Below are 72,089 nucleotides of genomic sequence, written 5' to 3'. Positions count from 1 at the left end.
AACTCAAAATGAGGAAGATAGAAGTTCAACAAGGAATTTCAACCAACTTACCTTCCGCCATTACAACTCGGCGCGTCCACCCTCTTCGTAGACAAGATCACAATTTTTCCTCTTACGACTCCACCGTTTCGTTAAATTCACTATCACTGCCATCAACGTAAACTTTCGAAGTCGCATAGTAGTTTGTGAGTCACTAATTCTACGGTCAAGCGTTAGGTTTTAGTAACGAATCCCCGCACACGCGTACATCCACCCTCTCGAAAGTCTTGATGTGCACTGACCAAGTGACCAGCCTCAGTGCCGAGTGGTAGGAATAATGTTAAGAGGCGGGGGATATGGCAACACTCCATTACAAGCCACCTTTATTAAATCCATTCCCGGTTTTTATGTTGCAGATAATTACTTCTAGACACAAAAGACATAGGTAAAATAATTGCAGTTTCATCTAGCATGCATAATCCTAACAAGAACGCTGTAAAACTGAGAAAATATGAAAAATGGATGATGCAAAGATACCCACGCAGTTGCCAGAAAGCACTTTGTTTTCCCGACTCTTGTACTGTTTTTAAATGTCTGCGGCTTCTCTTCCTCGATTTAAAAGTCTACTGGCAGCTTACGAACGACGTATATTTAAACCTGAGAGAGAGAGAGAGAGAGAGAGAGAGAGAGAATCCTGTGTCGACCCGTGTCCCAGAATCCAGGAACTACAGGGTACTTCCGGCCATTAATTTTCAGCAATAAATTTCAAGCTGGAAATACTCTTCAGTCTCTTGATTTTTGCTCTAATATGTATTTTGTAACTCGCATGATAATCTGGCTTGGAATAAATTAGTTACGAGTGTGTGTGTGTGTGTGTCATTCTTAACACCTTTTCATAAGCGAATTATTTTGCACATTAAACCTCAGAATCATCTTTTATTTCAATGAAGTAATTTGCCGATACTATCTATCTATCTATTGCCAGATGCCGATACTAAAACGAGAGAGAGAGAGAGAGAGAGAGAGAGAGAGAGAGAGAGAGAGAGAGAGAGAGGTAAAATACACAATAAAACACCGAGAACAGCGTCATTGAGCCTTCTATCTACTTAGAATACTTAGAATACCACTCTATGTTATTCCAGTGACTTGTGAAGCGTGGCATACAATTAATCGCTTAGGAAGAGGATTTACGGCATCTGATAGGCTGTGTGGGCCATTATGGAGAGCTATAACACCTCCCTTAGCAATTTAGTTTCTCCTGCATGGCCGTCAGTTGCTTCCCTGTTGCATGCTGTTAAAATCATCATCATCTCCATCATCATCACCACCACCATTTGCATCATTATCATCATCATCATCATTATCATCACCATCAAAATCAAAGATCATAACTTTAACAATAACAGCTAAAACAATAACAGCTAAAACAATAACAATAACAACACACAAGAACAAACAATAACAATAACAATCACAACTACAAACAATAACATCAATCACAAGAAGTTATAACAAAAACAGCCATAATTAACAACAACTACAAATATTTAATAACAGTCAGCATTAACATCAACCACAACCACCACCACAACCACAATCAACAACAACAACAACAACTACAATCATCATCCACCACCACCACCACAATCAAACAACTACACTCATCCGCCACCATCACCACCACCACCACCACCACCACAATCAACAACAATAACAACAATCATCCACCACCACCACCACCACAACAACAACAACAACAACTACTACTACAAACATCCACCACCACCACCACCATCACCATCACCACTACCACCACCACCACCACAATCAACAACAATAACAACAATCATCCACCACCACCACCACCACCACCACCACAATCAACAACAATAACAACAAACATCCACCACTACCACCACCACCACCATTACCACTACCATCACCATCACCACCACCACCACCACCACCACCACCATTTTTCATTCTTAACCCGTTTTCTTTATCACTAACGTGGGTAACTAGGATAAAAATGTTAATGCTCTTGAATTATGAATTAAAATATATTCCTCTGAGATCCATTGCCCAAAAAAGAAAAAAAAACAAGAAAAAGAAAAAATGGGAGCAAAAAACTAATTATGAAAAGCTAGGTTATATTTTTTCAGTTTATTATACGCAAAATTATTTAAATCTTGATATACGCGGAATTATTTTTTTTCTGCCGATTGGCGATTTTTTTGGCGTGTAAAACGAGTGTGAAATTTGGTGCTTGGTATGTGAGAGTAGCGCGTGCTTAGTTTTTCTTTTCCCGGTTATAAAATATTGCGAAAAATGCGTCACAGGATTGAAGTAATTTTAAAGAATCAAGAGGCGGAACAGCCATCTCAAGAGGCGGAACAGACTCAAGAGGCGGAACAGACTCAAGAGGCGGAACAGCCATCTCATGAGGCGGAACAGAATCAAGAGGCGGAACAGCCATCTCAAGAGGCGGAACAGACTCGAGGCGGAACAGCCATCTCATGAGGCGGAACAGAATCAAGAGGCGGAACAGCCATCTCATGAGGCGGAACAGAATCAAGAGGCGGAACAGCCATCTCATGAGGCGGAACAGAATCAAGAGGCGGAACAGCCATCTCATGAGGCGGAACAGAATCAAGAGGCGGAACAGAATCAAGAGGCGGAACAGAATCATCTCAAGAGGCGGAACTATCTATCTATCTTTTTATCTATCTTCCCTCTCGCCTGTCAGTCAGTGGGGGTTACTTGCAAACCCTCACTAATAACCCAACTCAGTTTTATAAGTCTATCTTCATCTATCTACCTATCTTTTTACCTATCTACCTATCCATCTACCTATCTATCTATTTATCTATCTATCTATCTTCCCCATCGCCAAACATTACTCTCGATCACCTACCTTATTTCGTCTTTCCATTTCATTCTCAGTCAATAAATAGTTTCCTAAATCTCTATCTATCTGTCTATCAGTCTATCTATCTACATCTCTATCTGTCTATTTGTCTGACGAAACTGTAGACAGGGGCACTCGCTATCTTTTATTTATTTATTTATTTATTTTTGTGACGCCACTGAATGACAAAAAACTTTCACGATCCTCTGTTTTGAGTTAGGAATGAATCTCCTTGGTTACTAGTCAAATCAACCTTCCGTGCTGACTACTCTCGTCTGGCGTTGAATTGTGTGGGGTTGAGCTAAATAGATGTATAGGTAGACTGAGATAGACAGATAGAATGATAGATAGATAGATAAATAGATAAAGAGAACTGTCCAACAAGGCGATGGGGTTGGCTCACTTTTTTTTTTTTTTCTATACGTAACCTTTTTTATTTCCATTTTTTTTCTTTGTTTTTTGTCCTTATCTCACTATTTCATTTACCTTAAGACAGTGCTTTGGTTAGTGAAGGAATTAAATAAATGTTGAATCTTAGTCTTAGTTAAAAAATCTTAATCTTTAGTTCGAAAACTCGGGACTTACCCACTTCAAGGAGTTGCCTGGTGGTCTAGTGGTCAGGACGCCCCAGCGGCAGTGTCGGCCTTGCGTGGGTTCGATTCCCAGAGAGGTGACTGAAGTTTTATTTTTTTTACATATGTTTTTATCCTGTAATGCCATCAAGGGAAGTAGTCCGGTCATCTGCCCTTAGATTTGCTGGATTACCCTTGCCTAGCCTCGGGGCCCTACACCTCCAAGAGGTATTACTGTTGTTGTTGTTATTATTATTATTATTATTATTATTATTATTATTACAACAACAACAACTACTACTACTACTACTACTACTGTTGGTATTATTACTACTGCTGTTACTACTACTACTACTACTACTATTACTACTACTACTACTGTTGCTACTACTATTACTACTACTACTACTACTATTGCTGCTACTACTACTACTATTGTTGCTACTACTACTACTACTACTACTACACTACTGCTGCTGCTGCTACTACTATTACTGCTACTACTATTCCTACTGCTAATAGTAGTAGTAGCCGTAGCAGCAGCAGCAGCAACAACAACAATAGTAGTAGTAGTCGTAGAAGCAGTAAAGATTATGTAGTAGCTGTAACAGTAGTAAAGGGAGTAATGTAGTAGTAGTAGCTGTCATATTACCCCTATCTGTCTGATCGAGCAGACCCATCAGCCGCAGGCAAACAACCGCTCCTGCTAAACACAATCATCTTAGGACAGCAAGTAAGCATAAGAGATATCATGAAATAAAAAACAAATAATGGGAGGCTTGCATTAAAGAGAAAAAATTATCCAGTGCAAAATAAAACAGTTACATAAAGAAATAAAAACTTAGTCTTCCGTACGTTGTCTACTTCCTTGTTAATTCCAAAGCAACTTCCTGTCATCAGGAACTTTACGTACCATTTTTTTCATGTTATTTTGGTCCCAGGCTCATTAGGACGCGAACTCGGTGGACTGCAGGCTGATGTTACCCTCCTTTTGCGGTCCACCATCATCTTTTCGGGGGATAGGGAGTTGAGGGATGCTGGTGGGGTAGTGGAGCCGCCTGTTATATCAGTGCCATCACGTGCAGGCGTCCTTCTCTAACGCCATTACTGTTATATGGAAGTAAATACGGGGTTAAATAATAATAATAATAATAATATTATTATTATTATTATTATTATTAACAAGAGTAATAACAGCAATAATAATAATAATAATAATAATAATAATAATTAGTAAAAATAATAACAGCAAAAATAATAATAATAAGAATAATATTAATGTCTGTCTACTGTATAGTCAGACGCCATAATCCCCTACGAGGTGGCCGTTTGTCTTTGAGTTATACCATTGTTTTACAGGGAGGGGCACTAACCCTGCATCAACCCACTTGTTGACATGTAGGGAACACGTATGGGTTGGTTAAATGGTTACCACCCAGCGTTGTAAATGGTTTCTTAGCGTACAGGAAACCATTAGGGTCACTCAATGTAAAGCCACCTGAAAAGGAGAGAAGTGTAATAAAAAGTGACAGACACGATAGGAGAAATAGGAAGAGAGGAGGGCAGACTGAGAGAAAGAATGACAAAGGAGTAGGAAAAAGTAGGCAGTACTACATCAAGTGAGCGGGCGATGGTAACCACCACCTACCACCAAAAATAAAAATAACGAAAAATGAAGAGACAGAACCATTCTAAGGATAAGAATACAATGTCTTTCATGACATTCAGTCAGATTTTATTAAACTAAAAAAAAAAAAAAAAAAGATACACAAATCTTCCCTTGGCCAGGTAACCAAGGAGGAGGCGGGAGAAAGGGAGGATAACCATCTTTATTTTTATATATATTACATAAATTTTTACATACATCTCTCTTTTATATCTATTACAAACCTGTGTTCTTTATATAAAAATCTATTTACTTATCTATTAACTTCTCACCTAGGACACATCTGGCATGAAAAAAGGATCACTGAAGTGGTGGGGGTGTTATCAAAACTGTACATATAGTGTGTTTACCTTAACTTGGCCAAATATTTCAACATTTTGTAACATGTTTCCTGTAGCTCAATGGCATAAGACAGTACTATGGCGGCTCCTACATGCTTTACGGAACACTTCTTCGTGACTAGCACCGTATTTCTAGCCTTTTTTTACAGCTAGGCGTTTCACAGATGGGGAGAGATGGTAATTCTAGGCCAAGTTAAAGTGAACAGAGCATAGTGAGAGGGGGACGAGGTGGGCTGCTTCTCATATATCACACAACACCTGTATCACCAAATTCTAACACCATCGACCTTTCATGATTTTCATCATCCTTTCACAGTTTTTCACTCTCTTGTCACGATTTTCAGTATCCTTTCACAGTTTTCACCATTCTTTCACAGTTTTTCATTATCCTGTCACAGTTTTTCATCATCGGATCACAGTTTTTCACCTTTTCACAGTTTTCACCATAATTTTCAGTATCCTCTCAAAGTTTTCACCATTCTTTCACAGTTTTTTATCATTGGGGGAGGCGGTGGCTGAATCGGTAGAGAAGCGGCCTGTAGTCCTGATGGACCCAGGTTCGAATCCCGGCTGGGTCAGGGAACAGTTTAAGGATTTGAATTTCATACAAGTAGAACTTCCTGATCTTCCAGAAGACTCACAGACATGTAAAAATATCCCCGCTAATACCAATACACCAGTCCTGTATAAGACAGCCCTAGCTTGTATTCAGTATGGACGGTGGGTATTAGCGCCGAAGTGGTGACATGTGGAGGTATAGGAGGACTACTGGGCTTTGGGAGAGGCCACTGTCCCCAAGGAATAGTCCTTGAAACCTTTGCCCAGAGTTGGACACATAAAAAAAAAAAAAAATCCTGTCAGTTTTTCATCATCGGGTCACCGTTTTTCAACTTTTCATAGTTTTCACCATCACAGTTTTCACCACAGTTTTCAGTTTTCACCCTCCTTTTCTCGGCTTTCAATATCCTTCCACAGTTTTCACCATCCCTTCACAGTGGTAGTTGTTCCCTTGGCAGTCTGGCCGAACAGCCCCGGCCCTTCACAGTTTTCATAATCACTAGTTCATGTGTCGTAGCTAAAACAACAACTGTAATTCATCTTTCTAACACCAGTTCTCTCCATCACATTTCTATTCTTATTACTACTGGACAATATCTTTAATCTAGTAAACAGCTTTAGCACTGAAGGGGATTATATGAGAATGATTACTGACTACTTAAGAATCACAACGTCTTTCATAACTCATCACTACTACAGCAAGATTTCTTTCAGCTTAGGAGTGATTTCAAGTTGTGAAAGAGTTAAGGCAAATATTCTTTAACCCTTTCAAAACCATGTCTCTTATTTATGCCTTGCCCAGACGATATATATTAATTTTAGGAGGGATAAGTGGTAGTAAAATTGTTAAAATATCATGACCAACTTTCCTAGCCCCGGGCTCCTACGCTCCTCATGGGGCTACACATAATTAAATGAAATTAATGATGATGATGATGATGATGGTGAAAAATGTTAAAATCTACTTTACCTCAGAAAAAAACATGAAATGGTCGAGGGAATTTCGTGATTAAATAAAAGCATGATGGAATATTAAACAGGCAATTCTCATTATGAAACAGAAATGTTTTCCAAAATATAAAAACTTTGCATTTAAATTAACCCTCTCTGTTGGTGGAAAGTGGCAAATTAATTCTACTGGGTACATTAAACCTTTATTAAGTAATTTTTTCTCATTTACTATGGACTTCAATCTTTAGGTCCGACATTTTTACATATTATTCCTGCTGCCTCTACGTTTTTAAAATTCAACTTTGTATAAAAATTATTTGTAATGACAGGATTAAAAATTGCTTCCACTAACCCCATCACAACCAGAACTCTCCCCTAAAACTGAAGAAAATCGTCTGAAAGTAGCAAGAATATAACTGTAAAACTCTCATGAGATTGAAAAAATTTATATCAAAATAAAAATAAAATGTCCATAAACAGGACAAGGCATTTAGGCATGCAGGGGAAATTCGATAAGGTGTATCCTATTTCACAATGCTATGGATATTGAAATGGATGAACGACAATACTGACAGGTAAAGTGGTGTTTGTCATTCTATTATCATTCTAATTTATTGAGTTTCATTTAGCTACTTTCCAAATACACTAATCTTTTCACCCCTCCCTACTGCCAGTGACTGAGTTTGTTTTTGTTTATTTACTGCTCGTGGACAAAAATATTAATCCATTTTATTTTCACAGTAATTTCAGTTATTGGATTAAGTTACATTCGACATACAGCAATGTTTTCACCCCTCCAGATGCCGAATGTTTTTATTTTATTTATTTATTGCGCATGGACAATATTAATAATCCAGTTTCTGAACATGCTACTCTTTCCATCAGTTATTCTAAGCTGATAATAACTAAACTTACCACCTTCCCTATTTCCATATGCTGATTTCATTTATATATTTTTGTTACTGTATCTTCAAACAAAGCACAGTTCCAATATACAAACATAAATAATCATCGATTTTCATAACATGTCAACCTTTCCACTCATATTTCTAAACTGAACTTGCTAGCCTTTCCACCCTCACTACTTCCATATACCAAAAGCGTCTTTACTTTTTTTTTTTTTTTTATAACTATTGCATTCTCAAAGTAAAAGCAGTTCCAACAGATGCACATTAAAATTTCCCAAAATTTCAACTTTTTGTTAACACACTGAATTTATGTTTATTATTTACTATTACTGTATACTGGTACTCAAAGTAAACACAATCCATGCTCATGAACATAAAACATTCCACTTTCCAAACAGCTCAACCATTCTTTTTTTCTATTGTTTATTGCCTGTTGAATGTTAATTATTTTGTATTATTGCATATTCAAAGATAACACAATCTAAACACATACTGGTATATAGAAATAAAAAATAAACAACTCACCAAATATTCCATTCAAAATAATCTGCTTTTCAAACATTTCATAAAAGCATAAAAATTATCTACTTTTTGAACATTCCATAAAAATTAGCTATTTTCGAACAATCCATAAAAATTACCTACTCTTCTAATACTCCATAAAAATTATCTAGTTTTCGAATATTTCATAAAATTATCTACTTTTCAAGCATTCCATAAAAATTTATCTACTTTTCTAACATTCCATAAAAATCATCTACTTTTTATAACATTCCATAAAATCGTCTACTTTTAGAACATTCCATAAAAAAATTATCTACTTTTGAACATTCCATAAAAAATTATCTACTTTTCAAACATTTGAAAAAATCCACTTTCTGAAGCATCACATAAAAATCATCTACTTTTAGAACATCCCCCACACTATACGATATATACTTTCAAAAAGTTTCTGGACATTTCACATAAAAGTCACCTACTTTTCGAACACACCACAAAATATTATCTACACAAAAAAATAATCTACTTTTTGAACATTCCAGCCCTTTCATCCTTTCCTAAGTGCTGCCGTGTTTCAGCCCACCTCGTCCCCTGTACTAATATATATGGTAAAGTAAAATGGGCGGACTGATTTTATGGCACACGTTGAAGCACTGGTAACTGCTGGTGTGGGCACTGGTGTGGTGGTATTAACAATGGAGTGCTCGGTGTTAGTCTTCTGTATGTAAAAAATACCACCTAATTATTATTATTATTATTATTATTATATTTTACATGTTCGGTGCCGTGAACTGAAGTGGCAAATTAGCATTACAGTGTTGCAGTGGATGAAGAATAACTAATTATAATGATAATAATAATTATATTAATAATATGCCCATCGACCACACGAGAGTTATTGAGGAAGATAATCATTTCAGTCCTAATTTTCCCCTAAAATAATAACATTTTTATTCAGGTTCCAAAATATTGAAGGTAATTAGCAAGAAAAGGGGGAAACAATGACAGAAAATTTTAATGAACAATTTTTCTATAAACTACTATGGATATTGATAAAAAATTGATATAATAAAAGAATTTAGTTTTCTGGCTCTGGAAATTTTGATAGGCAATTTCTTCCTATATACTACTACTGTTATTAATTAAAAAAAAAAAAAAAAATAGATGTATTACGGAACTGATTTTGTCGATTTTTGTATATGTAACTGCGGCCTTAAAAAAAAAAAAAAGCGACTAATAACGAGGACCCAGTGTAGATGGTGCTTAATAATAATAATAATAATAATAATAATAATAACAAAAATAAATCTCGGAAGTGAAGACGCAGAAAAAATACTGGGAATATGAAGTGTTTAATAATAATGTTATGAAGGGGGATTTGCCAGTTAGGTAGTCTCGTACCTTCGAGACGTTTCTGGTACCTTAATTTTCGGTACGAGTCGTCAGGGTTGCCAGTTTGCCCGGTGTTTGTGAGCGTAGTTATTTCGTAAGTTAAACATTCATTTATTTTTGTGCTCTTTTTCTTTATAATGTTTTATTTAAGTAATTGCTTGTTAAATTATGTAATTTAAGTTCGTATGGTTAATGATTTAGAGTGTTATGTAATGTAAGACAACTCTAAAATGTTTTGATGTCTCGTAGTTGGTAACTGTTGTTGCTAGGGGCTGATGCAAGACAGTATGTCCTAAAATGTTGGAGAAGTAGAAGTTTTGAGAGTAATGCAATCTTAAATAAGGATGGAGAAGAGCTTAGTGAGTTAGTCAGTCAGTTTGGAGTTTAGTCGGTTTTGGTTCAGTTTGAGTTTAGTGGAATTACTGTCAGTGGAGATTATTTCCGGTACTTGTGGAAACAGTGGCAAACAGTGACGGGTTATTGAAGTTTGTATATCATTGGAACTTGAGAAGACAGTGAAGTGTATTAAGTGTACTTATTGTCAGTGAAGGTTATTTTCAGTACTTGTGTAATAAGTGAAGTGTTAGCAAGCATTAAGTGTACTAACTGTGAAGTGTTGTTAAACATTAAGTGTAACTGCAATCAGTAAAGTGTTTATAGCTCCAGTGCTTGTGAGAACAGTGAAATGGAAAGCATTAAGTGGAATTACTTGGAAAATAAAGATAGTGAACTTTAAGGAGCCAGTGTTTATTTTCGCCTCAGCTGATCTTGTGTACTGCACTCCTAAAGGCTGACCATAAGAACAACAACTCACTGGGCAGCGTCCTGCCTATACTGTGCTGCTGCTGTTGGAGCCTGTGGCAGTGTGGGGTGGGGACGTAATGCTGGTGTCAGGAGTGAGGATTATTTCAGGGCTGCAGTGAGTCTAACCTTCGACATGGAAGCAGAAGGTATGAAAACAAGGTCTAGAGCTGGACAGGAGGAGATTTCCCTGGCGACAATCGTGAAGCTACTACAGGCACAGAGTGATAAACTAAAGGCACAGAGTGAAGGACAGGAAAAACTCCAAGCACAATTACAAGCACAGAGTGAAGGACAGGAAAAACTCCACGCACAGTTACAAGCACAAAGTGCCCAACTATAGGCAGCACGGAATGCAGGACAGAAAAAGCTCGAAGAACAATTACAGGCACAGAAGAAAGAAATCAAAGAACAATTACACGCACAGAATGAAGAAGAGAAAGAACGATATGAAAGTCTTCGGGAGGCATTACAGGAGCAACAGAGGGAGTTACACCGAGGATGCAAGGACAGCCAGATGCATTCATGGGGGAAATCAAGGAAGAACAGCAACAGCTTAAGGAGGAAGTAGATGCCGAGCTAAAGCAGCGTAAGTATGAGGTAAGCAATAATGCGACAGAGTGTAAACAGCATGTAGATGAACAATTGAAGACAGTTAATTAGGAAATAGTGACGGAGTGCAAACAGCATGTGGAAAACCAGCTGAAGATTAGCGAGGGAATAGTGACAGAGTGCAGACAGCATGTGGACAACCAGCTGAAGATTAGCGAGGGAATAGTGGCGGAGTGCAGACAGCATGTAGACGACCAGTTGAAGTCAATTAGTGAGGAAATAGTGATGGAGTGCAGACAGCATGTAGATAACCAGTTGAAGCATGTAGTCAATCATGAGAAGATAATTAGTCAGAAAATTTGAGGCTGTAGAGAAATATTGCACTGCTGAGCCTCAGGTTAGTGTACAGGGAGCGTGTGAAGGGAATGGACAGTGTATGGTGAATCTTGACGGATCCTGGGCATATGGAGATGGCATTACAGGGCTGAATAATCAGAATGCAGAAGTTGTAAGTCCTGGACTTAATTATGATGCCTCAGTTATTAGGCCCCAAACCAGTGAAGTGCATGGCTATAATGGGGATCCAGTTAAGAAGAAACCTCAAGAAAGTGATGGTAGTGTATCTTGAGAAGCTTACCGTGCACAGTTTGAGTTACTTGCGGATCAGAATGGTTGGGATGATAAGAAGAAGGCTGCAGAAGACCCACCACTGAAGAAATGCAAAAGAACCTTGATGAATAGTGCGCGAGAAGACAGAAGGACAGACGACATGCAGTGTAGTAGGAATGGGAATCACAGGAAGAAATGCTGCTGTACTGTAGTGACGGGGCCTGTGTCGGACGGAGAAGACCTGGGTAGGATTCAGATGGAGGGTGCAGATTTCCAACCGGTGCTGGAGTGGCTGCAGCGGATTGCAGTGCGACCATCATGGGGAGGAGTTTGCAGGTTGGGCCCTGCGACCGGAAGCTGCTGGAGTCAGTGGGACCTTCTTCGTTGCAATGGACTACTGGAGCGTCAGTGGGAGACGCCCAATGGCCTCAGCGAGTGCTGGCAACTGGTGGTTCTGAAGAAGATGAGGTCTGAGATCTTGGATAAGTCCCATAACCAGATCACTAGTGGGCACCTGGGAAGCCGGCTGCGACACAAGTTCTACTGGATTGGCATGCGTCAGGATGTTGAAAAGTGGTGTCGGACCTGTGATGTGTGCTGTGTCAAGAAGAGGACCAAGACCTTCCTGGAGGAGTGGACTGTGCAGAAGAGCAAAGACATCATCAGAAGCGGCATAGAAGACCTGATAAGTTGAAAGATTATCTTGTGTATAGTTAGATGTTTTTTTTAAGATTAGGGTTTATGTTTGTATATACTGTGCAGTTTTGTCGGGACGACAAAGAACTAGGGAGGGGGTAGTGTTATGAAGGGGGATTTGCCAGTTAGGTAGTCTCGTACCTTCGAGACATTTCTGTTACCGTAAGTTTCGGTACGAGTCGTCAGGGTTGCCAGTTTGCCCGGTGTTTGTGAGCGTAGTTATTTCGTAAGTTAAACATTCATTTATTTTTGTGCTCTTTTTCTTTATAATGTTTTATTTAAGTAATTGCTTGTTAAATTATGTAATTTAAGTTCGTATGGTTAATGATTTAGAGTGTTACGTAATGTAAGACAACTCTAAAATGTTTTGATGTCTCGTAGTTGGTAACTGTTGTTGCTAGGGGCTGATGCAAGACAGTATGTCCTAAAATGTTGGAGAAGTAGAAGTTTTGAGAGTAATGCAAACTTAAATAAGGATGGAGAAGAGCTTAGTGAGTTAGTCAGTCAGTTTGGAGTTTAGTCGGTTTTGGTTCAGTTTGAGTTTAGTGGAATTACTGTCAGTGGAGATTATTTCCGGTACTTGTGGAAACAGTGGCAAACAGTGACGGGTTATTGAAGTTTGTATATCATTGGAACTTGAGAAGACAGTGAAGTGTATTAAGTGTACTTACTGTCAGTGAAGGTTATTTTCAGTACTTGTGTAATAAGTGAAGTGTTAGCAAGCATTAAGTGTACTAACTGTGAAGTGTTGTTAACATTAAGTGTAACTGCAATCAGTAAAGTGTTTATGGCTCCAGTGCTTGTGAGAACAGTGAAGTGGAAAGCATTAAGTGGAATTACTTGGAAAATAAAGATAGTGAACTTTAAGGAGCCAGTGTTTATTTTCGCCTCAGCTGATCTTGTGTATTGCACACCTAAAGGCTGACCATAAGAACAACAACTCACTGGGCAGCGTCCTGCCTATACTGTGCTGCTGCTGTTGGAGCCTGTGGCAGTAATAATAATAATAATAATAATAATAATAATAATAATAATAATAATAATGCTATGGCCCTACAACCTTTCCAAAGCACTTCATCGTGATTAGCACTCTAGCGCTAATCCATTTGTTGCAACTGAGAATTCAAGATTGAGGAATGGAATTTTAGGACATACTGTATCATAGTGTAAATCTATTGTTGCAAATAAACACTGAAGGTGAACATAGGCCAAATATCATATTCTATTACTAATCTATTGTTACAGCTGAGCATTCAAGATGGCGAGATGGCAATTTTAAGCCAAGTTAGAGTGAAAGGAGTATGGCAGGGAAGAGATACTAGGCAGACAACCAAGCTAGCGAAATTACGGTATATGGTGTGGCAGTGACGGCGTTAAATCGATCTATGTTAACATTCAAGACACATCAAGAGGAGAAAATTTTAGAACCGAATATTCATGGATTTTGGAGTTTTAAGACTACGGAAAAAATATGACAAAAATAACAACAGAAAGTGGTGGTTTTATATCTGACATGAAAAAAAAAAATCCATATTAACTTCTCTCAAAATTCATTTTTTTTTTTTTTTTTTTTTCAATATTTGCGTTTTGTTTAAATTTGGGTCTCGCACATAGGACGCAATTTTTGTCTCAGTATCCAGACAGGTTTAGCTATGTTAGATTAATGGTGTATGTGTGTTAAAATGGTGGTGGCAGTAGAAATGATAGTGGTGGTGATGGTAGTGGTGGTCGTCGTAGTGGTGCAGGTGGTGGTCGTCGTAGTGGTGCAGGTGGTGGTGGTGGTAGTGATGTGCAGGTGCTGGTGGTGGTGGTGGTAGTGATGTGCAGGTGCTGGTGGTGGTGGTGGTAGTGATGTGCAGGTGCTGGTGGTGGTGGTGGTAGTGATGTGCAGGTGCTGGTGGTGGTAGTGATGTGCAGGTGCTGGTGGTGGTGCTGGTAGCAGTAGTAGTAGTAGTAATCATATAACGGTGTTAATAGTAATTCAACACCATAGGGGGCCGCAGCCTAAATGGTGTTAAAGACGTCTAGCGCCATCTCCTATGCGATTTATTCTGCCTATTGTACTTTAACATTCACTTTATAATATCTGTCTCTTTAATTATCTCTTAATGTCTCTTAATATCTCTTAATATATCTTTCATATATCTTTTAATATCTCTTACTTTCTTTTTAAATTGACATAGTAACACAAAGGACGATATTCAGAGACAATGCTTAGAATAAATCGCGATGGAAAGGCTGTTACGTCATCTCCCAAGCCGCTTAGAAGGCCACCCTTACCATTAACCTCTTCACGCCGATGACGCCTTTGCCTATTATATTCTTGCTACCCCCAGACGATGAAATATTACTCAGAAAAATCCTATCTTTCCTGTTAACATCATCTTTTCCTGTTAACATCATTATCATTTCTTCCTATTGACATCACCTCTTCCTATTAACATCATCTCTTCCTATTAACATCATCATCTCTTCCTATTAATATCAACATATCTCTTCCTATTAAAATCAACATCATCTCTTCCTGTTAACATCAACATCAGCTCTTCCTATTAACATCATCTTTTCATATTAACATCATCTCTTCCTGTTAACATCATCTCTTTTGTTAACATCATTTTTTCTTATTAACATCACCTCTTCCTTTTAACATCATCTCTTCCTCATATCAACATCTCTTCCTATTAACAATGTCGTTTCCTCTCTCTCTCTCTCTCTCTCTCTCTCTCTCTCTCTCTCTCTCTCACACACACACACACACACACAAACACACACACACACACACACACACACACACACACACACACACACACACACACACACACACACACACACACAGCTTCCTCCTGCGCAGTTAAAATCTGTGGCGTGGCTAGCTGAGCATTAACCCACACCCCAGTAATTCTCAGCCTTACCCACCTTATTGCTATTACTACTATTATTTTTGTTGCTACTATTTTTATTATCTTTACTGCTCTTATTTCTGTTACCATTAATTTTACACTATTACTGTTACCACTATTTTTACTACTATCTTTACTACTCATACCTGTTACTACTTTTACTATCTTTACTACTATTATTAGTTACTACCATCTTTACTGTTACTACTACTGTTTTGCGACTATCTTTACTAATATTACTATTACTCCGGTACTATTTTTACTACTATCTTTACAACTATTATTACTATTAGCTCCTACTATTACCCTCCACTGGATAACTATCAGATTCCTAGTGTCCCCTTCAGATATGTTTCCCTCCCCCCAAAGGTCCCCACAAACATTAAAGAATTATTAAGCAGTTTGGTTTAGTAATGTAGCAGGAAGATATTCATTTTAATAGAAGAAATATACTGCATATTCTCTTCAGTCGTCCCCCCCCCAAAAAAAAATAAGGAGTATATATGTTCATTTCAAAATCTACATACTTTCCTGAACCTTTTACAAATGTACAACCCACCGTGCCCCCCTCCCCCCAAAAAAAAAATCATTGCTATGACTCCCTAGAAAAAAAAAAAAGCCCCCCCACAAAAAAAAAATCTTGCATCCCTCTCCAAAATAATATCTTGCATCCCCCCCCCCCAAAAAAAAAAAAGTCTTGCCTTAGCCCCCTTGGAGGTTATGCCCCCCAGGCTGAGAATCACTAACCCCTCGGCCACCGCGACGTCTTTCACATCTACTCAGTACCGTCAAGGAATTATTATTATTATTATTATTATTATTATTTAGCTGTAGGAGTTATGTATCGCCTTAACTAACATCCCATTCACTGCAAGGGATGTCCATCATTACCCCCATTAACTGAATTACTTTTTTATTCATTTTTAAAGCCTTCATTAATCCCCATCAATTGAATTATAAAGGATATATACAGTCTTCCTTAATTCCATTATTTGAAATGTGTGGGTTATGTATAGCCTTCAAGACCCCTATTTATTTTGTTAGTTATTCAGTTCTTTATCAACCCCATCTAATTATAGATGTTATTTACAGCCTTGACTAACAGCATCATCTGAACTGTTGAGGTAAAAATAGTCTTAATTAACCCCAGTATAACCTCACCCCCCTACGCTAAAAATAAAAATAATGTATCTATAAGGTTGCAAGAATAAAAGAAAAAGGCGTCTTCGAGCTGAAATGGTTACCTCACACCGGGTCCCGCTGTGAGGTTACCTATGTTGGAACGTAAAATTCATTCCATCAGTACCAGGACATATGAATTTCACTCTTGCTCTCAGACGATTTTCCTCAGCTTGACCTCTAATGGCCTTGGGTTGATGGGTGAGGTGTTAAGTTAGGAGCAATGTCTTTCACAGCTATACCTCTGTCACTTTAACTTGGCCCAGATTTTCTTTGCAGATTTATATTTTTTCAATGGTAGGTGTAAGCAATAATACGGCTCTACATCCCTCCCCATAGCACTTCTTCATGACTAGCATTCTATTTTAGTGCTGGTGTTATGACTCAACATTCAATACAGGGAGTTTGCAAATGTAGACCAAGTTAGGGTAAAAACAGTGTAAGTAATGGCAACCCCTCCCAACATTACTAGAGGTGCCATCCCAAGCTGAATAAAATCGTCTGTTGTCAGCAAGAATTAAGGACGTTGTGGTACTGAAAGGGTAAAGTGGACGGCTTCCCACATGGGGAGTGATGTGCCAAAATGGCGAGGTAGGAAAAAAACAAAAAACAAAAAAAACAGGCTGACTCACAAGATGTAGTTTCGAAGCACCCAATTTCTGATGGATTACTGGGCTTGTTTTGAAGTTATGTAGTTTTAACGGCTTACTTGATGCCATCTTGAAGTACAGAGATGTTTTGAAGCATTACTGGGTGTGTTGTTTTAAATATATATTGTTTTGATGACTTACCTGATGCAGTTTTGAAGCAAAGTGATGTTTTGAAACAGTACTTGGTGTTTGTTTTAAAGTTACATTGTTTTGAGTGGCTTAACTGATGCAGTTTCGAAGCAAAATGACGTTCTGGAGCATTACAAAGCATTACTGGGTGTGTGGTTTCAAGGTTACATAGTTCTGATGACATACCTAATGCAGTTTTGATGCATAGTCATCTGAAGCATTACTGGGTAAGTAGTTTTGAAGTTACGGTGTTCTGAAGCATCATGTCTTGGAGAGTTTTGCAGCATTATATTGTTTCAAAGTCAGGTGTTGTTCTGATGCTTGGAGTTGAATCAAAGCTTGCTGTTTCGAAGCCTTTTGATGATTTGAAGCATTATGTTGATTTGAAGTGCTGTTTTGATCCAAAGTGTTTCAGAGGATGGCACTTTTCTGAGTTGTTCCAAGCATACTTGCGTCAGGTGAGCATACCAAAATACTTAGTTCACTGGAATAATCTGCTGAAGAAGAAGTACATAGTGGTTCAGTTTGCTTGTGTGGAGTATCAGATTTCAAGTAGTCTTTTGTTAATACTTCAATCTGCTATCTATACTTCCTTCTGATTTAACACAGTGCTTCATAATCCATCCTGTAAAGCAGCCTCGAGAGATGAAAAACCACAAAACACTCTTAACAACTGTCGTAAGACATTTTTATGAGATTATTCCTCTTTAAAGACACCAAATGTTAAAATTAAGTAATAGGAGTCTCTTTGAATGTGTGGGGCATAACTGACACCCTAACTCACCTATTATTATCGCCTTGATCCTAGCTTGCTCCCCTCAGTTTGGCCAGATCTTTAAGGATACTTAGCTAGATACGTGTCCGAATGACAGACAGTGACGGACTTGCGGTCTTGGCTGGGTTGCATGGGTCGAATCCTTAAGTCCTGGTGCTGGCTATATACAGTGCGCTCCCGTCAGCTAGCTTGCTTGAACGAAACTAACTAAAAAATGGCGTATATTCTCCTTCACTGATTTCAGAGATGCCAAATATTATTTAATTACAATTATTTTAACACACTGAATTGCTTCATGAAATTTACAAGGAAGGTCTACCTTAACAAGGTAATCTTAGTTCAAAACTAAAACTAAAACCAAATATTATCTACATTAATATAAGACTTTCTTCCGTTTTGAATGTCATCATACCACGCATGCTCAGTCATGTACATGGAATATTCCTATCATTATAGGTATCTATACACGTATTTACATCGTAGTTGTCCAAAAAAGGTTAAATGCAGTAGCATTTAATTTATTAATAATGAAGACTATTAACCAGAAAACTAGGGCAAATTCCTAGATTATTAAACCTTTTTGAATCAGCACTAATACGTTCTCTGGTAAATTCCTCTGCTTTCAACAGGCACAACTATATCGAATGATGTGCGTATGCCGCTACACACAGCATGTCTCCCTCTCGGGGAAATGTTTCCACAGTAGCCATCATTATCATCATCATCATCATCATCATCGTCCTAACCCACTAACGAATGAGAAACGGTCATCATCATCATCGTCGTCGTCATCCTAACCCACTAGTAACTGGGACAATATAAAAGGAAATATCTACCTTACTCTTGTAGCTGTATAAGGATAATGAACTTGGGCTTATAAGAACCCATTATGGCTCTCAAACTCAACAAGCAAAGGACTGACTTACATGATCAGCTCTGAAGTGTGGTGTTGCTTTGAAGTGTGGCGTTGCTTTGAGGTGTGGCGTTGCTTTGAGGTGTGACGTTGTTTTGAGGTGTGGTGTTGCTTTGAAAAGTGACGTTGCTTGGATGTGTGGTGTTTCGGAAAATGATGTTGACTTGAACTATTGTATTTCAAACCACAATATTGTTTTGAAGCTTGTTTCAAAGTGATCTTGTCTTGAAGAATGGTACTTTTTTGAGCTATGGTGCTGAAGTGACTGCATTAATAGTGTTGTCGAAATACTTATCCCTCATCAAAGAGGAACAGTTGTTTGGCTTCCCCTTTGACACAATATCAAAGTGGTGTTTCAAAGTGGTGTTGTTTTCAAGTAGGGTCCTTTTTTTAAGTAAAGTACTAAAGTGACTGTCTGTAGTTAATGGTCTTGTCAAATTACTCAACTCTCTAAATATCCCACTAAATCAGAATGGTTGTTTAGCTTGACCTTTGACCCAGTGTTCATGCCATCATCAGTGACCACAATTCAACACCTAACTTCAGTACTGATCACCTAAACCATCGTCAAAAGGTGAATACACTCCAGATGTGCCAGATAAAATGATAAAAATACACTCAATACACTCCAAGTCAATCAACCCTACATAATAATTTCTGGAAAGCAGCCCAACCCACAATAATGTTTTTTTTTTCTCTCGATTTTTTTACTAAGACAAATATTTCTCTGTCGACCTTCCGAATATTTTACCGTGGATTCACAAACAGATTTACGATAAATTACCTGCCATAACTAAGATTCGTTTTACTGGAAAGACAAGGGGAATGAATAACTGAATCTTTCCAAGTCCACATCATCCTACAGTTACAAGTCTTACGTCCCAGTCCATCCGCCTACAACCTGCCACTCACAGATTTATTTATTTATTTTTTACATCTCACTCCCAGGACTTTTTTTTTTTTTTTTTTTTAACTCTTGCTGCCTCCAGACGATTTTATTCAGCTCTGGAAAAAAGGCCTCTTGTACTAAAGGGGTTTACTGACTCTACCTAACTCCTGCTGTGAAAAAAATGGTCTGTCTTAAAGGTGAATACACTCGTCTGGAATTGGCAACGGGGAAAAAAATCATCCTTCAGTTTTCAATGGAAACTCGAATCCGCCTCTCTCTCTCTCTCTCTCTCTCTGCAGACGGTTTTATTGAGCCAAGGAAGAATTTTTTAGCAGTGAAAAAAAATGGTGAAAGTTGCAATATACTGAACTTATTAATTAACCTCAGATTTTTTTTTTGCAATTTATTTCACGTGGATAAGTGTTAGAAAAAAAAAGTTTTACGGACCTGTACCCTTTCCACTGAACTTCTTCGTGACTAGCAGTGTATTTCAGCGACGGTACTACGGCTCCGCAGCCTTTCCACAGCACTTCATCGTGACTAGCATCATATTCTAGTGTTAATCTAATCCACATCTCGGCAGTGAAGATGGAAGGACGGCAATTTTTAGGCCAAGTTAGAGGGGAAAGGAGTATAGAAGAGGAGGGGTTAAGGAAGGATCCATCTAACTCTTCCTGAGATGAATAAAAACATCTGAAGATAGAACATACAGATCATCGGTGTGAAGGGATATTAATTTCACCTCACTCCTCTCATGTCTCTTCACTCACTTCAACTATTCACAAAACTTCTGCTGACACTGTTTCTCTTCACTAACTTTTACTCATGTTCAATTTTTTCTACTAATTTAATTTCTCTTCCCTAACATCCCTTTACTTCATACACCTCATCTCATGCCTTTCCTCCCCTCGCCTCACTTCTTTACATTTCATATCACTTTAACCTACAGGCACTCCAGACATTGCTTCTTGTCACTTCCCTAGCATTCTCTCCTTTATTCCTTCATCTCAAAACTTCCCCTTACCTCACCCTCTTTATCTACACTTCCCTTCCCTTCATTTTAGTCACTTCATGCTATTTATTATTCTGTCAACCCTGGAACTTCATGTCACTTCACTCACCTTCATTTATTTTCAACTTTTTCTCACTTCACCTCACTCATCCCAGCTAACTTCAACCATCACGCTCCATGCCTCTATATTTTCAGATTTCCATGTCTCACAAACTCACAAAGATTTCTCATATTTCTCTGCTCACTCGTCTCATTTATTCATCTCACGTCAAGCTTTATCTCACCTCAGCTCACCTCAGCTCTAGTTCCCAGACATTGTAGAGCTTTCAGATCCCTTGATATCGTTTTTTTTTTTTCTTAACTAAAAAATACAAATTAATTTATTTGTCGACTTGTATTGTTTTCATTTTTTTTCAGTTCTCTCATGTCATTTTTTTTCTCCATTTTTAAACTCTTAATATATATCAGTTTACTCATCGTCAGCCACATTTCCAAATTTCATACTCTTCCTCACTCTGAAACAGGATGCATCTCACATTAATTCCCTCATCGGCTTTTAGATATCATATTCCATTTTGTTTCGGATGTATTAATTATTTTTCACATCACTCACTCAAATCACTTCAACTCACACTTCATCTATGGTTCCAAGACTAGATTTCAGTTCTTCATTTCTCTCTCTCTCTCTCTCTCTCTCTCTCTCTCTCTCTCAAACACAGCTTATATCAATTGCTTCACTCAGCTGACTCACCTAACTAACTCACACGCTTTCTAACATTCCAGAGTTTCAGTTCCTTCTTCTGTGTTCTAACTTATAAGCCCTTTTAACTTAACCTTCCTCAGCATATCACTAACTCTCCTTTCATTTCAGCTCACTTCAGTTTTCTTATCCAATATTCTGATCGTTTTAAGTCTTTTATCTTTCCATACTTTCATATTCTTCTATAATTTTAGCTAAAAAACGATCCCACTATTCTCAACTCTCTTCTCACCTCAGCTCTCTTCCGCTCTCTGGTTCACAGCTCCAGTAGTTGTAAAGCTTCCAGATTTTAACTTTGTCCTCTTAGTTCTGGCTCACAAATGACCTCACTTTTCTCAGCTCATCTCATCTCTCTCCTCACCTTGGCTCACTTCTCTTCTTTGATCAATTCTTTCAGTCGTTGTATGGCATTTTTTCACTTATAATTACTCTAGCTCACTCCTCTCATCTCAAATTTCGTCTCACATCGCTGGCTTGGCTCATCTCAAATCTCATCTCTTTTTGGCTCACTTCTCCTCCCTGATCCGTAGTTCTAATTGTCAGGCTTCCCGATTTCTCTTTTTTTTTTCTTTCTTCCCAATTTCTCTCTACTTTTCCTTCCCAGTTTTCCTCTATTTTTCCTTCCCAACTCCTCTGTTTTTCTCTCTATTTTCCAACACAATTTTTCTCTATTTTCCTTCCAATTCCTCTCTTTATTTTTCTCTATTTTCCTCCCCATTTCCTCTCTTTTTCTCTTTATTTTCCTTCCTATTTTCTCAAATTTTCTCTTTATTTTCCTTCCCAATTCCTCTTTTTATTTTAATCTTTATTTTCCTTCTTAATTTCTCTTTATTTGTCTCTATTTTCCTTCCCAATGCCTCTCTCTATTTTTCCTTTCTAATTCTCAAACACTTAGGTGGGTTTTCGAATGAGGATTGAGCTCACATATGGAGAAAGAGAGAGAGAGAGAGAGAGAGAGAGAGGGGAAGTATGCAGAAAAAAAGAAAGGATATGAGGAAAGAGAGAATAGGACAGGGAATGCTTAAAGAAAACGAGACAGGCTAAAAATATAAGTAAAGAAGTTACATTAGGGGAGACTCGTGTAGATCCCAGATAGAGACCTTCACCATATAGACGAAAACGAAGAGGAAGGAAACAAGAAGAGTCGTGGAGAAAGAGAGAAAAAGATGGTAAATGGTGGAAGAAAACGAGAGGCTAAACAACAAGTGAAGAAGTTACAATAAGAGGGGAGGGGGTCTCATGTAGATCACAGGCACAGAACTACCCTATGAAAGAATCTATCTATCTATATACCTAGACTGCTTCCCCCAAGGAAAGGGAGGTAGCCGAGACAGGACGACACACTCCCCATTTACTCATCCATTCAAACACATTCATTCGCATCTTAGCCCCAAAGGGGAGAACGGACAGATCCTCACCGCACCACACCGCACAAGGGTCAACTGCGCAATACAATCAGTGACATCCGCAGCAGGGCCCAACAGCAGAACTGGTTTACCCCTGCCACATCATAACAGACCCATCCCCTTACCCGCACCTGACCTGACTAGCTGATCAGACCAAATGGGGGAGAATATCCCCTCAGGGCTGCGTCATCACTTATTCATTCACAATTTCTCTCCATTTATTTCTGTCACGCACAGCCACTCTTCCTTGCTCAACAGACATCCCTCTCGCATCCAGCGCTCTCTTCACACTGTCCATCCATCCTATTCGTGGTCTTCCTCTCAGCCTTACACCTCTCATATCAGATCTAGTTATCTTTTTCACCAATCGCTCATTATCCATTCTCTCCATATGCCCAAACCATTGCAACACCCTCTGCTCAACTCTACCAGCCATCTCCCGAACAACTCCAGTTCCCCTTCGCACTTCATCATTTCGCACCCGATCCATACGCGTCACTCCACACATACTCCTCAGACACCTCATTTCCATTACATTCAAACTTTTCCTCTCTGCTACACCTATATTCCATGTTTCAGCCCCACATAACGCAGTCGGTACCACAACACCCTCATACAGCCTTCTCTTTACATCCGTTCTAAGCGAACGACATTTAAACACTTTTTTCATTCCTCCCAGCACCTTTCCTACTTCATTTATTCTAAACTTCACTTCTGCATCTATTCTTCTATCCACAGCAACATGTGACCCTAGATATTTAAAACAATCTACCTCCTCAAGCAACTCACCATTCAAAACTATATTCATCCCCCTACCATCTATCAACCTCGTACACTTCATCACTGTACTCTTATTTTCATTTACTTTCAATTTCCTCCTTTCACACACCCTTCCAAACTCCTCTACCAACTGTCTCAATCTCTCCTCTGAATCAGTCACCAGTGCAGTATCATCTGCAAACAGCAGCTGCTTCAGATTCCACTCTCCACCATCAACATTCACCAGACTCAGACCTCCACCTAAAACTCTTGCATTCACCTCCCTTAAGTCTAAGAAAAAAAAAAAGTCATGAAGAAAAAGAAATGGGTAAGAAAAATAGCCAATGCTTAAAGAAAACGAGAAGAATGAGGGAAAGAAAAAGGGTAGTCACAGCTTAGAGAAAATGGGATAGGGGAAAGAAAATAAGCAGAAAAACTCATGAAAAAACAAGGGAAAGATAAAGGGTAGTCACGGGTTAGAGAAAAAGAGAAGACAGGGGGGAAAAAAGAGTAGTCAAAGCTGAGAGGGGAAAAAAATAGTCACTGCTTAAAGAAAACGAGAAGGAAGAGGGAAGAAAAGAAAAAGGGCAGTCACACCTTTCAGGAAATGGGATACGGAAATAGGAAAATGGAGAAGGCAACATCATGGGGGACTCAGGTAGACCCCAAACAGAGGACCGCCGCCAGAGACACCACTCCTATTAGCCCCGTCCACCGTAGACTAGAGGCTGGGTTGCAGTAGGAGAAGTCACAGGAGCAGACCCGGCGGATGAGGACCCGGGTCGTGTAGGTCTCGCACGTGTTGGTCATGATGGTGTCGTTGGTGGCGCAGTTTCGGTGGAAGCTCTCGACCTCCTCTGAGGGGAAGAAAGGAGAGGGGTAGATTTTTGGGAGGAGTCCTAACACCTCTTCCTTAGCTATTTATTTTGCATATTGCGATTTTAATATTTGCTGGCATTTTTTTTTTTACCTCGTTTTAATATGGACTGGAGCGAATAAGAGAATCATGAGCGTCATGCACGGAATGAGTCGCTAAGGAAAAGACGTTAGGGAATCGTCAAAACAGAAGTACGATCTATGGGCAACACAGGCAATTCTATCCCTTTTAGATGGTCCGGGCTTAATATTACGAGAGAGAGAGAGAGAGAGAGAGAGAGAGAGAGAGAGAGAGAGTAAAACATTTATACTAATCTGCTGACTACCACTACAAAATATATCAATATGATAAATAAAACTTAGTCCAGAGAGAGAGAGAGAGAGAGAGAGAGAGAGAGAGAGAGAGAGAGAGAATCACCATGCATACGTAATGTGCTGCCAGCTTGCAAGAACAGCACTTTGCCTGAATAATCAAAGGGAAAAAAAATCAATGAAGGTTTATCAGCAATTTATCTGCATGAACTAACATTATTATTATTTTTTATCAGTATTTCATTTATATATTTAATTTATCTCAGTATCTTTTCATTATTTTTTATTGCAATTACTTTATAAAGTTTACTTTTCAGCTACCTATAAAAATGTTTTTTTTTAGAAATTCGTCGGATTTGTATTACGTACCTATTTCTATCTATCTACAGCCAGACGCCTTAACCCCGTAAAGGGTGGCCACAAACAAATCCCCTCCATGTCGCCCTGTCCCCCGCCATTTCACTGCCCTGCTCCCAGCTCACACCCGCTCTCTCATAAACCTCTCTACCCCATCCCTCCATCTCATCCTCGGTCTTCCTCCACGTCGCCCTGTCCCATGCCATACCATTGCCCTTCCCCTGACTCACACCCCCCTCTCTCATATATCTCTGTACTCCATCCCTCCATCTCATCCTCGAACTTCCTCCATGACTCCCTATCCACTGCCACTGCGCTGCCCTCCCCCCAGCTCTCACCCCCTCTCTCATATACATCTCCACTCCATCCCTCCATCTCATCCTCAGTCTCCGTCCATGTCGCCCTGTCCTCTGCCATTACGCTGCCCTCCCTCAAACTCACCCCCCCCCCCACTCTCATATACCTCTCCACTCCATCCCTCCATCTCATTCTAGGTATCCTCTTTACTCTTTATTTCAATTTCTCTCTCTCTCTCTCTCTCTCTCTCTCTCTATTTATGATAAAATTGTCCCTGAAACATTTTGTCAGAAATTCATTATATTTTAAGTAAAAGTTCCTGGTCATGTTAACGCGTCCTGGTGCAGATGAGGGCAAAAGTGGTCAGTTCTTGAAGTCACAGGTCAAGGTAGGTCGAGGTAGGTAAAAGCTGGTCAAGGTAGGTCAAGGAAGGCCAAGGCAGGTCAAGGTAAAACTTTCCAGTATGTTGACACTGGACTGTTAAAGAGGTTGTAGTTAAGTTTTATTGTTTTCGTAAATTTTCACCAATATATATGAAAGTTTATTTTTTCTACTTACACACACACACACACCCCCACACACACACACACACACTCACAAGACATGTGTGTGTGTGACCTGTATTATACTCGTATATGTATCATGTATGTATCCTCGCCACATTCCTTGTATGCATCTAGTCTGTTTTAATAGCCAAGCATATGTATGTATGTATGTCTTGCATCACACATGTGTCATCTATGTATCATGTATGTATCCTCCTTGTATCCAATAACAACAGTCCTCGGTGTGGGTGTATGTATGTGCTTCCGTATGTATGTATTTATGTTATGTATGTATGCATCCGTGTAAGTACAGCCTTCCCAGCGGACTCCAGTCCATTACCCTAATATGCTCAGCGTGATATACCCCACGCTAGGGACACTGCCTACTGACGCTGATATACTAACCTACTTACGCTGATATACTAACATACTAACTTACTCTGATATATTAACCTACTTACGCTGATATACTAACATACTAACTTACTCTGATATACTAATCTGCTTACTTGCTTACTCTGATGCATTAACCTACTTACGCCCACAATTGTTTGTTTGCTTGCTTGGAGATATGCTTACTTGAAGCTATTTACTTTTATATACTTACATACTTACAGTGATATACTAACATACTTCCTCTGATATACTAACATACTTACCTCCTCTGATATACTAACATACTTTCTCCCGGGCTTATTGGTCTACTTATGAGAAAGCATACTTACTCTGAACCTAATTACTTACTTTGGTGTACCGGTACTGACCTACTTACCCTGATATACACTACATACTTACTTACCCTGATATACTAAACTACAGACGCTGATATACTAACATACTTACGTACTTTCATATACTAACCTACTTAGACCCTGGCTTGTTGGTCTACTTACGAGAAGGCATACTTAGCCTACTCTGAACCTACTTCCTTACTCTGATATACTAACATACTTTCTCTGATATATTAACATACTGATATACTTACCTACTTACACTGATATACTAACCTACTTACTATGAAATACTAACATACTTACTGATATACTTACACTGACATACCAACTTACTGACTCTGATATACTAACCTACTTAAACTGATATACTAACCTACTGGTTCTGATATACTAACATACTTACTTACTGATATACTAACATACTTATTTACTGATATACTTACCTACTTACACTGATTTACTAACCTACTTACTCTGATATACTAACCTACTTAAACTGATATACTAACCTACTTACTCTGATATACTAACCTACTTACACTGATATAGTAGCTTACTTACATAGTAATATACTAACATACATCCAGACTTACTTACTGCCACGCACTGATCTACTTACACAGTGGCCTACTTACACCAATATACTCACTGACTTACTCGGAGGCTTGTGTGTCTACTTACCAGAGGGCCTACCTACTCCAATACACTAACCCATTTCGAGACCTACTTACAATACTTGCCAATAAACTTAAGCTTACTAACGTATCCACTCTAGGTTGTTCTTCATTCTCAGTACTTACTTGTAGACCTTCTTACAGATATTATATTTATTCGTAAGTATTTCCCTTACCTATTAACCTGCTTCACCATCATCATCATCATCATCACCAACATTATCATCACAATCACCATCACCATCACCATCACCATCATCACCACCACCATCACCACCACCATCATCATCACCATCACCACCATCACCACCACCATCATCATCATCACCATCATAATCACCACCATCATCACCATCATCATCATCATCATCATCATTCTAAAACAGGACGAAAGCCTCTCATTTTTCTCCACTCTGACCTATTAGCTGTTAGCCTGTTCCATCCAATCCCAGCAAATCTGCAAAATCATCTCCCCATCTCGTCCTTTGTTTGCCTCTTCCTCTCACTCCATCTCCCAAACTTGTTCTCTGTCTGCCTCTTCCTCACTTTCCATCTCCCCATCTTGTTCTCTGTCTGCCCCTTTCTCTCGCTCCATCTCTCCATCTTGTTCTCTGCCTCTTCCTCTCACTCCATCTCTTGTCTGTCTGCTTCTTCCTCTCACTCCATCGCTCTGTCTTCTTGTCTGTCTGCGTTTCCCTCTCACTCTATCTCTCCTTATTCTTTGTCTGCCTCTTTCTCTCGCTCCATCTCTCCATCTTGGTCTTTGCCTCTTCCTCTCATTCCATCTCTCCATCTTGTTCTCTGCCTCTTCCTCTCACTCTACCTCTTCATCCCGGCCCGTGTCTGCCTCTTCCTCTCACTCCATCTCTGGGCTGCCACTCAGTTACCCTGGTTGACTATCTGTTATCTGTTCTACGAAGGACGTGACCTGCCCACATCCATTTATGCTTTTGGATTGTACTGATTATATCCTCTACCCTCCTCTATTCCCGTATCCACGAAGCTCTCTCTTTATCTGTCCATGTGATGCTTAATATAACCCTTCCCTTTCCCTCTTAGAACCCTCCTTCTTCCCCTCTTCGAACCCTCCCTCTTCCCCTCTTAGAACCCTCCCTCTTTCCCTCTTAGAACCCTCCCTCTTCCCCTCTTCGAACCCTCCCTCTTCCCGTCTTAGAACCCTCCCTCTTCCCCCTTTAGAATCCTCCCTCTTCCCCTCTTAGAACCCTCCCTCTTCCCCTCTTACCACTCCAAAATTAATTCTTTCTCCTTAACCAGAATGAAAAATGAAAAAAAAAAAAAGTATTCAAACTGAGGGCTTTAAAATCTCAAACTACTGTGGTAAAAGACGAATTCGGAAAGTTTCAATACTTTATCCATGAGGTGTAATAAAGGTGAATTTGTTACCTTTAATCATTCACCATTTATTAATGATTATTTTTTTGGAGTATTATACTTCTTGTTCTTCTTTTTCGTCATCATCCTCCTCATCATCATCATCATCGTTCTTCATCATCATCAATACTTCTTATTCTTATTATTGGTAATAGCAGCAGTAGAAGCTACAGCAGCAGCAGCAGCAGAAGTAATAGTAGTAGCAGTAGTAGTGCTAGTAGTTGTAATAATAATAATAATAATAATAATAATAACAATAGTAGTAGTAGTAGTAGAAGCACCAATACTAGCAGTAGTAGTAATTGCAGCAACAGAAGCAAAAGCAGTATTACCATTATTATTATTATTATTATTATTATTAACCACATAGTTTTCAATAACCATCTTTTACCCTATAATAAATGATACAAAACTAAAAACCAAATCCAGACCACTTCAATTTTCGAGCAGCATATAAGATATTCGCCGGCTCAGACGTACAGAAATGACAATGATTTGGTGGATGTGCAGTTCGTCCCTGCGTCCAAGGCCTGGAGGGGAGGGTTCACGATGGAAGAGTTGAGAGGTAGGATGGGACTGGAGTGTATTGGTGTTGTGATGAGGAGAGGTAGATTGAGATGGTTTGGACATGTGGAGAGGATGGGGGATGATAATTGGGTGAGGAAGGTGAGAAGTGTTAATATTGGGGGTGGGGTTAGAGGGGTAGACCGAGGAAGACATGGGACGAGGTCATTAAGTGTGACCTCAGGGTTAAGGGACTGAACAGGGAGGCTGCAATGGATCGTGCAGCGTGGAGAGCCGCCATTAGGTGACCAAGGCCGACACATGCAAGCATGTTGGAGCCTTTAAAAAACGAAAACGAAAACATATAAGAAAATTTAATCCCACTGCTTTTTCACGAATTTTTAAAGTTTTTCAATACACCATAAACTTGAAGCGAGAGTGGTTAATTACACTCATAACTCGAAAAAGGCCCCCCAAGAGAGAGAGAGAGAGAGAGAGAGAGAGAGAGAGACTTTTTTATTTTGTGTGAGAGAGGGAGAGAGATGTAAACAGAATGGGGATAATGAATTGATATGAAGCATCTTGAGAGAGAGAGAGAGAGAGAGAGAGAGAGAGAGAGAGAGAGAGAATCCAGTGTGAGAGAAATTAGAGCTAGCTTCCACTCTCACCATTAATATCGTAGACGGTCACCGATTCACAGCCCAAGTCGCAGGATCCGGACTCGATCTGCTCCTCAGTGAAGTTGGCGTCCATGCAGCCGTCTATCCTCGAGCTGTTGCTTCGAGGAGAGTAGCTACAGAGGAAACACTCCACGCTGAGGCCTGGAGGGGCAGGAAAACGAGGAAAATCAGGTACGAAAATGGGGCAGGGAAATTGAGTAGGAAATCAGGAAAAATGTGATGATGATGATGATGGTGATTTGGGAAGAGTAGATGCAGAGGAAACACTCCACGCTGAGGCCTGGAGGGGCAGGAAAATGAGGAAAATCAGCTACGAAAATGGGGCAGGAACATTGAGAAGGAAATCAGGAAAAATTTGATGACGATGATTATTTGGGGTAAGTTGCTGCAGAAGAAACACTCCACGCTGAGGCCTGGAGGGGCAGGAAAATGAGGAAAATCAGGTAGGAAAATTGGGTAGGAAATCAGGAAAATATGGATACTGATAAAATTTGGGGTAGGAAATGCAGAATAAAATACTCCACGCTGAGGCCTAAGGATATTGGGTAGGAACATCAGGAAATTCTGTTAATAAAATTGGGTAGATTTAAATCATGAAACCATGGTGAAGAAAATTGGGTGGGACATCAGGAAAAAATATGATTATAAAATTGGGTAGGAAATCAGGAAAATATATAAGGATATTGCGTAGGACATCAGGAAATATATAATAAAATTGCAGGGAAATCAACAAACTATGGTAAGGAAATTGGGTGGGGCATCAGGAAAATATAAGAAAATTGAGTAGGAAATCAGGATAATATGGTAAGAAAATTGGGCAGGATATCAGGAGAGTATGGTATGAAAATTGGGTAGGAACACAGGAAAATATGGTAAGAGAAATAGGTAGGAAAACAGGAAAATAAGGTAAGAAAATTGGGTAGAAATCAGGAAAAATGTGCTGATGGTGATTATGATGATGGTTCGAGGAGAGAAGCTGCAGATGAAACAGTTCACGCTGAAGCCTGAAAAGGGAGGAAAATGAGGCAGGAAATTCAGGAAAGGTGATGATAATGATGATGATGACGATTCGAGGAAAGTACCTGCAAAGGAAACACTCCACGCTGAGGCCTGAGGAGGAGGAAAAATGTGGTAAGAAAATTGGGTAGGAAATCAGGTAAAATGTGGTGTTGGTGGTGGTGTTGGTGGTGGTGGTGGTGGTGGTGGTGGTGGTGATGATGATTATGATGATGATGATGATTATGATGATGATGATGATGATGATGAACTGTCACATCACCTCACACACACACACACACACACACACACACACACACACACACACACACACACACACACACACACACACACACACACACACACATTCTCCCATCCCCCACCCACACCCCCACTCCCCCACCCACCACCACCCCCAACCCCACCCTAACCTCCACCCCTATCCCCCACTTCCACATCCTCCTCCATATCCCCCACCCCCATCTCACACAATATAAAAACTGCCATCGTCTGAACAGCAGCCTCACCCCTTGCCCGGATAATCACAAGGCTCAGTGTAATGTAAACTGCTGTTCGAGAAAGTCGGGCCCTTTACCTCGTTGCAAAGGATAAAGGGAGGAAATAGTGCCTGACAGAGAAAAGGAGATTCCGCCTTCTGCAACACACCCAAAGCTCTGCAAAACGCACCCAGGTTGCACGGGTTTATTTCTCCTTAGAGCTGGGGGATTAAAAGCGAAAGTTAGAATAATTTAGAATAATGGATGTACACAATAACAAACACTTTGATTTACTGCATGGCGTGTTTGGTGCTGGAGTGGGGGCCTTCTCGCGGTGGCATCCATAAGACTATGGTTCTTTCACACTAACCTGGCCCAGATTTTCGTCGTATAGTAGCTTATTTCGCGAAGGTCAAAGGTTGGAAACGAGAATAATACGCGTTTACATCCTTTCCACAAAACATCATCTTGACTAACATCATAATCTTGTGTTAATAATTTTATTATAATATGGAATTCAAGATGGAGAGATGGCAAGTTTAGGCCAGGTGAGAGTAAAACGAGTATAGTTGGCTCTGCTGCACCTCCCCCCCCCCCTCTCCATGCCCACTGAAAGGAGGATGGTGGATTGCAAGAGGAAGGGGACTTAAGCCTGCAGTCCACCGGGTTCACGCTCAGATAAGCCTGGGATTACAGCTACTACAATTGCCAGGATTGGGGGATTATACGCAGGGTTAAGTATATTCTAATTTGTTCAGATTAACTTAGCTACTTAAGCACGGTGGCGCGTCTCCTTAGTTACTAATTCTTGCTGCTGTTAGGCGGTAAGATCCATGTAATAAAGAAAGAATTACCGAAACCTATATATAATTCGGTGATTCGCTGGGACTGGATGGAACAAGCTGAGAGGAAAAATATGGGAGAGGCCTTTGTTCTGCATTAGTCTGACTCAGCCTGATGATGATGATGATGATGATGATGATGATGATGATGATGATGATGATGATGATGGTGATGATGATGATGATGATGATGATGATGGTGATGATGATGATGATGATGATGATGATGATGATAACGTTCATTTTCTTGTGCAACTAAAAGATGATTTTCGAAGTAATTGTGCAGAGGAGTTTTAAAGGAGATTCGTACAGCTGTGTGTGTGTGTGTGTGTGTGTGTGTGTAAAAAGCCGGCAATACTGCGTGTACGCTCTTTGTGTGGACATGTCTAAAGGGACTTAAATACTTGTGTGTGTGTGTGTGTGTGTGTGTGTGTGTGTGTGTGTGTGTGTGAGAGAGAGAGAGAGAGAGAGAGAGAGAGAGAGAGAGAGAGAGAGAGAGAGAGAGAGAGAGAGAGAGAGAGTGAGAGAGAAACTCACATCCAGGGTACAAACGTAGACTAAAAAAAAGGTCATCTAATATTTCACCTGTATTTCTCACTTTCCTCTGCTGGCTATTATTGCTAAGCTGCGAGAGGCTTGGTGTAATTCCCTGCCCATATATACAAAAGTTCGCTTAACATTTCACCTCCTCTGCTTCTCACTTTCCTCAGCTGGCTAGGATGAGGGAGACTTGGTTGAGATATCATCAGGGTCAGGGGAGTCAAAACAAGGGCTTATATGGTCGAAGGGCGATGTAAGGTCACGTTCATTATCCTTACCTTGTCCTTAATGTCCTTTGAGCCGTAGGGAAAATGGATCTGGCACGGACCTTCTGCAGGGGAGCTGATGATAGGTGGGAGAGGCAAGGCTACGACTGTCCAGGGTTGTATTCAAAATCGTCACTGGGAATGCTTCACACAAAAATACACGAAAATGCACACACACACACACACACACACACACACACACACACACACACACACACACACACACACACACACACACACACTGCAGAAACAAACATAGCGACTTCAAATACACTCAGAGCAGCGGGAAACGCACTACAAATAGAGGTGAAAGGCGGCATTTTAAAACTCTTTCTGTCTTCACACGATTTAATCCACACACAAAAACAAAAAGAAAGAAAGAAAAGTAGCTAATTCAAACAAGATCAGAGCACTGGGGAACGTACAACAAACAGAGGTGAGAGGTGACACTGTTAATGCGCTGGACACAGTCAAAAAATTATAATATATTCGTCTGGTGGTTCACAAAATGCATAAAACGAGAAAAAATGCAGCAAAATCACATAAAACTGAGACAGACAGGGAATTTAAAACATAACAGAGGTGACGGTGATATCGTTAATGCACTGGACACCGTCAAAAAATATTCTAGATACAATAAATCCGTCTGCTGGTATAAGAAAAACATAAAAAAAAAAAGAAAAAATGCAGCAAAATCGCAGAAAACTGAGAAAGACGGGGAACGTACGAAACACAGATGAGAGGTGGCAACGTAAAGAACAGGGCATGATCAAGAAATATTCTGGTTATAATAAATTCGTCTGGTGGTATAAAAACACATAAAAACGAAAAAAGATGCAAGAAAATCACATAAAACTCGGAAAGCTGAGGAACGGACGACATCGAGTAAGAGAGGCGGCATCGCAAAGCACTGGGCATCGTCACAAAATATTCTGGTTATAATAAATTCGTCCGGTGGTATAAAAACCCATAAAAACGAGAAAAAAATGCAACATAATCACATAAAATTCAGAAAGACAGGGAACATACGAAACACGGGTGAGAGGTGGCATCGTAAAGCACTGGGGCATCATCAAAAATATCCTAGTTATAATAAATTCGTCTGGTGGTATAAAAACACATTAAAACGAGAAAAAATGCAGCAAAATCACATAAAATTCAGAAAGACGAGGAACGTACGACATGAGAGGTGAGAGGTGGCATCGTAAAGCACTGGGCATCATAAAAAAATATTCTAGTTATAATACATTCGTCTAGTGGTATGAAAAACACAAAAAAATGAAAAAAAAAAAAAGGAAAATCACATAAAACTCAGAAAGACAGGGAAAGTACGGCATCGAGAGGTGAGAGGTGGCATCGTAAAGAACAGGGCATCATCAAAAATAGTTTGGTTATAATAAATTCGTCTGGTGATATAAAAAAAAAACGCAAAAAAAAAAAAACGAGAAAAAAATGCAGCAAAATCACATAAAACTCAGAAAGACGGGGAACGTACGAAACACACAGGTGAGAGGAGGCATCGTAAAGCACTGGGCATCATCAAAAAATATTCTAGCTATAATAAATTCGTCTGGTGGTATTAAAAAAACACCCACCCACACACACACACACACACACACACACACACACACACACACACACAAACGAGATAAAAAATGCAGCAAAATCACCTAAAACTCAGAAAGACTGGGAACGTAGGACATCGAGTGGGAGAGGCGGCATCGTAAAGAACAGGTCATTATCAAAAAAATATTCTAGTTATAATGAATACGTCTGGCGGTATCAAAAACGCATAAAACGAGAAATAATGCAGGAATATCACATAAAAATCAGAAAGACGGGGAACGTACGAAACAGAGGTGAGAGGTGGCATCGCAAAGCACAGGGCCTCATAAAAAAATATTCGATTTATAATAAAATCGTCTGGTGATATTAAAAAAAAAAAAAAAAACGCATAAAGACGAGAAAAAATGCAGCAAAATCACATGAAACTCAGAAAGACGGGGAACGTAGGACATAAAGAGGTGAGAGGTGGCGTCATTTTAGCTCTGGTCGGCGTCATTTTCTGGTCTGTTCGCATTGATATTAGTAGACGTGATTACCGGCGTGGAAATGGTCTGTTTACGTCAGCCATGGAATGAAATTAAAGTGTGCAGTACGTATGTTTAAGAGAGAGAGAGAGAGAGAGAGAGAGAGAGAGAGAGATTATAGTCCAAAGAAACCTATTGTACTGTTAAGCCTTTAACACTGCAGTAAACTAAAATAAACCAAGAAAATATGTCGATCCACCTACCACTTAATATTAAACTGTTACGAGAGAGAGAGAGAGAGAGAGAGAGAGAGAGAGAGAGAGAGAGAGAGAGAGAGAGAGAGAGAAATGCCACCTCTAAAAGCAGGGAAGTGTTTTGGAATATAGTGCAAAATTTAAGAATAAAACAGAAGGATTGAGCGCTAAAAAATGAAAAAAAAAAAATCTGGAAAAATGATTGGAAATAGATATAAAAATAATTATTTTTAGAAGCAAGGCTCATCAATGTGAGAAGAAAAATATTATTAGCCAAAACAAGAAAATAAATAGCCAGTACACCTGCGTTTGGGGATTGCTAGTATGAATGACTGCCAAGTTGAAAATGTACGAGTATGAATGTAAAAAACTAAGTCAGTTGTAAAAATGAGTTGAGGAATACGGTGATAGTAAATGTATTAATGTAAAAAATATAAGTCTTTTGTAAAAAAGTGCTGAGGAATATGAAGACTGTAAATGCATCAATGTAGAAAAATAAGTCACTTGTTAAGAAGTGTTGAGGAATAATGAAGATAGCAAGTGATGATGAAGAAGGGATGGGAGAACCATGGACGGCATTCTCGTGTGGTTAGGAAGCTTACTTAACACCTATTTCTTACCGATTTATTTCTGATTCTGTTCCTATAGTCTTGCGTGTTATTCATGCATGTCGACATTAAAGAGACGTAAGAAGCTAAAAAAGAGGATATGAATGGGTAGTTTGGAAAATAAATCGCTAAGGAAGAAGTGTTAGGGAGCCTTCTCACATGACCTACTTTCAGGCAGTGGCTATTTGCTGCTGATGGTGATGAGTGACGATGACTACTGTTCTAAAGCGTTCAGCCAACCACCACTACCACCACCAGCACTACCACTACTACTTCCACCAACACCACCACCACCACCATCACTACTACTTCCATCAACACCACCACCACCATCACTACTACTTCCACCACCACCACCACCATCACTACTACTTCCGCCAATACCACCACCACTATCACCAACACCACTAGCACCACCACCACCACCGCTACCAATACAACCGCCATCACCACCAGCACCAACACCACTAGCACCACCACCACCACCACCGCTACCAATACAACCGCCATCACCACCAGCACCATCACCACCATCACGATTGCCACCACTATCATCATCACCATCGTCATCACCACCACCACCACCACCACCACTACTACCATCATCACCATCGTCATCACCACCACCACCACCACTACTACCATCACCACCACTACTACCATCACCACCACTACGATCACCACCACCACACCACCAACACCTCGACCACTATCACCCTCACCACCACTACCACCACTACTACAATTACCACCACTACTACCACTACCACCACTACCACACTACCAATGCACCAGTCCTGTATGAGACAGCCCTAGCATGTATTCAATATGGACGGTGGGTGTTAGCGCCGAAGTGGTGACATGTAGAGGTGTATGGTATGTAGGAGGACTGCTGGGGCTTGATAGCAGGCTGTGAAGCCTATGCCCAGAGTCGGACACATAAAAAAAAAAAAAAAAAAACTACTACCATCACCACCACTACCACCATTACCTTCACTACCACCATTACCACCACCACCACTACCACCATTACCTTCAACACCACCATTACCACCACCACCACCACCACAACCACTACTTCTACCACCACCACCACTACTACTACCATCACCACCACTACGATCACCACCACCACACCACCAACACCTCCACCACTATCACCCTCACCACCACTACCACAACTACTACCACTACCACACTACCACTACTATCACCACCACTACGATCACCACCATCAAACCACCAACACCTCCACCACTATCACCCTCACCACCACTACCACCACTACTACCACTACCACACTACCACTACTATCACCACCACTACCACCATTACCTTCACTACCATCATTACCACCACCACCACTATCACCATTACCTTCAACACCACCATTACCACCACCACCACCACCACAACCACCACCACCACCATCACCACCACCACCATCACCACCCACCACCTATATCTCGTAGGTCAATGACAGAATAACACTTCACCGTGGCACTACATCAATTTCCATTGCACTTCTTTATGACTAGTGTCCTCTCCAGCAACTTTCATTCAGTCAAGGGGTTATTGAAGGCTGAATCTAAATCCCTCCATTAACATACATAAATAAATAAAGCCTGGTGATAAAGAAAAATTATATGAAGGCGTCATCTTTTTTTTTTTTAACCATTTACTCTATTTTAAGATTTTAAATTCGATTTTTTAGGCGATCTGATTCAGCTTGGGAATGCCTGCTTGCTGATGGGATTAGGGATGGTGATGGTGGAGGTGGTGGTGGTGGTGGTGGTGGTAGCAGTAGTGGTGATGGTGGTGGTGGTGGTGACAGTAATAACATTCCACTGGGCTCACTTCACACACACACACACACACACACACACACACACACACACACACACACACACACACACACACCTATGACCTACATTCTTGCAAACGCAGCGTGTCCAGGCATCTCGAAGTATATGAAGCTTGACTTTGTCTATCTGGTTATAGTGTTTTTATTTCCTTCTTGAAGGGAAGAGCTTTGCGGGCTTCTGGCCTTTGGTTCCTTCTTCCTTTACAAAATAATCTAGAATAAATTGACTCTCTGGTTATCGTTTTTTTTTTTTTCTTGGTGGGACATTTTCCGGGCAGGCCTTTGGTTCCTTCTTCCTTGCATTTTAAAAAATCTGGAGTACCTGCCCTCCAGATCGATAAAATCTCAAATAAATGAAAATCGCCTGGATAATGAAAGGAAAAAAATATTAAAAATTATTAAATACGCCATCGAAAGCCAGGAGAAAAAATTATAAAATCCTTCTGACCAATTTGAATATTTTTGAGCCTACATGATTTTTTTTGACAATGAGGCAGTGAAAGAAAACTATTGAATCTTGCTGTATATAATTTTTTCTCATGCTTTTAAGACTTCGAAATTGATAATAAGGTCCATAGAGAGGGGTGAAAATTTTTTGGAAACTTGGGGTTGTGAAAATTGGTGGAGAGAGAGAGAGAGAGAGAGAGAGAGAGAGAGAGAGAGAGAGACCTAGTTATTTTTTTTTCCTTTTTTACTTACCCTGCGTTAGTAGCAGTGTTAGTGTGACCAGCAGGGTAGAAAGGGCCGCCCACAGCCACCAACCCGCCATCACAGCCTGTCCGAAGAAGACGAAGAAAAAAGAAATGTAATGTTCTCTTCTCAAAACAGCGTGAGCGAAAATGTAAAAAAAAAAAAAGGAAATATAAGGAATAATTGTACCTGGTAGATATGGTTAGCCTGCATCCCATATTTTTGCTGTGCGTGTGTATGTGTATTTGTGGGTGTTTATGTACTGTATGTGTGTGTTTATGGCTGATGGGTGGTTAAATAGCCTAAGTAAAAATGTTGAGTAAGAAGGAACAAAAATTCCAATACCTAAACTTTGATACCTCAGTGAATGAGAGAGAGAGAGAGAGAGAGAGAGAGAGAGAGAGAGAGCTATGCCATGTGTGAAACGAATTAATGAGGAAATAAAGGAATGATATAGAGAGCAATTTCCATAGTCTTCTGTTTCCAAAATTTTTTCATCCCCCTGTATGGACCTTAATACCAATTTCGAAATCTTCAACAATGAGAAAAAATATACATACACCATGACTCAATAGTTTTCTTTCACTGTCTCATAAACGTCAAAAAAAAAAAAAAAAAAAAAAAAATGAAGGCTCATAAATATTCAAAAAGGTTAGACGGATTTTTAGTTTTTTCTCCTTGCTTTCAATGGCATATTTAATAATTTTTAATATTATTTTCTTCCTTTATCCATGCGATTTTCTTTTATTTGAGGATTTATCAATCTGGAGGTCAGGTATTCCAGATTTTTTTTTTTTTTATGCAAGGAAGAAGGAACCAAAGGCCTGCCCGGAAGATTCGTCCCGCAAGAAAAAAAAAAAAAAACAATAACCAGAGTCAATTTATCCCAGATTTTTTAATGGAGGAAGGAACCAAAGGCCACAAACCTGCAAATCTCACAAAAAAAAGGACTTTGTAGTTACTTGTAGAGAAGTTATATACCGGTATATATATATATATATATATATATATATATATATATATATATATATTGAACTTGTGGACGAGCGGTTGTTATACGTGAGGAGTTTTTTAAGTAGAAAATCTTGGTTCCCTTTTGTCATGCAATGACAGGAGAGGTAAAGAATAGTATGGGACTATTTTGATTTGTCTTGGAATATTAACAAAGTCTCTCACACACGAGTTAAGTATAAGTAGAGTCCCGCTAGCTACCTCCCTGTCTCGCTCTCTCTCTCCCTCTTCCAAGTTGCTAAGCCTTTCTCCCTACTACCTGCCTGTTCTATGGCTTGTCTCCTTCTGACTCTGCTTCCTAAATTCTGGTGTAGCAGGGGTCGTGTCACGTGTGTTACACTGTGGTTGGAAAGTTCTAGAAGCCTCTGTGTGATTGTGTGTGTATGTGTGTGTATGGTCACGAGGCGCTGTCGTGTGCCTATAAAGCATTCCTTGAGTTAAGAGTGTGTAAGCATGTTTAGCATTGCTCGATTCTCGCAGACACAATACCTTCTCATCATCTGACTTCCTGCTTCTATCTGTCTCTCTATCAATCTATTTATCTATTTATGTATTATGATTTGTAATTATAACATGGAGACCTGACATTGCTTGGCCGCGCCGCTGAAGGTCCTCCGACAGCAATTATCATTGACATATGCTAATATATTAGTACATAATATTGATTATAATATTGTATACATATAATATTCATAGTAAATAGCAATTATCCAGTAATATTACATTTTAAACAAGTTGTATACATAATTGAATAAATGCAATGGTTGTTGTATGACATTTTGTAAGATGTGTATGTATAACAGACGTTCGCATATAATTGTGCAATGGTAATACTGCTAGGTTATACATTACATATTGAGTTATCCCTTTAGTAATGTCTAATATTTCACCTAACTTGTAAGATGATTCTGGTAATACAGAATTGTGGTATAATTGTATGACTTTACATAATATTGTAGTAATATTGTGGTAATACATAATTGTAATATTTTATGAATTGTTACATAATATTGTGGTAATGCATAATTGTGTTGGCCTTATAATTGTAGTTACATTTTGTTAATGCAACTGTTACATAATTGTGTTGGCCTTATAATTGTAGTTAAAGTTACATAAAAGTTACATCTTGTTAATGCAACTGTTACATAATTGTTACATATTGTTTGTAGTTACATAATTGCAGTTAAAGTTACATAAAAGTTACATCTTGTTAATGCAACTGTTACATAATTGTTACATATTGTTTGTAGTTACATAATTGTAGTTAAAGTTACATAAAAGTTACATCTTGTTAATGCAACTGTTACATAATTGTTACATATTGTTTGTAGTTACATAATTGTGGTTAAAGTTACATAAAAGTTACATCTTGTTAATGCAACTGTTACATAATTTTTACATACTGTTTGTAGTTACATAATTGTAGCAAGTGTAACATAATGCAATCGTTTGTCGTTACATAATTGTTACATATAGTTTGTCGTTACATAATTGTAGCAAGTGTAATATAATGCAATCGTTTGTCGTTACATAATTGTTACATATCGTTTGTAGTTACATAATCGTAATAATTGCAGTCCTGACATAGAATCCGGTCATGCTGCGGTCGATGATATGATGTGCCATGCCACTAGCTTGTGGAGACAACAATTTGCTTGTTTGTTTGTAGTTTATGTGGTATTTTGGCGTTTGTAGTAACACTTACACTTATTTTCATTTGTTTGTTATGTGATCTTACTCTATTTCTTTTTCTTTCTTTCTTTTTTTTTTTGTATGTATTGATTTTCTATAGTTTGTTTTTCTTCGTCTGTCAACGCTTTTTCTGTGTTGTTCATGGTTGCATAATTGCTGGTTAATTCCCTTGGGACCCTTTTTTAAGATTTAGTTTATATTGCACAGATATTACTGGTACTGAAAATGATATTATATAGCCCCATATTTTATTTTATATAAAAAAAAATATATATACACTATGTACAGTATTAACTATATACACTGACTTGTTGTTCACTTGTACCTATCGTGGGCAATATATGTGTCAGCACTGTGTGGAAATCATTGTCTTCACGATTGTGTTGAAGATGTTCACTCTTGCTAACGTCATTTGTGTTGGCCATTTTTTTTTTTCTGGTTTTCCTTGTAACTTAATTGATCTGTTTCCACTAGGTAGCTTTAATTAATGTTTAATACAGTTCTTTTAATCGCTCACTGAGTTACTGTGATCGTATATTTTCTTTATCAATTTGTAGATGTAATAATGTATAGCTGTATGTATGCAACACGTATTTTATGTAGGTATAAATGGTAACACTCGTTGGTAGTAAATAAATGGTATAGTAAACGAATGAATATATACAGTGTAGAATATTTACTGTTGGTGCAAGTATTTAATGATTGAATTATGAAGATAATTGAAGTAGGTATATGTATTTAAGTTGTAACTATACAGCAGGTTTTATATGTTTGTGCAAAATGTGTTGTCTATCACTGTGTATTGTATAAATGAAGTAACTATGTAACTCACTAATTTTTACCGTGGTGGGAATGGTGTGAGTGGTGTTGCACGTGGTGATAGCGTTGTTCTTCACGGGTTGATTGACGTGTTGTGGGGTGTTCCCTCCAAGAAAATAAAAACAAAATAACCACATAGACAAATTCAAGCTCCGTACATTTCGAGATGCCTGGACACACTGCGTTTAAAAGACTGGAGATCATAGGTGTGTGTGTGTGTGTGTGTGTGTGTGTGTGTGTGTGTGTGTGTGTGTGTGTGTGTTTAAACATACAGTGCCGAGGTGGGTTCGAGCCCCACACAGGTGAGGCTGTTTTTAGTCTTGATATTATGACAAGAATGAAAGTATTGGGGCGGGGTGGGGCAGGTAAGGGTAGTGTAGGGTAGGGTAGGGTGGAGTGGGATGGGGTTGGGTGGGACGGGGGGAGGTAGAGGGTGGGGGTGAGGTGGAGGCAGTACCAGGCAAGCATAACCCATGAAAATTGGTTTTGTTATTATTAAGTACTTGTGTGTTATTTCCCAAAGTTCTCCAGTAACAACAACAACAACAATAACAAAATCCAGAACAAAAACAAGACCAGCTCACGTTCCTCCCATTAACCTGGTTCTTGGACGCAGGTGAGAGAGAGAGAGAGAGAGAGAGAGAGAGAGAGAGAGAGAGAGAGAGAGAGAGAGAGAGAAACCTAGGATTTTTTTTTTTCTTCTTCTTTACTTACCCGGGGTTAGTAGCAGTGCCAGTGTAACCAGCAGCGTAGAAAGGGCCGCCCATAGCCACCGACCCGCCATCACAGCCTGTCCGAAGAAGAAGAAGAAAAAAGAAATGAACAGAGTGAGCGAAAGTGTAAAAAAAAAAAAAATCGAAGGGGAGAGAGAGAGAGAGAGAGAGAGAGAGAGAGAGAAACGGAGGAAATATGTAGCTCTTCCTACTTTGCTAAGGTGACGTGGTATTGTACAAGACATTGACCCTTCTCGTCAGTTAAGAAGCCTCCCTAACACCTCTTCCTTAACGATTCATTTTTGGATACTGGTTATTAATATCTTTCTGTACAGTCGCTCAAAAAAGTATCCTCCCACCGCATGAACGCAGGACTTCACAATGTGTCGGGCGATTGAAGCAGTGTCGGTATTGTTGGCAAGCCTGGCTCTCTCAAATATCACGATAGATTCGGTACCTCATATCTAGATCCGAAGTTTGAGTCGAGGATTTCAGATATCCGATACAGAGTCTATATTGTTCTGTTCTACTCATACAGGCTACGCATCGGAAATACATGAATAATCCCATTTCATATATCCGAGATAATTCCCTTATTGTATTTCACTAGGGCATAATGTTTCCATACAACACTTTAACTCGTACACCGCTGCACCGTATGTAAACCGGGGCTACTAACAGATCTCACGCTCACTTAATATTTTCCCTATTTCTTCGTTCGTTGTGTCAGAATGACTCACGGCACCTTTGGGAGGATACTTTTTTGAGCGACTGTACGTCATTTATGCAGAGTATGGCGATATTGGAAGGATTTATGTAACATACGGAAGAGAACAGTCAGGGGTAATAAACAAGTGCCAGAGAGATTATAATCCACTTCGAAGGAAAAAGCTGATGAATCATTGTATTGTGCCAGTGCAACCCAATCAATTATATGGAGAACAGTTAAACAGGCTTGTACCGTTCTTTTGGGCATGCCGTTACTGTTGTTGTTAGAGTTGCTATTCTTCTATATCTGTCTTTCAATCTAACAGTAAACTTAAATGAACTGGATGTTTTTATACTCTCCAGCACTTTAAGATGTTTGTGCTGGCCGTCCATTACAAACGCCACCTTTTTGAACATCTACAATTGTTTCTCTAAATATTTTAATACTGGTTTTCTCCTATATATTCTCTGTTTATATTTGATTATTTTATCTCATATTCTACTTTCCGGACGCCCACTTTCCGGACTCCCCACTTACCGGACATTGTGGGTCTTGACCTTCGGAACCCAAAAATGGCCAAAAAAAGAAAAAAATCCCCCCAGAATCCGAGTTTTTTCCCACCCGTAATTTGAAATTGCCGCGCAGCACCATGTGATGCCAAACAGCTGTTTACACTACGGCCCCTTCACCCCTTGCTTTCTCCCCCTTCCCCTCTCCCCTGTCACGGTTGCTATTTGGTATTTTTCATTACCAAATGTGGGCCAATTTGGTACTGGAAAGTTCGTTTTGTTGTGAATCAGCATGAACCATTGCCAAACACATTTTTCACATGTATGAAGATATGGAGAATGGAGATGGTGGACTGTCTGCTTTCTTTGATTAATCTGCTAGCATACATAGCACAAAAATAAACATGCTGCTGATTATAAGGAGAGTGATTATTTCCATTTGTACACCCGCGAACCAAAGTTTCGGTACCCCCTCGATGGAAGGAAGTGGAAGTCAGGGTTAGAGAGAGGGCAGGTGAACGGACAACCGTGAGTGGTACTTTGGAACTGAGCTACGAGGCGAATAGTGAGAAACCTAATGACACTGGATTCGAAACATTTCCATGCTGTTCACCTGCAAAACATTATGCGTTCGTAACATACATACTGTAACATATAACATAGACTACTATGTTATCATGGTGTCCTGTGATACTGACCCATCTGTTTCGGATCCTCATCACATAATTAAAGCACCGAGCCAGTTGTATATAAGTGCCAATTTGTCATTATAACTGCAGTCATAATTTTTGTGAATGTTATCCCTGGATTGTCTATAGCTATAATAAAGAGTGATTGTGAATTTAATGTTGATTTTCACGTAGTTGTGTGGATGGTTATAAATGTGGCAATTATTTTATGTGGATGACTAAACCACATTGTGATGGACAGCGGAGAGCATTCGCCAATAATTTACTATAACCAGATGAAATTAGATGCAAACAACACAAAATATTATGAGACAACGAAGACACAGCTGTCGTATCCTGCTCCGCCTTGTTATCAAGGCCTTAACTGTGGCTTCACCTCATACGAGCATTATTTTCCTTCAGTCTCTGCCTCTTTTATTACTCTTACTTCCCGGTATCCTCTTACTGCGAGTCGTCATATTCCTTAAAGGGTTTCTTGTCGTCCGGTCCTATAACCCGTACTGTATTACATTATTCCTCGCATCATCACTCCCAGACAAACAACGTTAACACAAGACTGCTGAATCCCCTACTACTGTAATCCCCTTTTCCTATCGTGTCTAATTTCCCTCACAGTACTACTACTGCTACTCCTATTACTACTCCACTATAAATCTGTATAATAATAAATATGATTGTCCTTATGTCTGTGTATCTGTTAATCATAATTATTGTCCCTGTCCCACCGTCGACAACTCGTCACTGACCCGGCACCGCTACTCCAGTTCCCACCCACCATGGATTCTACTCCTCCCCCACTCCGACACCACATTACCCTTCACCTCATCCTTGGGCCAGAAGGCCTGTTGTTCACCGTTTACCGGTGAATATACGTGACATGCATTAATAATAAAAAAGAAGGCATTTGAGAGCTAAACGGTAATCGCCCTCTAATATATTCTGTTTGCCAAGTCTAAACTTTAGGCCATATTTTGATACTATGAAGGGTTTATGTTGATAGCTCAAGCCATTCATGAGATTTAATGGTGCTAAAGGCAGGCAATAAAAACTAGTTGACCTTCAGCAGTTAGTTTGGTGACCTTGACTCTGACCCCGAGTTGCCATTTTCGAACTCCTCCAAGATTTTGGCCATATCTTGATACGCTGAAGGCTTCATGTTGATAGCTCAAGCCGTTCATGAGATATAACAGGAACACACACACACACACACACACACACACACACACACACACACACACACACAGATGCAGTTAAAAACATGATCGCTCCGCCTTCTAAAGGTAGGCGATAATAATATAATAATAACAACAACATCGTAGATGTGTACTGTAGTGTTCCTAACATTACACTTAATAACTGCAGACCCAAACGTGCTTATATTACGGAGCACTGATATATTAACCACAAAACCGACCACAGACCGTTCTTATCATTACCACTGTACCTTCCCTATAGCACTTCACCATGGTAATACAACCCACTGTCGTCCTCTGTGAGATCGTTACACGTGTTTGGGAAAAATAACAGTGCACAACATGCCTACAAACCACTAAAATAAGCATATGATGTTTCACTGACATCCATCAAATAGCCTAGGAGAAGTTAGTGGACAAACAACAAACGACTGGACACGACAGACAGAAGCAGAATGTCTCGCATCGGTATGTAACGACCTGACAAAACTCTTGTGATCCTGCATTGCAGGTGTCATCACAATAATAATAATAATAATAATAATAATAATAATATTAATAATAAAAATTCACATGTTATTAGGCACGATACTGAGAAGGACACACACTGTTATAGCATGTGTCGACGCAATGCAGAATCTGTTTGCCATGACAGAAGGTTGGGTTGCGGTCAAACATTAATTTAGTATTACTATAACCCTACCATTACAGCATATTATGGCACTGTTTGGTTTTATATGTCACAGCTGTTTTCACTTGTTTTATCTGGGAGATTATGGTGTTTGTCCTCCTCTGTATCATGGATATTAACATGTGATTACTGCTACTACTACTACTACTACGATTATTACTATTATTATTATTATCATTATTATTATTATTATTATTATAACTATGATGACACCTACAAAGCAGGATCGTAATAGTTTTGTCAGGTTGTCATATACCGATGCGAGACATTCGGCCTCAGTCTATGTCCAGCCGTGTGTTTGTTTGTCCGCTAACTTCTAGGCAATTTAATGGATGTCAGTGAAACGTCACAGGTGTATTTTAATGGGTTGTAGGCATGTTGTGCGCTGTTATTTTTCCCAAACATGTGTAGTGATCCCACAGAGGACTTCAGTGGGTTGTATTACTATGGTGAACTGCTACAGGTAAGGTCCAGTGGCAATGATAGGAACGGTCTGTGGTCGGTTCTCTGGTTAATATATCAGAGCTCCGTAATATAGGCACGTTTGGGTCTGCGACTTTTATAATTATGTAATGTTCGGAATACTGCAGATGTATCTGATAAATTACCAATATGCTGGGAATCGAACCAGGGACTCTCAGGTGAGAGCCAGGCAGCATACCACTACACCACGACCGGGTAAAAGTTAACTCACGTTGTCACAATCTTGTAACCAACGTCCCTCCGCCCCCACTGTGGGCATCAAGAGGATGAGTTAACCCCCTGGCACTCGGGCAAGTAGATGCTTTTAATCTATCCCAAGCACTTACGGCAAGTCAGAATGAAGAGAGAAACCTGTACTGTACACAGGACTTGCCGTAAGTGCTTGGGATAGATTAAAAGCATCTATTTGCCCGAGTGCCAGGGAGTTAACTCATCCTCTTGATGCCCACAATGGGGGCGGAGGGACGTTGGTTACAAGATTGTGACAACGTGAGTTAACTTTTACCTGGTCGTGGTGTAGTGGTATGCTGCCTGGCTCTCACCTGAGAGTCCCTGGTTCGATTCCCAGCATATTGGTAATTTATCAGATGATTTTTCCTGTGTACAGTACAGGTTTCTCTCTTCACTGCAGATGTATGTTGTTGCTGTCAATTTTATAATTATTCTTATTAATGCATGCCACGTATATTCACCGGTAAAAGGTGAACAACAGGCCTGGTGGCCCAAGAAGGAGGTGAGGGGTAAAATGGTTCGGAGTGGGGGAGGAATAGAGCTCATGGCGGGTGGGAGAGAGGGAGGTGGGGTGCAACTGGGGTAGCGGCGCGGGGTAAGTGACTAGAAGTCGACTGTGGGACAGGAACAATAATTATGATTAACAGATACACAGACATAAGGTCAATCATATTTATTATTATACAGATTTATAGTGGAGTAGTAATAGGAGTAGCAGTAGTAGTACTGTGAGGGGAATTGCAGTAGACACAATTGGGAAAGGGGGAATAGTAGTGGCAGTGGCAATAATGGTCTTGGGCTAACGTTGTTTGTTTGGAAGTGATGATGCGAGGAATAATGTAATACAGTACAGGTTATAGGACCGGACGACAAGAAACCCTCCAAGGAATATGACGACTCGCAGTAAAAGGATACCGGGAAGTAAGAGTAATAAAAGAGGCAGAGACTGAAGGAAAATAATGCTCGTATGAGGTGAAGCCACAGTTAAGGCCTTGATAACAAGGCGGAGCAGGATACGACAGCTGTGTCTTCGTTGTCTCATAATATTTTGTGTTGTTTGCATCTAATTTCATCTGGTTATAGTAAATTATTGGCGAATGCTCTCCGCTGTCCATCACAATGTGGTTTAGTCATCCACATAAAATAATTGCCACATTTATAACCATCCACACAACTACGTGAAAATCAACATTAAATTCACAATCACTCTTTATTATAGCTATAGACAATCCAGGGATAACATTCACAAAAATTATGACTGCAGTTATAATGACAAATTGGCACTTATATACAACTGGCTCGGTGCTTTAATTATGTGATGAGGATCCGAAACAGATGGGTCAGTATCACAGGACACCATGATAACATAGTAGTCTATGTTATATGTTACAGTATGTATGTTACGAACGCATGATGTTTTGCAGGTGAACAGCATGGAAATGTTTCGAATCCAGTGTCATTAGGTTTCTCACTATTCGCCTCGTAGCTCAGTTCCAAAGTACCACTCACGGTTGTCCGTTCACCTGTCCTCTCTCTAACCCTGACTTCCACTTCCTTCCATCGAGGGGGTACCGAAACTTTGGTTCGCGGTTGTACATATAATTAGTGAAGAATAAATGCTTCCTCTAAGACTTTGGTAATGAAAAGTTAAATCTGGTAATGAAAATTGAGGAGTTTGGTTATGTGGCAGAGTTCAGATCTGGCAACCCTGTCCCCAGTTACTGCCTAACCTTCGTTCAGGGAAAACGTCCATCGTAATGGATGCCGCACATGCTCGTTTTTTATGAATAAACAGTGAATAAACTGCAATGCCTCGCCACTAGACCACATGGAAATTTACAGTGTTGTGCAGTGTTAAGAAATCTGAATTTAGAGTGCAAAGGATTAAGTGTGGAGTGCAAAGTGGCGGTTGAAACAGATGGTTGAAACTGGCGTGGTGCAATTAAGAACAGAATATGCAGTGTTAAACAATTATAACTCACAGTGCAAAGAATTAAGTGTAGCACAACACTGGAATACTGTACATGCTTCAAGAAGGTTTTCACAACTACCAGAGCCTTAGAGGAGGTGGCCACAGACATGCTGTAAGTAGCCTGTACACTGCTAAGTATTTCCATACTTCTAATTCCTCATTCTCTAGTTCCTTTTCATTTATTTCATGCTTCATGTCCATTATTGGTGTGAATAAGGTCTTAAAGAGGTTTAAATAAGTGCCATGCATGTCCGGTAGGGAGTTATTTAGGTGGCTTTCAAAGCTAGGCTAGGTTAGGGTCATAAGTACCAGTCTAGCAGTCAGAGGCCCACTTTCTGGACGGAACCACTTTCCAGACATGCCTTTGGCTCTGTTAGATCGGATAATGGAGGGATTACGTATTTCTAACAGTTGCCTATGTAGTTCATTAATATTTTAACAGTCAGGATGTAATTATGCAAACAAATTTATTCACAGTTACAACTGTTTTGTAAAAATCAAAATATATCAATTTTCATCAATAATGTAAAATCCTAATCAAATCATATGCTGATCAGTAACATACAGTGCAACAATAGCAACGTGAGGACCTTTGATATTGGTGACCACCAGATCTACTATTCCTGCTGATATCTGTGTTGGCTTACTTATAAACTGGTTCATCCCAAAGGACTGACAAATGGATTCCACCTGACAGAGTCTGTCAATGCCACATGTATTAAAATACCCAGTAAATATGATGGAAGTAATATTGGAACGACTCAATATCACTCGTGCAAATTGACATTCGACCTTGAAGATGACCTTGAAGGAAAGGTCGCAGGTAAAATCTGACAGCATATTTAGACTCACTATACGTGACTTCCTATATAAGTTTATAACAACCTGTAAACCTATTAATGTAAAGGAGATAAAGGATTTAAAGTTTCAAAAATAGAAAATTGATCATAACCCAGCCATCTTGGACTTTATCAAAATTTCGAAGAGACGGGCATCAACCTCCTATATGTCCCTACAATCACACAAAATATGAGAAAATTCCAGCAAATGGTTTCTGTGATCCAGCGTGGAATAGACGAACGGATGTACTGACTAACGGACATAACCTAGCCTAAGATTTCACTTCGCGAGAAACGATGTGGAATAACAAAACAAATCGTTTGTGAAGAGGTGTTAGCGAGCTTCCCTAACCGACGGGAATATGGGTCACAGTCGAAGTCAAAATTATTAACATTTCAAAATCCTACGACTCTCTCTCTCTCTCTCTCTCTCTCTCTCTCTCTCTCTCAGGCTCCTATGACTCACACTCAGTTGAATAAAATCGTCTGGTTTTAGAAGGGGGAAAATAATGCAAGAATTGTGCCTACACGAGAGGGGTAAGTGAAATTCAGAGCCCGTATAATTCTAGCCATTCCTATCGCCTGACGTGGATGTGTATTTTATGGTGTGTGTGTGTGTGTGTGTGTGTGTGTGTGTGTGTGTGTGTGTGTGTGTGTGTGTGTGTGTGTGTGTGTGTGTGTGTGTGTGTGTGTGTATTGTACGTGTGTATGTGTGTGTAGTAAACAATGAACCAAAAAAAAAAAACACTACTAAAGAAAACACGGGAAGAAACCAGAATACAGATGACTTAACAAGCAGGGGAAATTCTTGTGGAAAATATTATACAGAGGACAAACAGGAATGAACACAAAATGAAAACTCAGAAAATAGTCGACCGCTGAGGCAGGGTGAGGCAGGGTGAGACAGGGAAGAGTGAGGTGGAGTGAGGCGAAGCAGGGTAGGGTTTGGCAGGGTAGGGTAAGGCCGAGTTGGGTAAGGTAACGTGAAGCAGGGTAGGGTGAGGCAGGACATGATAAGGCAAGTAGGGTGAGGCAGGGTGAGGCGGGGGCGGGGGGGGACGGGCGGGACAGATAAATGCCCACCATGGGAAAAGTATATTTAGATAAATTAAAGATACCGACACACACACACACACACACACACACACACAGCACCAGCTCATTCTCACTGGCTCGAAATCCTAAGTGAATTGATACCAAGCTTTATACGTTGCAACTGATGGTCCATTATGCAAGAATGTGCAATATGTCCAGGTGCCCGGCCCTTCTCTGCACCCCCACTTCCCCAACACACCCACCCCAACCCTCCACCCCAACCCTCCACCCCTACCCCGACCCCCTCTTTAAACCCCACACCAAAACCCTCAAACCCCAAAACCTTACCCTACCCCATCCCCCACTCCCTCACCACCCTTACCTCCATCCCCAACTCCCTCTTTAATCCCCAGAACCTCACCCCACCCACACCCCCTCTCCTCCTGCCCACACACCACACCCCTGAACCCCACAAAACCCCATCCCTAATACTGTCATTTTCTGCCACTGAGTCGTTACACAAGAATATGGTGCTAATCAAGAAGAAGTGCTATGGAAAAGATGTAGAGCCGTAGTATTGTATTCCGCCACTTAGCTATAACACTAGATCAACACTAGAATATGAAGCTAGTCACGAAGAAGTGCTATGGCAAGGATATACAGCTCTTGTGTTTTTCTATTTGTGAATATTAGTGAACTGTAATTAACGAATAACACTAGAACACGATGCTAGTCACGAAGAAGTGCTATGAAAAAGATGTAGAGCCGCCGTGCTGTATTTCGTCATAGATCAACACTAGAATATGGTGCTAGTCACGAACAAGTGCTATGGGAAAGATGTAGAGCCGTAGTATTGTCTTATTCTGCCACTGAGCTACGTGAAAAAGGCTGGAAAAAGACGCAAATCTCTTCCAAGTTAAAGTGAACGAAGTATAGTGATTTATTTTATATATTGCCCTCCTACACACCTGATGAGGCAATAAAGGATGGATGGATGGAGGAAGGGAGGGAGGGAGGGGTGGGTGGGATGATGGATGGATGGATGGATGGATGGAGGGAGGGAGGGAGGGAGGGAAGGAAGGTAGTGAGAGATGGATGGATGGATGGATGGATGGATGGATGGAGGGACAGACAGATAGATAGACAGATAGATAGACAGATAGGTGGGTGGGTGGGTGGGTGGGTGGGTGGGTGGATGGAGGGAGGGAGGGAGGGAGGGAGGGAAGGGTGGGTGGGATGATGGACGGATGGAGGGAGGGAGAGGTGGATGGATGGATGAGTGGGTGGGATGATGGATGGATGGATGAAGGGAAGGAGGGAGGGGTGGGATGGATGGATGAAGGGAAGGAGGGAGGGGTGGGATGGATGGATGGATGGATGGAGGGAGGGAGGGAGGGAGGGAGGGAGGGAGGGAGGGAGGGAGGGATGGGTGGGAGGATGGATGGATGGATGGATGGATGGATGGATGGGTGGGTGAGTGGATGGAAAGATGGACGGATGAATGGATGGAGAGAACTGGACCACTACCCCTTATTACAAAGGGGCTGCACAAAGTCGTGGCTGCATTAAATTCGAAGATCCTTGGTTATGAGGTAGGAATGAATCTCCTTGGTTACTAGCCAAAGAAGTCCTCCAACTGAGCTAAAGGAGACTGGAGATTTTTGCCAGAATGAACGATCTATAAAGAAACTAAACTTTTTTTTTTTTACTCATTCTTTAACCTTTTCATTATAAACATTTGTTCAGAACTTAAATACAATAATATAAATGTGACAATGACATAAAAAGAACAGAACAAAAATATACCAAGAACACAAGAACATAACAAGAGGGAATAACTGCAGCAAGGCAAGATGGTCCACACTAGGCAGCTCCTTCAAGACAGTGACCAAACTACTAGAATATGACAAGGATAGCACAGAAGGAGGCTCTCAGGAATAGGATGTTATTATATCGGAAGGGTTAATAGTCTTTACTTGTCTTACACACACACACACACACACACACACACACACACACACACACACACACACACACACCGCTAAAACCATCATAACAGTTCTGAACGAGACAACCTTAGCATGTATTAGGTATGGGCAGTGGGTCTTAGCATACAAGTGGTGATATTTAAGTGTGTGTGTGTGTGTGTGTGTGTGTGTGTGTGTGTGTGTGTGTGTGTGTGTGTGTGTGTGTGTGAATAAATGATGTGCACCTGATGGGTTGAGATTGGGAAGCCTTACACAAGAGGTAACCGGATTGTGGCCACTCCCCTCTTACCCTACAAGTGCTGACTGGAGGGGGATTTGCTCCTCCCTCCCCCTCCCCCCTCTCCCCTCCCATCCCCTCCCCTCTCCCTCTCTCTATTCATGCCTCACCCTGTCTCACATTACCCTGCCTTACCCTGCCCTGCCTCACTCTTACCTCGCCCTTCCCCTCTTTCCCCAGCTCTGCCTCATTTACCGTGCTTCGCCTTACCATAGCTTATCGTGCCCTGCAACATGCAACCCTGCCTCACCCTGTTCTGCCTCGTCTTACGATGCCTCACCCTGTCCTGCCTCACTCTATCCTAATTCATCCTGTTCTGCCTCACACTGCCCTGCCTTACCCTGCCCTGCCTTACTGTTCCATTCCCTTCCATTCCCGTTCCCCTCTCCCCCCCCCAGCCTCTCTCTCTCTCTCTCATTTTGCAATGTCCTTGTAACACAATCTCAATTTTGTCCGCTTGAAACAGATAGAGAATAATTATGTTACATCAATACAGAGTTTGTAAATACAGAGGAATATCAAGATGAAGTACTATTACGTTATTTCAAAGTCAAGTGCTTCTTTGGATCTATCTATCTATCTATCTATCTATTGCCAGATGCCATAATCCCTTAAGAGGTGGCCGTTTGTCTTTAAGTTAGCTGTTTTACGGACAGGGGCACCAACCCGCCGCCAACCCACTTGTTGACACGTAGGGAACACGTTTGGGTTGATTATATGGTTACCACTCAGCGTTGTAAATGGCTTCCTGGCTTACAGGAAACCATTAGGCTTGCCACTCAATGTAAAGCCACCTGAAATGAGAAGAAGAAGAATAAAAAGTGACAGGAAAGATGGGAGAAATAGGAAGAGAGGAGGGCAGACACAGAAAAAGAATAAAGGTGAGGGAAAAAATAGGCAACACTACATCAAGTGAGTGGATGATGGTGAGAGATAGGAAGAGAGGAGGGCAGATGCAGAAAAAGAATGATAAAGGTGAAGGAAGAAGTAGGCAGCACTACATCAAGTGAGTGGATGATGGTGAGAAATAGGAAGAGAGGATGGCAGACAGAGAAAAAGAATGATAAGGTGATGAAGTACCGGTAAGCAGCACTACATCAAGTGAGTTGATGATGGTAAGAAACAGGAAGAGAGGAGTGGCAGACACATAAAAAGAATGATAAAGGGAAGGAAGAAGTAGGCAGCACTACATCAAGTGAGTGAATGATGGTCGCCACCACCTACCACCACAACAAATGTCTCTACACCGTGTTAAAACACCAACACTATAACTTTCCACGCCGTCTCTATGAAAATTAATAAATCTCAACTATTTACCAATAAATTTACTTTAAAAAATCAAGTTATAGCGTTATTTCAAATTTAAGCGATTTTTATTATAATACTATAGATTAAATACGTGTTCGTGTGGAAAGAAGTATGAGATTTTAAATAGTGTTCCCTTTAATGTAAATTAATAATGTAATAAAGAAAATGGTATTGGGAATCGGGCTTTTACATCTTTACCTTGCCTCTGATTACAGGTATGACAGTCATAGATGGAAAGATAGATAGATAAGAGTGGAAGATAAAAAGGTAAGCAGGTAAACACACATACACACACACACAGAGGGATTCAATCGAGGCGGACGTGCGACATCGGCGCTCCGTACCGAACCAACACGGCCAGTGGCATTACCTAAATTAGTATCTTTGTATGAGTCAAGCTCTGTACCAGGTTAGACTAAATGATTTTTCATTATTAAAAGGAAAAAAATTATAAGTTTAAACAAGACTTGTTCAAACAGGAAAGAGAACCAAGACGAAAGAATACGCTGAGTCATCTGAGGTTTGTTTAGACTACAACAACACGGGGATTGTAAGTACATACTCTGCACTTTTAGTATTGCAAAATGGATACATACTTTAGTAAAGAAAATTTGGAAAAGAAAAGGGATAAAGGTAAAAAGCAAAATGATGATTTCTACCAAGAACTGGTTGAAGTGGAGACTCACAATAGACTGGTTGAACATGTAAACAAACTAGAAATGACTTTCAAAAATGAAATTGATGAAATAAAGAAGCAGATGCACTTGCAAAAGGAAGAATAGAAAAACTAGGAAGGGAGGCCAATAAGAAAGACACAACCATCAGTGAACTAACAGTGGAATTGAGTACACTTAGGAAGAAAATAAGTGAAATGGCAAGTACAGTAGTCAATCACGAGAGTGTTATGGAAGAGTTCAAAAATGACACAGAGACAATTAGGCAAGTAAGCAGTCTTATAGACCACAGCAGTGATATTGAGGAGAAGATAACACAGGTGAATGAAGCTGTGCAAAGCTATAAAAACGATGTGGAAACCACGTATGCTGAAATGGTGAAAGTAAAGAAAGACTTAGAAACAAGGGTGGAGGAAAAAAGCATTAAAAAGGAAGTGAAAAGAATATCCAAAACAATCCAAAGTTAGTCAGAGATTCAGTAGATATAAACAAATCTATAGTAATCACTGGTATAGAAGAGGAAGAAGTAAAAAACAAGATCACAAGAGACAAAAAGGAGATGGCAAATGTAATGAGCTTACTGAAAGAAGTATCAGAGGAAATCTGTAGTAAAGACATAGAGGAACACAAAAGGTTAGGGAAATATGAGAAAAGCAAGACAAGACCTCTAAAGGTGACTTTCCAGAGTGTAAACACTGTGGAAGAGATACTAAAAAAAGCAAAGAATCTTATGGAAAAAGAGGAGTTCAAAAATGTATGGATAAAAAGATGCCTAACACAAGGGGAACTGGAATTACTGAAAGAGAAAAGGGAGGAAGCAAAAAGAAAAAATGAGGGAAGATCAGAAGAGGAGAAGAAGAAATTTTTTTACAAAGTAATAGGATTGCAGGTACGAAAGTGGTACACAAACAGGATGGAATAAAAAGGAGGAAGGTAGTAGAACCATGTCATGACAAGTATATAAACAAGATGATAAAGTTGATGTACTCAAATGTGGATGGAATGGTATCTAAATTACTAGAGATGAATGATTATGTCAGAGAAAATGAACCACAAATAATATGCCTAACTGAAACAAAATTAACACCAAGGATATCCAATGACATACTAAACTTAGAGGAATACAATATATGGAGAAGAGACAGAAATTTAAAGAAAGGAGGAGGAATTATAATATTAACTAAGAAAAATCTAAAAGTCATTGAAATAAAACTAGATATACCATCACAAGTAGAACTGATTGCAGTAGAAATCAACACATCTGAAGGCAAAGTAATTGTAGCCAATTTGTACATGCCACCCAGATCAAACACATGGGAAAGAGATGAATATGAGGACCTGGCAGAGAGTACGATTCGGAGTTTAAGATCATTACTACATAAAATGGAAGAGAAATCAGAAAGAATTATACTAACTGGGGATTTCTATACAAATATAAATTGGAATACTCTAGATATAATTAGCCAAGAAAGCTGTTGGGACCAAAATCTCCTGGATCTCGTACAAGAGTTCTTCCTAACGCAACATGTGAGGGAAACCACCAGAAAAAGAGGACTTGATGTACCTTCAGTGCTAGATCTAATATTTACTAGGCAAGAAAATGATATTGACAGTTTAATATATCACCCTCCACTCGGCAAAAGCGATCATGCAGTACTAAATTATAACTTCAGGATAGCATATGACATAGTAAACAACAATGACAGTTACAAAAAGAGCCTAAACTATAAAAAGGGAAATTATCAAGACCAAAAGAAGTATTTCTTAGAAGTTGATTGGGAAAATGAGCTTAGAGGACAAGATTTAAATGCTGTATATAAAAAATTCTGTGAATTTTATGAAATAGGAGTCCAGAAGTACATCCCACAGCACAAAGAAGCAGATAAGAAAATACAGAAATGGTTCAATACAGAATGTAAAAAATCAAAAGAAAGAAGAGATTTGTTGTGGAATAGATACAGAAGACATAATAGTGAAAGGGCGTATAATATTTACAAACAGGCAAGAAACGATTATACAAGAATAAGGAGGGAAGCCCGAAAACAGTTTGAGGAGGATATAATAAATAAAAGTAGTGATCAACCAAAGCTGTTTTACAGCTACATCAGAAGCAAAACCAAAGTAAAAGATATAATACAATCCATTACGGACGAGGGAATCACTTAGGCACAAGAGAAAGATATTTGTGAAGCACTAAATAAGAATTTCCAATTAGTTTTTACAGAAGAAAAAAATTTTGAGAGGGACTATGTGGAACATGCATGTCCACACATACTACCAGATATACAAATAGCAGGAAAAGTAATACAGGAGGAGTTAAGTAAATTAGACAGAGGAAAAGCAAGTGGTCCTGATGAAATTTCATGTTGGGTACTACGAGAATGTGCAAAGGAGTTAAGTAAACCATTATTTTTAATTTTCAAGAAATCCTTGAGTCAAGGTAAATTACATGATATTTGGAAAAAAGCAAATATTGTCCCCTTATTCAAGAAAAGAAATAGACAAAATCCACTCAACTACCGACCAGTATCACTGACCAGTGTTGTAAGCAAGGTATTAGAAAAGCTTATAAGAAAAGTTTGGGTAAATCATCTAGAAGAACACAGTATGATAACAGAAAGACAGTTTGGTTTCAGAAAAGGAAAATCATGTGTTACTAATCTGTTAAGCTACTATGACAGAGTAACAAACACAATACAGGAAAGGGAAGGATGGGTGGACAGTATCTATTTAGATTTCAAGAAAGCTTTTGACACAGTACCACACCAAAGACGTTTATGGAAACTGTACCATCAAGGAGGAATTCGAGGCAAACTGTTTTGTTTAATGCAGGACTTTCTCATAAGAAGAGAAATGAGAACAGTACTAAGAGGAAACTACTCATCATGGAAAGAAGTGACTAGTGAAGTACCACAGGGTTCAGTGCTGGCACCAATCATGTTTTTAGTGTATATAAATGATATAAACAGTAACACTGGAAATGAGAGCTATCTGAATATGTTTGCAGATGATACAAAAATACAAAGGAGAATTACTAACACAGACTCTTGTAAAGAGCTACAAGAAGAATTAAATAAACCTCATGAATGGAGTAGTACATGGCAAATGGAATTCAATGTGGACAAGTGTCATGTAATCAAGTTTGGTAAAAGTGGAAAAAGACCTGATTGGGATTATAAGTTAGGAAATAAAACCCTATACACATCAGAAAGAAAGACCTAGGTGCGATTATCAATAACAGACTATCTCCGGCTGACCACATCAGCGAGAAGGTACGGAACATGTATACACTGCTTGCAAATATGAGAATAGCATTCACATACATAAATGAAGACATGCTAAGAAGGATAATAACATCATTCATTAGACCAACTCTGGAATATGCATCAGTAGTCTGGAGTCCTCATCTCAAAAAGCACAGAGACAAGATTGAAAAAGTTCAAAGGGCCGCTACAAGATGGATACCAAGCTTAAGGGACCTAAGCTACGAAGAAAGACTAAATAAAGACTAAATAAACTGAATCTACCAACACTACAGGAAAGAAGGAAAAGAGGTGACATGATAATGCTATATAAGTGCATATCAGGGAAGGAGAAAATAGACATAAATGATTACTTAATATATGGAGAAGCATCAGCAAGAGGACACTGCAAAAAACTGCATAAGAAGAGAGGCGATAAAGACTTAAGGAAATTCAGTTTCCCAAACAGAGCAATTGATCAATGGAATGCACTACCGAATGAAATAGTGTGTGCCAAAACAATTCACAAATTTAAGGATATGTACGATAAATATGGTTTAAGACACGGGACAGTACGAGCTTGACTCATTCCTGTAAAGATACAATTAGGTAAGAATACACACACACACACACACACACACCCTTACCCCCCGACACCCACACCTCCCCATCCCCACCCACCCCCACCCACACCCACACCCACACACACGCCCACAGAACAAAAGGAGGAGGAAATAAAGTGTACAGCGTGAGGAAGCGGCCATTAGCAGAAGCATTGTTGTGGGGAACCCGAGGCTGTGAGAGAGGAGCTGCTTACTGACGAAGGTTGAAGGCGTGAGTGAGGGAAAACAGAGATGTGTGAGTGAAGTAATAGCTGAAGCAACTGAAGCAAAGACTGAAGTAACTGAGACAAAGACTGAAACAAAGGAGTACAAAGGAAAGCAAACAGCAACAGACCTAACGGTCCTTTCAAGGCTGCTTGTTACAGAGAAGACTATCACTATAATATCTAATTCTACAAGTTGAAGGTAAGGATAGTAGAGTTAGAAGGCTTCCCCCTAGCCACGAAACTCCTCGGTTGAAGCTGGCAGGAAAAAAGTGAGAAGGACCACCATTCGTCATGGAAAAACTGACATGGAATTTTCATAGGAAAGACTGACAAGTGTTAATCTATATTCTCTCCTACTATATATATACACTACAAGTTCCAATAAGCTACAGGTATCATTAATTACATAGTATTTCCCTGCTATACTTTCAGCTCGATCTGAAACAGAGGAAGTATTATTCAGTCATGAAGACGTTTAGCTGAGGATTTGAAGCGAGATACTTGTCCAAACGATTTTTGAATGTCACCACTGTACTGCAATCAACGACATCCCTGGGCAATTTATTTCAAATGTTAACAACTCTGTTAAAGAAAAAATACTTGGCTTCATTAGACTGGAAATGCTTTCCAATATTCTTATACCATTACCTCTAGTATAGTTAGAACGATCAATTGTAAAGTACTTGTCAACATCCATATTATCAATTCCTTTAATAATCTTGAATACTTGAATCAGATCCCCTCGCAGTCTGCACTTTGATAGGTTAAATAACTTTAGCTCAAGATTTGTTCCTCAGTCTGGGTATCATTTTTGTTGCTCGTCGCTGCACTCACTATGAAGCAAGAAACAAGCAAAGACTGAGGCAAAGGTAAAACAGACTGAAACAAAGATTAAAACAAACACTGAAGCAAAGGCTGAAACAAAGACTGAGGCAAAGACTGAAGCAACGACTGAAGCAAACACTGAAGCACAGAATGAAGTAACTGAAGCTAAAACTAAACCAACGACTGACGCAAAGACTGAAGCAAGATTGATGCAAAGACTGAAGCAAAGACTGCAACAAAAACTGAAACAGACTGAAACAGACAAACAAAGAGAAGGACACACAAAAACTGAAACAAAAACTGAAACAAAGATTGAGACAAAGACTGAGACAAAAACTTAAGGAAATAATTGAGTAAAGATAAAGAGTATGAGTAAAGGATGGTTGCTAGAAGATAAATCAGGGCAGAAGAGAGTAATTTGGTGACTGAGGTAAAGACTAAAACAAGGACAAAAGAAATCAGGATGGTAGATACAGCAGTACTGGAAGAGAAACCAGTGATGAGCAGCTGAAACAAAGAAGCAAAGACTGACACAAAGACAGGGATGATGTTAGACGGAGATGCATTGAAGAAGAAAATGGTAATAAGTGACTAAAACAAAGAACTAAGACCAAGAATTTATGATGACAGAGAAATGTTGTGGTAGAAAGCAGGGATGTGCAACTGGAACAAAGAAAATATTTAAACAATGGCACAGAAAATGGTACATAAAGATGCGTTTGGACAGAGAGCAGGGATGAGTGAGTGAACCAAAGACAGAGAGAAAGAGGGAACAAAGACACAGAATTTATGATGAAAGAGATGCAGTAGGTCGGAAAGCAGAAATGAACAACTGAAAGACTGAAGCAAAGACTGTAATAAAGACACAGATGCAAAGACAAAGACACAGAAATTAGGATGATAAATTGAGATGAGGTGGAGCATAAAAGAGTGATGAAAGACTGAAACAAAGGCAAAGAAAATGTAAGATGGTAGCAAGAGATGGGACCTCTCTCTCTCTCTCTCTCTCTCTCTCTCTCTCTCAACCCCTTCGATATAATGACATCTTTTTACAGTATTTTTGCTCTTATTATTTTCTTTAATCTCAAATAAAACCTTTGAATTAGGTGGGTTAGATATAGCCTTCATTAACCCCATTACTATACGGTACTCTTCTTACTTTGACTTGGCCAAGCGGTAGATGGTGACGACCATCCACTCACTTGATGTACTGCTGCCTACTTCTTCCTTTTCCTGTGTCTGCCCTCCTCTCATCCTACTTCCCCCATCTTTCCTGTCACTTTTCTTTACTCTTCTTTCCACTTCTGGTGACTCTACACTGAGTGACAAGTCTAATGGCCTCCCGTAACAAGGGAAACAATTTACATAGATGGGTGGTAACTATATAACCAAATAACGGGGTGCTGCGAAGCCTGCTATTATGTCTCTGGTAACTGGGTGGAGAGAGGCAAATGCGGCGTTCATCCAGAACCAACCTTCATGTTCTTCCGTCACAGCACTGTCTGCCGCAAGGGAACATCGGTTCATTGCACGGGACGGACCTGCAGGGACGGTTTTGTTTGCCTGTAGTTGATGGGTCTGCTCGGCCACACAGACTGGGGTTACTCAAACACAACAGCAGCAACTTGGCCTAACATTACTCTCTCGCCATCTTCAATGCCGAGCTGTACCATTAGGTTTGCTCTAGAATATGGTGATAGGAAAAAGAAGTACTGTGTGAAGTACGTAGAGCCACAGTATTGTCATATTTTACCACTAAGCTATTAACCAAACACCAAAAGGAAGTGGGCTAAGAAAAATCAAATGTGGGCTAAGAAAAATCAAAAGGACTACATTATGGTACACAATTGAGCAGAGGAAAATCGTCTGGTTGTACCAAGAATAAAAGGTGCTGAAGAGGGACGCCTTCACGTGATGGCACCGACGTAACCAGGCGGCTCCACTGCCTGGCTGCCGAACCCTCCCAGGCCCAGTCTAAAAAAGCCAATGTCACTGAATTAATTAATTACTGACTCACTGAGGGCCTGCTTTTAAATTAGTCCATAACAGCTGCCCCAGAGCCTCCAGGACATGTACAGGTGCCTTCCTACCCCCCCCCCACACCCCCACACACAATGATTCACAGAGACTAGGTGAATATTCGCAAAGTTTTTTTTTTTTTTTTTTTTTAATATTTTACGATTATCAATGATTTACGTCAAGTTCCTACAGCGGCCTTTTTAATTAATTTGTCTACTTACGGCCCTTATTTATGAATTTATTTATAAAATTTATGGTTTGGCTTATTGAAGATTTTGTTAGATACTTTGCAATTCTTTAAAATTATGAAGTCAAATTCATAATGAGGCTTCTTTTCTGAAGACTGAGTCCTTTTTCACCCTTTCTGGACCCTCAGTCCTGAGGGTCCAGCAGCAAACAGCATGGTTGTTCTAATTATACGTCCCTTGACTTCACACCATCCACTCATCAAATGGATTATAGTGAACTGCAAGAAAAGGGAAGCTTCAGTGTGCAGTCCACCGGGTTCTTGTGCAAGTGAATGTGGGACAACACCAACACCATCACCAACAGCAAACAAGAAAAACAACAATAACAAGACGAAGTGACAACGACCCAACTACCACCACCAACAAACATAAATAACAAATACTCGTAACAACTAGAATTCTGAAACTGCTGAAGCAATATTAAAAAAAAAAAACTCCACATTCCTGATGAAAATACTTTTATCACTGAAGACCTAATATTAAGGGACTTTTGGTATGACTCAAATTTTTTATGGATTTTGACCTGTGACCTTCAAATCATGGTCAAGGTAATTTATACAAAGCAAATCATGTTCACTCATGACCCACTGCATTTTTAGCGAGTTTGGTCAAAATCGGCCAAATACTTCCCGATTTAGCACTTTCAGGCATGTGGCGGCCATTTTAATTTTCCTCAATATCTCAAAAAGTATTTGTTGGATCTCAGTATCAAAACACAGGTGCACTAGTATATGCTGACGACTACATACTGGAACATTTACAAAGCAATCGATTAGGTAATTTTTGCTGCGCAGGACAAAAATTGAAAAAATAACAGAAGGCGCTAGTGCCACGCTAGTGCAGGGAAAAAGATTTAGTGCCAAAAGAAGCCTGCAACCAAGATACACCATCCTGAAAATTTCAAGTCTCTGTCTCGAATGGTCTTGGAATGCCACCCTTCTAGATCTCCCCCCCCAAAAAAAAATATATATATATATATTAATAAGAACTTCCCAGAATGTGGAGATGTTAATAAAAAGACGAAGTGCCAAGAATAACCCACCAAAGACGTCAGCACAGACAACTGGTGAAAGCATTACCAGAGCGACAAAAAATGATCAAACACAAACACCCTTCAAGGAGACGAAAAATAGGAAATATTTCGAGTCGCTCTCTCTTCCTTTTACTCTTTTCCTGGGGGGGGGGGAGCAGCGGTAATCTTGTGTGAGAGAATGAGAGCCATGTTATCTCTCAACAGTGGGCAGAGGAAGGTTCACACACACACACACACACACACACACACACACACACACACACACACACACACACACACACACACTATTTTTCTTATTTTATTACCAACATTTTTACTCCTGGCGTTGCTTATTGAACATTATTTTTCACAATTCTTCACACATTTCTATCCCAACAAACACATTTTTTTTAATTTTACACGCTCGTTCATACTCCATTAAGTCAGAAATTTTCGTGTATAATTTTTTTCATTTATTAATCTTGCTTAAAGGCCGCCTTCGGCTGCCTCCGCTCGATGTCAAGTCACTTCCTATCTTCAGTCGCATGGTAACAGAAAGTTGAATTGCTCATGCCGTGAGCGAGACGGAGCGAGGAATTTTCCTTTATTTTTATTCTGCTGGGGACACCCGCTGAGAAAAGAGAGAGAGAGAGAGAGAGAGAGAGAGGCAGGATAGTTCTGTTTGCTATCCAAACCATCATCATTGCGATTTTTTAAAATGGTTTTTACATCTAAGGATATAAACAAAGATACGTCAAAATAGTACTGAAAAAATGACCGAAATTCAAGCAATGTCTGTCTATCTGTTTATCTATCTCTAAGACGTCTTAAACCAGGAAGGGGTGACCCAACAAACAGCCTCAATTTGCATCCTGTCCTTCGCTATCAGGCTGCCCTATCTCCAACTCATACTACTCTCATTCATATAGCTCTCCACCCCATCCCTCCACCTAATCCTCGCTCTTTTCCTCCCTCCACTCCCCATGCACCCCATCCCTCCACCTAATCCTCGCTTTTTCCCTCCCCCCTCTCCCCCTCCACCCAACCCTCCACCTATTCCTCGATCTTTCCTTCCCTCCTCTCCCCCTCCACCCCATCCCTCCACCTATTCCTCGATCTTTCCCTCCCTCCACTTCCCCTTCACCCCATCCCTCCACCTAATCCTCGATCTTTCCGTTACTCCTCTACCTCTGTCATTAACAATCTTAGTTATTCTCTCTCCATTTTCTCCACCTGGCCATAACATCTTAAGGTACTTCATCTAATACTCTCCAGCGCCTTCACATCATCACCACAGCCTTCCTTAACTTCCTTATTTTGCTGATAATCTTTCCACGTCGTGCCACAAACTTCTCTCAGGAAACTCATTTCCACTCCTCTCACTTTTGATGTGTGTCCTTCCAGCCACGCCCAAGAACAAAAAAAAGATAAGAAAGGAAGGACGGACGGACGGACGCATACAGGAGGAAGAGGAAGAGGAGGTGAATCTGTCTGTATTACAGTGATCCGATTTCTGTATATTTGTTGATTTGTTGGTTTGTTATCGTAACACAGCAAAAACGGCGCATGTAGCGCAAATTTTTGTTAGAGCAAGGTACCGTTAAAATGTTCTAACTTCAAGAATAAAACAATTTCCAGGTCAATCGGGCCACCGGTTCCAGAGTTATGACTCATTTCTGGCCTTTTGTTTCAAATTTAGTATTTGCTTTTAGGACTGGGGATGGATTCGTCCTTGGTCCAGCGTTGTAATTACCAGCATGACAAGAGAGAAGGGTGACGTGTTTGTTGTATTACCACTCTCTCGCCTCTCCTTCTTCCCTCCTTATACTCTTAAAATTGTACAGTATAATGGTATAGTATTAGCTATATTATAATGATCTGATTTCTGTATGTTTGTTGGTTTGCTGTCTGACATTGAGCAGAGGCCGTGAAGGCGGCCTTTATGCAAGTAAAATTAAGAAAAGAATAAGAAGAATAAGACAGGACACAACCAAGTCCATGAAAGAAAATGAAATGAAAGGAAGGACGGACGGACGGACAGAAGGACGGACGGACAGATAAAGACGGGGAGAAGGAGGGGAATAAGAAAAAGCATAATAAACCAAACAAACACTACAAGTTCCAATCACTGTATCCAACCATCTTAGTACTGTTTCTTGGTATAATCTTGACCTCTTATCATACGCTTATCTACAATTCTAGGTCATGTCAGAAGCAGGCGTCCTCAACATTCTTTGACCATCTTATCTTTTCCTTCCGATATCTCCAGGTTATTTTCGCTTCCCGGCACCGTCCACTCTTATCTCTGCCTCTTCTTCGTCTCCTCTGACATCCACTTCTGCACCCCCTCCTCCTCCTCCCCAGACACTCTCTCCCCTTCCCCCTCCTCCTTCCTCCCTCCCTCTTCCTTCCTCGTCCTCCACCCTCGAAACTCACTCCTTCTCCCTCTCCCCTCCCCTCCGCCTCTCCCTCCTCCCCTTCCCCCTCCCCAGACACTCTCTCTCCCTCCTCCCTCCACCTCCCCCCACCTAACTTTCGTCCCGCCCCCCACCCCCCAATCTCCTCATCTTTCGTTTCTTGCCTTTTACGCTCTCGCTCGCCCTCTTCTTCTCCTACTCTCTCTCTCTCTCTCTCTCTCAGTTTTTAAGTAAGTATTTAATATGTAGTTAATATATCATAGGTTTATGTCCGTCTTCCCTCTACCCCCCCCCCTCTCTCTCTCTCTCTCTCTCTCTCTCTCTCTCTCTGTTTTAAGTATTTAATATGTAGTTAATATACTGTAGGTTGCCTATGTCCGTCTTCTCTCTCTCTCTCTCTCTCTCTCTCTCTCTCTCTCTCTCTCTCTCTCTCTCCACCGTTGTAGCGTCACGGTGGTAAGAGTGAGTGACTGGAAACCGTATGAACGCAAGATCGAATCCCGCCAAAGGTCGCTGTGGGGCAGAGATGGCTTCCGTTCTGATGGATATGCGGTGGCGCGGTGGGTATGGCGCTGGTGTCACGTTTGGAGGCTGCTCTGACGTGGGTTCGAGGCCCACTGATAGCGATATTGTGGGTTGGATGGTCAAATGAGAGAGAGAGAGAGAGAGAGAGAGAGAGAGAGAGAGAGAGAGAGAGAGAGAAGAGAGGTCCATATTCGGAAACAGGAAAAAATTCATAATAAACATAAAGACTACGACATCACGGAAAGTCAAAAAAATAAGAAAAAAAAAATCAGGTACTAAGATAAAAAAAAAAAAATCCATCTAGGGAGGCCAAAAAAAAAAAAAAAAAAAAATCAGGAGGGAGGCGGTGTATCATCTATAAAGCCGAGAGACAGAGAGAGAGAGAGAGAGAGAGAGAGAGAAAGTCCCCAGTGGAATAAGTCGCTTGTGGAACGACATCAAAGGAGCGAAGAAGCCAACACGAAAACGCTGATGACGTCGTTAGCTCTGCGATCACCGCTACCTCCTCCACCACAGCCACCACCACCACAGCTTCCCCCCACCACCACCACCATCACTACCACAGCTACAACCACAAACAAGGCACCACCACTACAGCTACGCATTCTCCCTCTCCATCACCACCACCACATTTAAACACTCCCCCACAATTGACACCACATCTCCCCCCTGCACCACCACCACCACAGCTACACACACCCCTCCAACACACTCAGTTCTCTTGCCCAAGGAACACACTCTTTCACGCACTCCATTCTGACACCTATTTAATAATTTTTGTTCTTCTGGTTTTCTGTTTCTATATAATTTTCTCTCGTCACCTCACACCTACACACACTCAACATTTTTTTTTTTTTTTCCCGGTAACACACTATTTTAGACACATATATTCGTTAATCTGTGCTTCCTTTTCTGTTCCTTCATTCCTTACAAACTTCCTTTCCATTTCTTCCTTCTCACACCGCCTCCACCACACACTCTCCAACACACTCAATTCTCTGGCACAAGGAACACACTCTACCTCCTGGTATGCAGAATCACACTCCATTTTTTCTGTCACTCTTCCATTTTCAATAGGGCCATTTTTTCTGTTTTTCCTGTTCCTGTATTATTTTCTTCCCTCACGCCACACACTCTCCATCAACACACTCGAATTTTGGGCACAAGGAACACTGTTTTTTTAGGCACATTCCCCACGAACACACTCCATTTCCTGTCACTCTTCTATTTTCGATAGGGCCATTTCTTTTTGTTTTTCCTGTTCTTATATTCTTCTCTTCCCTCACCCACACTCTCTCCATCAACACATTCAGGAATCTGGCACTTTTCTCACTTACAATCTTAGTTATTCTCTCTCCAGTTTCTCCACCTGGCCAAAACAACTTAAGGTGCTTCTTGACATACCTTCCAGCGCCTTCACATCACCACCACAACGCTCCTTAACTTCCTCATTTCGCTGTTCATTTCTCCACGTCGTGCCACAAACTTATCTCAGATATCTCATTTCCACTCCTCTCACTTGATGTGCATCCTTCCAACCACGTCCAAGAATTAAAAAAGAAAAGAAGGGAAGGAAGGAAGGAAGGAAGGACGGAAGGACAGACGGACGGACAGAGAGCAGGAGGAGGAGGAGGAGGAGGAGGAGGAGGATACAAATAAGGAACCCAACAAACACTTAAGGTCCCAAGCATAGTATACAGTACAAACCATCTTAGTATTGTTCCTTGCTACAATCTTGACCTCCTCTTATCATAGGCTTATTTACAGCTCTAGGTCAGGTCAGAAGCAGGCACCTTCAATTTCCTTCGGGCATCTTATCTCTTCCTTCCGATATCTTCAGGTTATTTTCGCTCACCGCCACCGACCACTCTTATCTCCGTCTGCTTCTTCTTCTTCTCCGACATCCACTTCTGCACCCCCTCCCACCCCCTCCCCGACCATTTCTCCCCCTCCTCCCTCCCGCTCCTCCCTCCCCTCCTATCTAACTTTCACCCCCCCAATCTCATCTTACGTTTCTTGCCTCTCTACGCTCTCGCTTTCTCTCTCTCTCTCTCTCTCTCTCTCTCTCTCTCTCTCTCTCTCTCTCTCTCTCCAAACTCCTCAGAGAATTCCAGCAAAGTTATCTCTCAAATTTTACCTACGATCCTTTTCTTTTACCGTTATTATCCTCTTCGCGGTGGGTGATGGCGCCACCATCCACTCACTTGATGTAGCGCGTGATTCTACACAGAGGGACATGCCACAAGATTTCCTGTACTAGAGAAAACGTGTACTACGTTGGGTGGTAACCATATCACCAAGAGCGTTTGAACCCATTACTACCAGGCAGAGAGAGAGAGAGAGAGAGAGAGAGAGAGAGAGAGAGAGACCTGCAGACATCAACACCCATCATAATGATAAACAACCACACACTGAACAATAACTTTCACAATCCATTAATGCCACCTTTGCAATTCAACAGCCTTTTCAAAATATCGTGTATGTGTTTCAGAATCGTTCGACCAAAAAAACGAGGGCATTTTTTTGTCCTAAATATTTCAAAAATGTGCCTATGGAATTCTTAACTCTAGCCATCAAAAAGAATGTTAATGAAAAGGAAGTCGAAAACATTATATTTATTCTTCCATTCTGAATTTTAAAACGAGGCTACTGAGACTACTGACTTACAAAACTATTCCCCAGTTTATGCATCAAAGGGAATGATAAGGAGGAGGAGGAGGAGGAGGATTACACAGGATTACACAGGAAAGCAAACAGCAACAGACCTTATGGTCCTTTCGAGGCTGCTTGTTAGAGAAAACTATGACTACAAGATCTAACTCTACATGTTGAAGGATAAGGATAGGAAAGCAAGAAGGCTCCCCCCACCACCAAACCCTCCAGGAAAAAGTGAGAAAAACCACCATGCAGCATGGAAAAACTGACATGGAAATTTTATAGGAAACACTGGAAAGGAAAAGTCACATTCTATAATACTTTATCTATAAGCTACCCGATAGAGTAACCTGAAAGAGAAAGTAAACAAATAAAATAATAGTTGCGGCATGACATTATAAACCAGTTACATTGAGTTAATGGGAAGTCCGTGGACATAACGTGGAAGCTACACACTGCACAGTGTGGATGTTTAGGGTGGTGCAGCAGCCTTGCCTGGCGCTTTTAAGGTAGGCAGCAGTCAATCAGGCCCTAGCTCCGTTTGCTCCACTGAGACAAGGAACTCTCCCATGTGGGACAAGTACACAAGTTTCATCCTGAAGCAGTGACCCCTGGTACATTAAAAAATCCCGATGGTGGTCACTTGACTAACAGGGACCCTCAGTGATCCACAGCCCATCACAGGTCGAAAGTAAGAGTAGTGACCGTTAACTCAGGGTTATCTGTGCAGCTCCTAATCTGTGCTTATATTGCTTTCTTTGCGCTGGGGAGACTGAAAAGTATATAGGACGGGTGTCTTAGATAAAAGGGGACTGCACAGTGCACAGTGTGGATGTGCAATGCACAGAGTGGATGTTTAGGGGTGGTGCGGCAACCTTCCCTGGCGCTTTTTAGGTAGGCAACAGTCAATCAGGCAATAGCTCCGTTCACTCCACTGAGACAAGGAACTCTCCCATGTGGGACAGTACACAAGTTTCATCCTGAAGCAGTGACCCCTGGTACATTAAAATATCCCGATGGTGGTCACTTGACTAACAGGGACCCTCAGTGATCCACAGCCCATCACAGGTCGAAAGTAAGAGTAGTGACCGTTAACTCAGGGTTATCTGTGCAGATCCTAATCTGTGCTTATATTGCTTTGTTTGCACCGAATAAATTGAAAATGTATAATATCGTGACGCAACACTATGTACGGGTACATTGTTTACGGGGTGTCTTGTAGACTAAGGGGGCATGAACTTACATGTACCGTAGCTAAAAAAGCAAGTTATTCGGACAGAAAAAGAGTCAGCTGAGGATTTTCGTGCAAATACTTGTCTAATTTGTTTTTGAATGTCTCAATTGAGATACTGTTCACGGTATCTGAGGGTAATCTGTTCCAGATATTTACAACTCTGTTAAAGAAGAAGTATTTTGCTTCGTGGGATTGGAATCGTTTTCCCATGATTTTGCAGCCATTACTTCTGGTTTGACTAGACCGGTCTATATCAAAATATTTATTCATGTCTAAGTTGTCATATCCCTTCATGATTTTGAAAACTTCAATAAGGTCCCCTCTTAACCTGCGCTTCGTTAGGCTAAATAATTTAAGTTCTTCAAGGCGTTCCTCATATGGTTTGTTTCTAAGTCGTGGTACCATTTTTGTGATTCTTCGCTGAATTTTCTCTAATTTTTCAATGTCCTTTCTGTAGTACGGAGACCAGAATTGCACACAATACTCAAGATGGGGGCGCACTAGCGAGTTGTACAAGGCAAGTATGACTTTTTCCGATTTAAACTCGAAAGTTCTTCCAATAAAACCCACTAGCTTGTTTGCAATTTTTACCGCATCGGTACACTGCTTGCTTGGTTTTAGGTCATTTGATATTATCACACCAAGATCCTTTTCACTGTCTGTACTTGATAACTGAATATTGTTCATTTTGTAATTTGCATGGACATTGTTACTTCCAATATGAAGTACTTTACATTTTTCTGTGTTGAATTTCATTTGCCATTTTTCTGCCCAGCTTGCTAAAGTATTAAGGTCATTTTGTAACTGCTGCCACTGTAATTTTGAAGTGACTTTACTGGTTATTTTAGTATCATCTGCAAATTTGGATACTTTACAATTTAGACCCTCATCAATGTCATTTATATAGATAATAAAAAGTATCGGTCCAAGTACTGAGCCTTGGGGAACGCCGCTGATCACATTACGCCATTTGGATTCCTTTCCGTTTATCACAACTCGCTGTTTTCGGTCTGACAGCCAGTCTTGTAACCATTTTAGCGTCTTTCCTTTTATTCCATGTGCTTCTATTTTTCTCATGAGACGCTTGTGAGGGACAGTGTCAAATGCTTTCTGAAAGTCGAGGTAAATTATATCTACTGCTCTTGAGTCGTCGTATGATTTGTAAACATCATGGAAGAAGTCCAGTAGGTTAGTTAAGCATGAACGACGATGTCTGAATCCATGTTGCGAGTCTTTAATTATATTATTTTCTTCTAGATAATTAACTATTTTATCTCTTATGATTTTTTCCATTAACTTGCACACTACTGATGTTAAGCTGATTGGTCTGTAATTTCCTGGGTGCGACTCATTTCCTTTTTTGAAAATTGGTGTTACATTTGCTAGTTTCCATTCGCGTGGAACTTTCCCAGTACTTAATGATTTATTGAATAAGACAGAGAGTGGCAGCAGTAACTCATGTTTTGCTTCTTTGAGAATTCTC

Source organism: Coenobita brevimanus, chromosome 116 (assembly GCF_032717465.1).
Source record: "Coenobita brevimanus isolate Jiangsu-jjx chromosome 116, ASM3271746v2, whole genome shotgun sequence".
Lineage (NCBI taxonomy): Eukaryota > Metazoa > Arthropoda > Malacostraca > Decapoda > Coenobitidae > Coenobita > Coenobita brevimanus.
The sequence above is the reverse complement of the archived record's forward strand: the minus strand, read 5'-3'. Positions refer to the sequence as shown.